The sequence below is a fragment of the Zootoca vivipara genome, chromosome 7 (genome assembly GCF_965207765.1).
Source record: "Zootoca vivipara chromosome 7, rZooViv2.hap1.1, whole genome shotgun sequence".
NCBI classification, from domain to species: Eukaryota; Metazoa; Chordata; class Lepidosauria; order Squamata; family Lacertidae; genus Zootoca; species Zootoca vivipara.
In genome coordinates this window covers 72,512,213-72,583,858 of record NC_142590.1, presented here as the reverse complement: position 1 = coordinate 72,583,858, position 71,646 = coordinate 72,512,213, and the positions used below count along the sequence as shown (strand labels likewise).

At 45.9% G+C, this 71,646-nt stretch overlaps 1 protein-coding gene and 1 non-coding gene across 4 annotated transcripts; both read left to right on the top strand.

Moving 5' to 3' along the window:
- Window positions 1-33,121: 33,121 nt before the first annotated feature.
- On the top strand, window positions 33,122-33,195 carry TRNAI-AAU (transfer RNA isoleucine (anticodon AAU)). The gene has a single exon. It is a non-coding gene; the product is annotated as a tRNA-Ile (tRNA).
- Window positions 33,196-43,850: 10,655 nt separating this feature from the next.
- On the top strand, window positions 43,851-62,776 carry MAFB (MAF bZIP transcription factor B). 3 transcript variants are annotated; one of them, XM_035123601.3, is made up of 3 exons: window positions 44,543-45,601; window positions 59,104-59,165; window positions 61,285-62,688. In XM_035123601.3, exons 1-2 carry the CDS (start codon window positions 44,631-44,633, stop codon window positions 59,114-59,116), a joined length of 984 nt encoding a protein of 327 aa, XP_034979492.1. In that variant the 5' UTR covers window positions 44,543-44,630; the 3' UTR covers window positions 59,117-59,165; window positions 61,285-62,688. The 3 variants fall into 3 exon arrangements, 2 of the variants coding, with proteins under 2 accessions (XP_088530713.1, XP_034979492.1); XR_015951143.1 differs by lacking the exon at window positions 44,543-45,601 and adding an exon at window positions 53,455-56,920 and having other exon boundaries at window positions 61,285-62,776; XM_088674587.1 differs by lacking the exons at window positions 59,104-59,165; window positions 61,285-62,688 and adding an exon at window positions 46,039-48,070 and having other exon boundaries at window positions 43,851-45,601.
- The last annotated feature ends 8,870 nt before the right edge of the window (window positions 62,777-71,646 follow it).

Genomic DNA, 71,646 nt, shown 5'->3' with positions numbered 1-71,646 from the left:
GGATCAGAGTGTTTGATGGGGCGATGAAATGTGATTGTATCATCACATTCTTAGATGCAGTTCCAAGCCTTCTGTTAAATCCCATATGGTCTCAGAATCCAGGGCTGGTTCTTATGGGACTTTTCCCATTGCACAGATTCAGCCTTTGGGGTTTGTCACATAATGCTTTTGTTTTGGTCAGAGCCCTTGGAGTTGCATTATATTCAGCCAATGAGTATTTCTCAGATATCCGAATCAGGTGTGGTTGTGCAAGCCCAGAACCAAAGTCTGAATGCAGCAGTGGGCTGGATGGTGGGGGGGGCACTAACAAACTGAAGCTTCGCCCTGAAAAGCAGAGGCTATGTGGATGGATGTTTCTACTCTCCAGGATACAGGTCAGTTACCTGTTCCTGACAAGGTTGCAATCCTTCTGAAGGAGCAGGTACATAGACAGTGAATCCTTATTGATCCATTACTGTCACTGGAGGGCCAAGTGGTCTCTGTGGCTAACAGTGCTTTTTACTACAGCTGTGTATGACCCCCACCAGCCACCAGATCTGATTCAGGCCCATGGAGGCTTGGAAGAAGAAATCAAATGGCATGCACACATACATACACAGAGGCGGGTATCTTTAGAAGTCTTGCTGCACCATTCAGGCAGCAATTCATGTCTTTACTCTCCGTCCCCTCTTGCTTCATCCTTTATCCATGGCAAGGCTGGTCTTGGATAGACTGCATAGGTAAAGGTAAAGGACCCCTGGATGGTTAAGTCCAGTCAAAGGTGACAATAGGGTTGCGACACTCATCTCGCTTTCAGGCCGAGGGAGCCAGCATTTGTCTGCAGGCAGCTTTCCGGGTCATGTGGCCAGCATGACTAAACCGCTTCTGGTGCAACGGAACACCGTGACGGAAACCAGAGCACACGGAAACGCCATTTACCTTCCCGCCACAGCATTGCCTATTTATGTACTTGCACTGGCGTGCTTCCAAACTACGGGACCTGATTTCTTTCTGCAGAGCCTGCAAGACAGAGTTGTTCTGCCTGGCATTTGGCCTGGAGCCAACCTGATTCCCTCCCCCCTTTTTCCCTTTTGTATGAGGCTGCATTTTTAATTTTTAATTTAATTTTGATGTATTTAGTCTTGTTGTTGAGTTGTATTTTAACCAGTTGCTTTATATTTGGTGTTGGCTGCTCTGAGCCTGGCTTTGGCTGGGAAGGGCGGGGTATAAATAAAAATCTATTATTATTATTATTATTATTATTATTATTATTATTATTATTTTGGCTGGGACAGAGCAATGAGAGCTCACTCTGTTGCACGGATTCAAAGCGCTGACCTTCTAGTCAGCAAGCCCAAGAGGCTCAGTGGTTTAGACCACAGCACCACTTGCATCCCATAGACTGCATACGCACCACTGTGAGAACAGAATGCTGGACTAGATGAGCCTTTGGTATTATCCAGCAGGCTGCTTCTTATATTCTGTGCTATAACTCCTGCTGAAAACTTTTTTTTTTTTTACCATCAGGTTTATGCAGGCAATTCAGAATACAGTACATCTTTCCGCAACAGCTGGTTTCTTATTTCAACCTTTTAATATGGTTTTTATTGTATGGTTTTATGTACAGTTGTAGCAAACTGTTTTGATATTTTTGGACATGAACAAACAGTATAGAAATCTTTTTTTAATTACTGAAATAAATAAATGAAGCCATTTCCTTGGTTCCCCTTAAGGCAGCAGCAATGTGGAAGGGGCCACAGGTTGGGAGGGAGCAGCTGCTTTGCATGCAGAAGTTCTTTGGCTCAATATCTGGAGCTTTCAGGTACGAAGAAGAGTTTGGATTTGGTATCCCGCTTTATCACTACCCAAAGGAGTCTCAAAGCAGCTAACATTCTCCTTTCCCTTCCTCCCCCACAACAAACACTCTGTGAAGTGAGTGGGGCTGAGAGACTTCAGAGAAGTGTGACTAGCCCAAGGTCACCCAGCAGCTGCATGTGGAGGAGCGGAGATGCGAACCCAGTTCCCCAGATTACGAATCTACCACTCTTAACCACTACACCACACTGGCTCTTGTTGAGGCTCAGTTGACAAGTGGTAAGACAGATCCTTGCCTGAAGCTGCCACCAGTCAGAACAGATGATTCTGTGCTAGATGACTCAATGGTATGACAGCTTCGTATGTTTGTATGACTTCATTGACTAAGCAGAATCAAGAGATTATGCTTTGCTGTACTTTGAATAATGTCCTCATCTCACTGAAGTGAGTCGTGTGGGGTCTCGACAACTCTGTCCAAATCACATGATTAGGACCAGAGTGTATATAACTCATGCTGAATTTTCATTCTATACTTAATTCCACATCCATTTGTTTTAAGACCCTCTGTTCCAAAAAAATGATAGCCTGATGAAAAGATCCCTTGCCCTTATTTTAAAGCATGCATCAGGAAATAAGGCTTATTTTTTAAAAAAACATAACTACTTTTCTTTCTTTTTTAAAAAGTGCTCTAGCTTCGACATTAACACTACAAAAGAGAAGTAAAATCTAGCTGTGAGGAGGTAATGACTGAGAGCTAATGCCCTTAAATCAGAGAACTAGTTCTACAGGCAAATACTGAAATCAACAATTGTGTGCTACAGCCTGGCAACAGCCTACCTAGATATAAAAATAGTTTTTTTTTTAAAAAAAAAAGTCAAAAGGAAAAAAGAGCAATTTTTCATATTTTAATAGCTTTCATTCTGTGTCTTAATAAATGCATGTTTGTAGATTTGTATAAGCATGATGTAGGAAGTCTGCGAATAAATGTAATTTGCAACAGGGGGATAGCTAACCACTAGCAAACACTTTTGAATAATGAATCCCTACTGTATCAGATGGACGCTATTCATAATAATTCCTTGCTTTTCTCATTTTGTCGTGTACAGTAGCGATTAATCAATTTGCAATGTTATGTCACCCACAACAAATTGCTAGCACCAAGACAAATTTATTGCTTTATGATAAAAGAACTTGTTTGGGTAGAAATAAATTAAATTTTGGGGTTGTTATTCGACTAGGATGTTTACATATATGACCCATGCTGCGTAGGCCAGCCGAGGTGAGGATATCCAATTATTACTCCTGTGTTTTGAGAATAGTTCAAAGACATGCAAAAAGCAAATGATATGTTTGTACAACTAACTAGTCCTTGAAGAGAGCAGGGCCTCCTGGGGAACAGGAGAACATGAACAAAAGACTGCAAAAAAGTTAGATCACGTGATCTGGGGGCAAATCCTCATGTCCTGCAGTTCACTGGTTCTCTCATATGCTTTTGAGGTATTACTTTGTATTATACCATCTGTGGAGGATGATTGGCTTACAGAAGCAAATGCTAGCTGTGTGGATTGGCTATTTGACTTGACTTGCATTTATATCTGTAGGTTTGGGAAGCAGCAAGATCTGTTTCAGGGCTGTTCTGTCTCTTTAAATTCTACTTGTTATTTGGAACTGATCTGTTAAAAAATGAAGCTCTGCTTGCTTCCATTGACTATAATGGGGGAATCTAAAAATGGCTAGAGTCTTTTTCCCATTTCACAGAACTTGGTGGAATTTGCAGGCACAATAACCTCTCCAGAGTGGATTAAGCCTGCCGATTTATAGGCAAATATATCCCGGGTTTTTTGTTCGGGGCACCTTTACAATTACAGTGTATTGGTTGCAAAAGTCTGTACTTAACCTGAAGTGTACTTAACCTGAAGCGAACTTTCCCATTGAAAAGTAATGGAAAGTGGATTAATCTGTTCCAGATGGGTCTGCAGAGTACTCAACCTGAAGCATACTTAACCCGAGGTATGAGTGTAATTGGTTCCGGAAGTCCGTACTTAACCTGAAGCGTACTTAACCTGAAGCAAACTTTCCCATTGAAAGTAATGGAAAGTGGATTAATCTGTTCCAGACTGGTCCGCAGAGTACTTAAGCTGAAAATACTCAAACCGAGGCGTACTTAAACCGAGGTATGACTGTAATGTTGTTGTTGGGTTTTTTTAAAAAAGAAAGGGCCAACCAACTAACCAACCCAAACAAACAAACAAACAAACAAACAAACAAACAAACAAAAACCAAAGGAGAAGTCTATAACTTTTCCCATTTTCTTCCAGATTTGGATTCTGTCTGCTCCCCATCTGAGCGGATGAAGCCCGCCTAATTTCAGAGTGGCTATTGAAGTGGATCTCTCAAGGGCAAACATTAACAATTTGGAATGAATTCAATATGACCTACTTAGGCAAATTCTAAGCAAATTTACTTAGAAATAAGCCCAACCATGCTCAGTGGGTCTTACTCCCCACTGAGGGAAGGATAATGACAGCTGAAGAAACTCAGGAAACCCCCCCCCCAACCATTAAGAAGTCAACTAACCAGCAAAAAATGACCTCCCTACTATTCAACCAAGGGCCAAGGGCTGGCTCTGGAACTATGTAGCAAAACCTTACAAGATCCCTTGGTAGAGATTATTACTGAGAAAATACATTCCATCGCTCACCTTATTCGCTTTTTAAATTCTCTATTCCTTCCAGGATCTCAGATCTTGCAAAATCAGAGGATGATCACAAAGAGGGTTCAGTGATATGAAGTCCCATGAGGAAAGGTTGAAGAAACTGGATAGTTTTAGCCTGGAGAAGAGAAGACCAAGGTGGTATGTGACAGTACATGAATGTCACCTAGGAAGGGAGAAAGGCTTTCTCTGCTGCCTCCAAGGGCAGGACTAGATTGAATTGGCTTAATTACAGTAACAGGAGAATGGAAGTTAGGATAAATTAAAGGTAAAGGTAAAGGGACCCCTGACCGTTAGGTCCAGTCATGACCGACTCTGGGGTTGCGGCGCTCATCTTGTGTTATTGGCCAAGGGAGCTGGCGTACAGCTTCCAGGTCATGTGGCTAGCATGACAAAGCCGCTTCTGGCAAACCAGAGCAACGCATGGAAATGCCATTTACCTTCCCGCTTGCAGCTATTTATCTACTTGCACTTTGACGTGCTTTCGAACTGCTAGGTTGGCAAGATCTGGGACCGAACAACAGCTTGACAATGGAACCAATTATCTTGGGAGGGGGGCCTTCTCTCTTGTTGGAGGTCCTAAAGCAGAAGTTACACATCCTTGGCAATGCTCTAACTCTAGATTTCCTGCATTGGGCAAGGAGTTGGACTAGATCCATAGTCTTCGGTCTCTGCAGAACCAGGACCCACCTTTAAACTAGAGAACCCAATCCCATTCCTACAGAATTGCTTGCCTTTTTTTAGTTTCTACGCCATCTCTCTTTACATCTGGGTATTTCTTTGCCTCTTTGCTTTCTAAAGCTTCCATGATATTTCCTGTTAAATGTGTGTCTAATATGCAACCACAACTTCAACAGTCCCACCACACGTGTAACAGTGACACCTTTATAAAACAGGCAATCAAACAGTATGTGTGTGCATGTACACATACACATGCTAATAGAATGGAGTTTTGATGGGATTTGATACTATCGTTTGCTCTGACTTTTGTCTGTTGTCAATCTCTTCTGTTCATTGTAATGGTGTGATATTTGTGACACACTTGCCTTTTGTGGAAGATGAAAATAGAGATGAATACAGTGGTACCTCAGGTTACAGATGCTTCAGGTTACAGACACTTCAGGTTACAGACTCTGATAACCCAGGTTAACTCAGGTTAAGAACTTTGCTTCAGGATGAGAACAGAAATTGCGCAGCGCGGCCGCAGGAAGCCCCATTAGCTAAAGTGGTACCTCAGGTTAAGAACAGTTTCAGGTTAAGAACGGACCTCCAGAATACATTAAGTTCTTAACCTGAGGTACCACTGTAAAGCAAAACAAAAATATGGTTTTTACCTCTTAAGGAGGCCCAGCAAATTTCCCTTTTCAGAAATTAACCATTGCAGATCTCCATGGAGATTCCCTTCTCTGTTTACAGAAACACTTTCCAGATCTTGAGTTATGCTTTTAGAGAGTTGCGTATTTCTTTTTTTCAACTTAGGAAACATGTATCACTAAAACAAACCCAGCATGTCGTCCTTTTTCAAGCAAGTAAGCAAATGTCTTAAAAATCAACAAAGCATATTTCCCAATTAAACATGAAAGCATTTAAGAGCAGGCAAGCCATTTCTGCTAGTGCAAACACAGATTAATCGTAGAAGGCAATTCAAAATCCCCAGAACCCATCATGATACATAGAGTAGCACCAGCTCGCCATGTTCACTGGTTGCTTGAAAGGATTAAAAGAGCTTTCAGTGGCCTTAATTCCTCTGAGGGTCCAAGCCCTTGTAAAACAGTTACACGTATCAAGGCACCCAAGTAAAAAGAAAAGCATGCAACATAATTACAAGTTCCTTTATTCCTTCTTTCCCAGTGACAGAAGAAAAAGGGGGGAAATGGAAGGAAGACCAATGGTGCAGCGGCTCGAGTATTGGAATAGGACCTGCAGACCAGGATTCAAATGTGGTTATTCAAAAATTTAATGTGTCTCTAGTGTATTTGAATGATAGGCCTCTCCTTCACTCTCCAGCAATTGGTATTCAAAGGCATACTGCCTCTGATCCTGGAGAAAATATATAGGCATTGTAGCTGGTACCTGTTGATACTTCTTCATTAATTTGTCTCATTCCCTTTAAAGCTATCTCAGTTGGCAGCCATCTCCATATATTGTGGTAGTTTAGGGATGTGCTGTGTAAATAAGTGCTTTCTTTTGTCTGTCCTGAATCCCTCACCACTCGGCTTCATATTCTATTACGGTTTGAACCATTTGAAGGCACACAACCCAGCAAGCTTGCTGAAGCCAAGTAGGTCCATATCTGGTCACTGTCCATATGGGATAATACAAAGGCTCATGGGATCTAATTGTGGAACAAGCATGACAGCAGCATAGCTTGGTAGGAGGGATTTCTGCAGTAGTTTTTAATAATTACAGCACATCATATCCCATTGATGTTTTCACCCCATTTTCTAATTTAGGAAGAAGCCATGTCTTTTTTCATTCTAGTTGCCTTGGTGGTTCATCTCTGCAAATGTATCCCATTAGATCAGGCTTCCTCAATCTCGGCCCTCCAGATGTTTTGAGAATGCAATTCCCATCATCCCTGACCACTGGTCCTGCTAGCCAGGGATCATGGGAGTTGTAGGCCAAAAACATCTGAAGGGCCGAGGTTGAGGAAGCCTGTGTTAGATTATTTTTACATTGTGTTGACAGCTCTTCAGTTCTTTTAGGGTGGTGCCAGAGGTTGTCCAATGTCCTTGCTGAGACCCAGATTGACTAAAACTTCAATCATGCGCATTAGTAAAGGTAAAGGTACCCCTGAATGTTAGGTCCAGTCGCAGACGACTCTGGGGTTGCGGCGCTCATCTCGCTCTATAGGCTGAGGGAGCTGGCATTTGTCCGCAGACAGCTTCTGGGTCATGTGGCCAGCATGACTAAGCTGCTTCTGGTGAAACCAGAGCAGCTCACGGCGCTGGAGTGGTACCTATTTATCTACTTGCACTTTGACGTGCTTTCGAACTGCTAGGTGGGCAGGAGCTGGGACTGAGCAACGGGAGCTCACCCCGTCGTGGGGATTCGAACCGCCGACCTGACTGGCAAGCCCTAGGCTCAGTGGTTTAGACCACAGCGCCACCTGCATCCCTGTGCATTACCTTGGAGTAAACTCACTGAACTTAATGGGACTTACTTCTGATGAAATAGACATGGGATTGGGTTGCACACCAAGTCTGTTCTCAGCTGCTTCAGCCTTAGTGGCATTGTTCCAGGCTGATGCCAGCATGACAAGCAGAATTAAACCCAAAGGTTGTGTTACGGGTCAATGGCATCGTAAGTAATGCTCTATTAATCAGGCAGTTCCTTTGACACCTGCTCTCCCACTTTATTACCCGTGACAGCAGCCCATTGCCAATAGCAATCAGCACTCAGAATCTGATAAGGAAGTTCCCATGCCTGCTGAATACCCATCGTCTATGCGTGTGATGAAATCTGAGGGTATTTTGCAATTATTTTGCCTGTCAAATACTCCTTAATCAACATGTTTGAAGCTAAACAAATCAGGGCTTCTGTGACTTCTGCACTAAAGAAATAAAGAAATCCCAATATCAATGAATTATGTACAGATTACAGAATTATGTAGAGGTTTACAGAATATTTTGATTCCAGCTTTTCAGAGTGATGACCCACTGTAGGGTGGCTGGGGTTCCTGGAGCACTGGAGTGAAAACAAATAATCAAACTATAATCCAATAATCTCAGTCTCACACCATGAGATGATGGTGGTGATGATGGTGATGATAAAATCTAGGCTGTTGAAGAACACTGAGGTCAGTTCTTCAAGTACCAGCAGATGCCACAAAAGCCCTTCCACACACCCTGAAAAAATGCTGATGGCCATTAAAGTCCTCCCTTTCAGTATGTGGCATAGTTTGTGGAGCTATAGCTGGAAGCCAAACTTGACACAACTCCACGCATGCACAGAAACACTTTCAATGCACACATCTCTACTGACTATACCAATATTAATTAATTCAACCATTAATATTAGCTGGGCTTTTCTGATTCGTTACACAATGCTTCTGGAGGAACATAAAAAGATCCTGCTGAAAAAGTACAGCCACCCATTTAATCCAGCATCCTGCTCTCGGTGTGGCCAACCAGATGCCTGTGGGAAACCTGTGAGCAGGATTCGAACACAAGAGCAATCTCCCCTCCTGTGGTTCTCAGCAACTGGTATTCAGAAGCATTGCTGACTCCAAGTGTGGAGGCCCAGTCCTGCCATCATGACTAGTAGCCCTTGATAGCCCTCTCCTCCATGAACTTGTTAAGGCCATCCAAGTGGGGGGGGCATTACTCCCTCTTGTGGGAATCAATTCCTGGGCTTAACAATGTGCTGTGCGAAGAAGAACCTGGTTTTACCTGTCCTCAGTGTTCCAACATCAGTGGAAACCCACAAGTTCTATTGTTATGAAGGGGGGAGAGGGGACTTTTCTCTGTCCACTTTCTCCATGCCATGCCATGCATCATGGGAGCCAACTCCTAGGAGCCGAGGTCCCTTAGACTCCCCAGTAAAATGTATGAGGAGGCCAGAGTCCCCCAAAGTTGATAGGCATTGCCATTCAAATAGTGTATGAGCACTGTGTCTTGTGATTAAGGGGCAGGGATTACCTGACCCCCGAAATATTTTATTCAAGCTGGCATCCCTGCCCTGCATAATTTTATTAATTTCTATCATGTTGCCTCTTACTTGATTATTATTATTATTATTATTATTATTATTTGTTGAATTTATGTAACGCCCTATACCCAGGGGTCTCAGGGTGGTTCACAGAATAAAATCAAGATATAAAACTGCAAAAAACATAATAATAAAAACAATCACCCAATAGCCACCTCCCAAAAAACCACACATTTTAAAAGGGCATAGGATGTCAATCAGATCAACCCAAGACCTGGTTAAAAAGGAATGTATTTGCCTGGCACCTAAAGATGTATAATGAAGGCACCAGGCGAATTTCCTTGGGGAGAGCATTCCACAGATGGGGAGCCAATGCAGAGAAGGCCCGTTCTCGTGTTGTCACACCCTCCGGACCTCTCGAGGAGGAGGAGGCACATGAAGGAGGGCCTCATAAGATGATTGCAGGGCCCGGGTAGGTTCATATGGAAAGGGGTGGTCCTTGAGGTATTGCAGTCCTGAACCATTTGGCACTGTGGTATTGGCAGTTTATTTATTTATTTATAGCCTCCCCCCCCCCCCCAAGAAAGAATACTTACACAGGTACCATGAATCAGTTTGTTATTTCATGTTTACCTGGTGCACATTGATTGCCATGCCAATGGAATATAACTAATTTTTTTACTTTAAAAACTGGCAAAAAAAAAATAGATTTGATAAAGACATGAATCCTCGGGGCTTTTTTTCAGCCGGAACTCACCGGAACATGAGTCAGCACTGCACTTGGGGTGGCGTGTCACGGTCATCATGGATGCATGATTATCATATTGGTGCTACGATTGTGTTGGCGCTATGCTCGTTGCTGCATGACGGAGGTGGAGGTCGGTGTCGGTGTCGGTGTTGCTGAAAGTGGCGTTTGGGCGAGCAGTGAAGATGAGAAGGTGCTCCCCTAAAAAAAGGCTCAGCAAGTTCCACCACCTCTTTTTCTAGGGGGGGAGCATTTCCTAAGGAACCTTAGCATGGAATTTGCATTTTTCACAGCTGCCACACATTGACTGAGTCAACATCTTCATCAAGGAACAATGTGTCCATTGTTGAATATATATAAATGACAGATACTGTATTCTAGGAACTCCTTTGGCCATATGAGAGCAGATGGCTACTGTTTAATGCAGAGACATTTATTCCTTTTGTTCATAAGTATTGCTTGAGAAAACTCTCTCAGTTCAGGATAAGTTGAGCAACTAGATAGCCATTGTGCCTTGTTAGTGGGGAGAGCAAGAGCAGAATAATGCCATTAGAAAACAGACAGACATTGGGGTTGGATTAGTTGACCTTCGAGATCCCTTCCGACTCTACGATTCTATGATCCGTTTCCCTCATCACATCTGAAAATTAGTCTTTTCATGAGACAAAAGCAGGAAGAAAAGAGCTACACTAATTCCTGCCCCCCCAAAAAAAATCAGAAAGAATACTTACACAGGTAGTGTAAATCAATTTATTATTTCAGGTTTACCTGGCGCACTTTGAGTGCCATGCCAATGGAATATAACTAATTTTTCACATTAAAAATTGGCAAAGAACAGATTTGATAAAGATACAAATCCATGTTCTATGGCACCTGCAGAAGTTTCTTTTTGTTCCTCTCCACCCATTCACACCCATCGCAGGACAAGCAGCTGCATGATGGCTTTGCCATAACATAACTTAAATTCCCTGCACGCTTGAGGTCATGTGAACATCAGTGCTCATTGTAACATGACTCTCTCTCCATGTGTGTTTGGAACAACACTGTACGGTTTTCCTTCCTCGTAAAAAACAGTTTTCCAAATCCACATGTATTAAAACTTGCAGTTAGATCTTCTCTCTGTTGTTGTTGTTGTTGTTGTTGTTGTTTTTTAAAAAAACCCGACTACTTTGGATTCCTTTATTGCAAAGACGCCCCAAGTGAGAAAAGTGACACATTTCAGTCATGCTATCGGAAGATCTTTCCGTCTGCTGGAGCAGAGACTTCCACCAGACAAGCCTCTCTATGCGCAAAGCAGGGCCGCTGTGTCTCTTGAGCCGAATTAGGGGAGAAAGATGCATATTAGGAGGATGGAGGGCTTTCTCTTTTTTTCATTCATTACTGCCACTTTAATCACTTAGAAGTCCAATTAGGTATAAATCATTAGTATTAAGTTACTTTCTCCAAGTCTCTTTATAACACACATGGCTGGATTTGGAGACTAGATTTAGCGCACAGCTGAAAAGGCAAGCATATGGGGCTCTCCCCCCCCCCTGCTGCTATGAAATTGATAAATGAAGCCAACATTCTAGGTGCCGCAGTAATTTCTGTAGTGCAGTCAAGTGCTGGCTCCCTTGCCTCCTTTCAGCAATGAGGGCATGGTTCCCTTTAATACTTCAGGCTTCCCCTGGGCTGCCAAAAGGGCATCCCAGTGCTAGGAACAGTTTCATTTCTATGCAGAAATTCCCAGTGCATGGAGGAGGGACCCTTTCGATTCATTAGCTGGGGTGAGAGCCTTCCTTTAGAGCAGCCACAAGGATGAGAGAGGCACAGCTTTCAATCTCTTCCTGATTTCCAGCCCTTGATACTTTTCATCATATCTCCCCAACAGCATGGGAGGTATGTAAAAGTAACAGTGCTCTTGTCATCCTTTAAATTCCACATTCCTCTTTCTTTCTTTCTTTCTTTCTTTCTTTCTTTCTTTCTTTCTTTCTTTCTTTCTTTCTTTCTTTCTTTCTTTCCTCCTTCCCCTGGATAAAATTTCCCCAGCGGCCAGAATCGCTGTCTGGGAAGCATATTTCCTTCTAATCGGTTTTACAGCTCTTTTAAAGTAATATGTCAGATCATTTTCTCCATATACATAGTTAATGAAAGTAACCCTACAAATTCATTTTGAATAGATGGAAGTTGTTATAACCCTGATCTGGAATTTATTATGTTCATTACAATCTTGCTGAAGTAGGTAATGTAATGGACTATTACTTTTATTATCTTTTTAATCCCTCAAAATTATTAGGAACTGACTAATATTTGGCATCACCCTATTCATGTTTAAACAGAAATTGATACCGTCATTCATCTAACAAATGGTGGAGTGCTTCCCCTGCCCCCCCCTCCATCAAAGAGGGTGGGGGGAATAACCTGGAAAGGTTTTTTAATCTGGATCGGTCCCAAAGATTCCAAAAGAAAACTATAAGAATGTGATAAATCAGTGCTCTTAAGTTGTTTGAAGCATTTAAAGGATAGGATTTTAGTGGCTTCATATCCCCTGGCTATGACATTGTTGCTCCTTGCACTTCTCTCTGGGTCAAACCACTTGCTTAATAACCAATTGTGCACTTAAATATAGGTGGTCTATACTATTGGTTTAATTGCAAAAAATGGGGGGGGGGAAACCAGATGCTTTTGTTTTAAAGTAGGTTCATCTACTGAAGAAGCTAGAACAGCTCACGTGGTTAAAGCATGATGCTGCTAACAGCAGCCTTGCAGGGTCAAGCCCCATAAGGGACAGCTGCATATTCCTGCATTGTAAGGGGGCTGGTCTGGATGGCCCTCAGGGTCCCTTCCAGCTCTACTGTTCTGATTCTACATAGTTTATAGCTGCAGGGAGTTGGTCAGATGGGCAGGGTACAAATAAATTATTATTATTATTATTATTATTATTATTATTATTATTATTATTATTTTGTTTTGCAAGAGATAATCAAAAGGCTTCTCAAATGCATAGGCCTTGCATACTCAACTTGTTTTCTCAGATGTTCACCACTAATTTCCTTCTATACAGCAATGGGAGCACAAAATGATCTTGATAAATGTTTCAAGTGGGAGAACCCCCATGTTTTTACATCAGAAGTACATGACATAAATCTGCATGAAATAAACCCAAATGCACTCTCCCATTCCATACAGCACCATCTTCAAAATATATCTTATTTATTTGTTGGCTTAAAAAAAACAAACCAACAGCTTTCCCAATCTCTCCAGGCAATTCACAATAAAAACTAATGTGCATTTATACTTAAAATAAAATGAATATTTAAAACAATACATTGAAGTGTTCTGGCTTTGCAAACAGCTAGAAATTAAAAAAATATCTGGAGGGACCACAAAGCATTGGTGGAGAGCATCTTTTGCATGCAGGAAGTCCCAGGTTCAATCCCAGTCACCCCGCATTAAAAAGAGCAGGTGATAGGGAAATATCCTTGCTTTAGGTCAGGCATACGCAACCTTGGCTCTCCAGATGTTTTGGAACTACAACTCCCATGATCCCAGACCACTGGCCCTGTTAGCTAGGGATCATGGGAGTTGTAGTTCCAAAACATCTGGAGAGCCAAGGTTGCCTATGCCTGCTTTAGGTCCTAGAGAACCTCTGTCAGTAAGAGAGTATACAGTAGTGGTCGAGACTGGGATGGGAAACCTTTTTCAGTCAGAGAGCTGCATTCCCTTCTGGGTAACCTTCTCAGGGTCACATGCCAGGGGTGGGCAGAGCCAGAAATTATATTATTATTATTATTATTATTATTATATTTATTTATTTATACCCCGCCCATCTGGCTGGGTTTCCCTAGCTACTCTGGGCGGCTCCCAACAGAATATTAATAACACAGTACAGCACAGTACAGCATTAAACATTAAAATCTTCCCTAAACAAGGCTGCCTTCAGATGTCTTCTAAAAGTCTAATAATAATAATAATAAATAATAATAAATAATAAATAATAATATATTATTTATACCCCGCCCATCTGGCTGGGTTTCCCCAGCCACTCTGGGCAGCTTCCAACAGAAAAATAAAATACAATAATGGATTAAACATTAAAAGCCTCCCTAAACAGGGCTGCCTTCAGATGTCTTCTAAAAGTCTAGTAGTTGTTTTTCTCTTTGACATTTGATGGGAGGGCGTTCCACAGGGCGGGCGCCACTACCGAGAAGGCCCTCTGCCTAGTTCCCTGCAACCTGGCTTCTCGCAACGAGGGAACCGCCAGAAGGCCCTCGGTGCTGGACCTCAGTGTCCGGGCAAAACGATGGGGGTGGAGACGCTCCTTCAGGTATACTGGACCGAGGCCATTTAGGGCTTTAAAGGTCAGCACCAACACTTTGAACTGTGCTCGGAAATGTACTGGGAGCCAATGTAGATCTTTCAAGACCGGTGTTATGTGGTCTCGGCGGCCGCTCCCAGTCACCAGTCTAGCTGCCGCATTCTGGATTAATTGTAGTTTCCGGGTCACCTTCAAAGGTAGCCCCATGTAGAGCGCATTGCAGCAGTCCAAGCAGGAGATAACCAGAGTCAAATCGTTGTTGATTTCCTTGACATCTGATGGGAGGGCGCTCCACAGGGCCGGCACCACCATTGAGAAGGCCCTGTGCCTGGTTCTCTGCAACCTCACTTCTTGCAGTGAGGGAACCACCAGAAGGCCCTCGGAGCTGGACCTCAGTGTTTGGGCTGAACGATGGGGCTGGAGACACTCCTTCAGGTATACTGGGCCAAGGCCATTTAGGGCTTTAAAGGTCAGCGTTGAATTGTGCTCAGAAACATACTGGGAACCAATGCAGTGCAGCCAAACCGGGCGCCGTCGCACTACCCTAAAACGGCCTCTGCAAAGGTCATGAGGTGCAAATCGTAATACAACAGAATGCAATGTAACAACCAGAAGAAGCAAGAGCAGTTCAATTAAAAACCATGCAGCACCTAGCACAGTGCATTGCAATGGCTGCAGCAGGAAGAAAAACCATTAAGTGATCCGCCAAGATCATCGGCAAGTTTCAGGTGATCTGTGGAGAAAAATGTTTAGGAACCACTGAACTATGGCAGGGAGTTGGTTTTGCAGGGCAGGGGAGGCTCTCAAGGAGGAATAAGAATCAGAACTGGCCTGACTACATAAGCAAAACAAGTGGCCTGTTGGAGAAACTTACTTATAGGGAGGCCAATGGAGTGTCATGCGATCCGAAGATTGCATCCAGCCTTAGAGTCACCCCCAACATTGTCTGTGACATTGTATGGGGTCCTCCTGGGATGCCCTTCCAAGAAACGTATTTTGTTCCAGTCCTGGTGAAAGATGGAATATTATGGTAGCTATGCTTAATAATAATAATAATAATAATAATAATAATAATAATAATAATAATAATATATTATTTATACCCCGCCCATCTGGCTGGGTTTCCCCAGCCACTCTGGGCGGCTTCCAACAAAATATTAAAATACAATCGTCTGTTAAACATTAAAACCTTCCCTAAACAGGGCTGCCTTCAGGTGTCTTCTAAAAGTCTGGTAGTTGTTTTTCTCTTTGACATCTGGTGGGAGGGCATTCCACAGGGCGGGTGCAGCTACCGAGAAGGCCCTCTGCCTGCTTCCCTGTAACTTGGCTTCTTGTAGTGAGGGAACTGCCAGAAGGCCTTCGGCGCTGGACCTCAGTGTCTGGGCAGAACGGGGGTAGGGATACTGGACCGAGGCTGTTAGGGCTTTAAAGGTCAGCACCAACACTTTGAATTGTGCTCAAAAATGTACTGGGTCTCAGATATCATTGCACATTTCTCCTAAACACTGAAGAAAAGCAATAGGTTTGCTACCAAACACAAGAAATAATCTTCCAGCGGTATATGACAGGACCTCTCCTCTCTAGTCCTGCCATAATGATATTCACCTCTTATGATCTGTAACAAAGATAAAAATAAAAAGAGCCAAGGGGGGGATCAGAACTCCAAATACTGCTTTAATAAGAGTGAAAGCTTTTTCTCTCATCCTAGCCCCGAGGCAAATAAATGAAAGTGTCCGCCCAATATTCTTGTAGGTTTAAACTGAATGGAAGTGTTCCTTTTTCAAAGCTCGTTCTGTCTGACAGTCGTGAATGTGTTCCTATTTCAGTCTCTCTTTGGACACCCATCTTGTCTGTGCTGACGTGGCTTTTCATTTAGCTAAAGATTAACAGGATGCAACAGAATGACAGGAATCCAGGGCAACTTCACTGCACAGAACACAATTGTTCCTGTGTGTGTGTGTGTGTGTGTGTGATTGTGTACCAAAAATAGTGTTGAAAGCACCATTGCTTGCAATATTCCTGACATGAAGGTACTATTATTATCCCCATATTGTAGAAATGAGAGAAAGACGCTTGCCTAAGACCATTTAATTGAATTCATAACACAGCTGACATCTGAATCAGGGACAGAATCAGCTTCTTCAACACCATGCTACCCTCCCAGCTGCAAACCTATATATACTTTCAACTCACTGATGTTTACTTCAGATGAGATGTATAGAATTTCATTGCAAATCTCAAAAATTATCACCTTTTTTAAAATATACTCAAGTGTGTGTGTATGTTCAGTTCTGTCTATAACATTGCACATATATCTTTCAATTTCTTTTGTGGAGGTGTGTTAAATATAATGTCCAAAAAGCTCCAGAGAGCCATTTATTTCAAAAGTATTTTAACTGTCTGCATAGGAATAAATATGGCAATGCAAGTGTTGTTATAGTGATGGCTTTATAAAGTACAAAATGCAGTGAACAATGCGGAGGGCCCTGGATAGTAGCAAGCCATGGCAGAACAGTGTAGAAATTCATGTCATTTTTTAATGATTAGTTTTCTGTAAAAAACTGTGCCATGTACAATCGAAGGCACACTCTAATATCGCCAAACATACATCATATGAACAGTGTGAATGGAGAGAGGTGGATTGGGGATGTGTTATCGCCAAAGCAATTGCAGCAGAACAATTATTCCCATTTTGAATAAAAGTGCACTGTGAACTTCTCAACTGATTACAGTTCTTCCGTTCTTTCTGAAACAACTCCCGGTTCGATTAATTAGCTAGTTAAGCTAAGTATTACAGCATCTCTGTGCCATTAGCAATTTGAGGTTCTTTGCTGAAGGTCACTTTGCTAATATGCCGGAGATGCATGGAGCCTGTTGCACATACCATGGTTAAAACCTGAATGTAGGCATCCGCTTCAATTAAGATCGGCTCAAAATCTACATTTTAATATCGGATTAATCAGTGGGTGCTTTAATCATGCCCGTGCATCTATTAATGCTCTCTTCGTCCCTAATTGCCTGGGAACAAGAGGACTACCAGCGAAGGGGGTTCTACAACTGTAACAACTGTGCAGCGCAGTCGGGAAACTATTAGAAGCAGGAGGTAAATCCTGTCGTTCCTGTCAGCAGGCTGCATGAACAGGACCTGTGTGCATCTCCCCTTTCCACAGTTACACGGCAGATTCTTTACACTCTTGGAATCCTTAAGTACAGCAGAATGGAAATGGCACTGGAGAGTCAAGCTGTAAGTGGGAAGGGCGGAGAGCTTCTTGAAATGAACTGCACACAGTCCGTTGTGTTGGCATGATTGATACTGGAGCATGTAGGTGTAATGAAACTGATGCTGTCTCCTCTGCACCTGTGATTTATTGAGTACAAATTTAAGATGAGAAAAGGCCCCATACCAGGAGCTGCATCTTCCCCCTCAAAGGGAGGCTGCTCATCCATCACCGGCCATTGCAAGAGGCCCAATAGCGAGCTGCTCATCAGATGAGGCAATAGTCTCTTTGTTGGGATTCCTAACAAGTGTTGGATCAGCAAAAGTCTATTTAGACTTGTGGACCTTTCAGGACCAATTTGTAGTGGGTCACCGATTCTGCTTGTGTATTATCTTCTTTACTTACTAGTCCCAGTTGGGCAAGCAGCAGAGATTAATGGTTTTAGCTGCTGACTGTTTGTGGCAATCTACCACATCTGGAGCCAAAGATTAAGATTTGTGTAAGAGTGTGTGCTTGTGTGCTTGTGCATGTATGGCTTACCACCGTGGCTGAGTTAATGGACAGAGGGCCTTTGTGCTGCTGAACGTCATATTCTTACTCTGTCACCGAAAACCACACATTTTTTATCCTGTTCACTTCTTTCAGTATTTTGATGGCCATGTTTCGGGAGTCACCATAGAGTTTTATTTTTTGGAAATCCAGTTAAAATACGGATATCCGTGTTGCAGCCGTCATGGTGAGGCCATTGTAAATCGCTCCATGTAACAAATAGTGTTATTAAATTATTACCTTTATATCCCACCTTATTCTGCAAGGGTCTCAAGGAGCGTGGTTCTTCCCACCTCTCTTTTCTCGTCACAGCAGCCCTGTGAGGCAGGGCTAGTCTGAGAGACAGCCAAAGAATACTGAGCAAGGATTTAAATCAGGGGTTTCCCTGACCCACAGCTCTAATGGCTAACCCCACACTGGTTCTTTCCAGTTTGTGTTCACCATGGAAATTGGGTGGCTTTTTTCACTCCACTACCAACCTTTTCTGAGATGTTTGCACCGATATGGAGAAAACAGACTGATCCACATGACGAGGCAGTAGAAAAGATGTAAAATTTCTGGAAATGTTGAAGCCATGGGGGGAAACTGTTTTGTTTTGTTGTTGTTTTTTTAATGGAAATTTTGAAGAAATTGAAATGCATTGATTTCAGGACCTATCTCATCCAAAATTGGCACAATCTTGTCTGAAATTGGCACCAATGGCGGCAGTGCTTCTCCTCCATCAGTCAGTGTGGCAGGGCGCATGGCAGTGGCACACCAGGGGGTGGCAAGAGCTGGTAAGGTGGTAGCAGCAGTGGCAGTGCAAAGTGGCACTACCTGTTCCGCCTCAAACCGTGGGACAAGAAGTCGGACTGAAAGACTTCAAAATAAGGACAAAAAAAAATCCTTTAAGGAAGACTGGGAACAATTTTCGGCTTACCTGCAGAAACAATGCAAAGAATTGGACTCATCAGCAGGTTTTGAGTCATCACTTGCAATTAGCAAAATTTACACAAACTATAAGTTTAAATATAAAAAATGAGCAAAAGGGAAATATGCAGGAAATGCTATTATGTTACAATACACCAGAGGGGGAAGTCGGGGGGGGGAGGGGAAATATTGGAATTGGGAATTATGTTATTTCTTATGATGTAATAATGGGGAAAATGGAAAATTTAATAAAAAATATTTTTTTATAAAAAAACGCGAAGTGTGACATGCCGCCCCTGTACATCTGTGGGTGTGAGTGTGGGTGGTGTAAACTGTTGTACCCAATGCTACGTACACAAGTTTCTTAGGTAAATCTTAGCCTTTTGCCATCTGAGAAGGTAGTAATTGAAGTCAGAAATAGAAACCACAAACTGTGAAAGTAAATAAAAGAAAATTTGTCCCCCCCAAAGCATCTTACTAATACCAAAAGAGAAAATACTCGTTCTTCATATCTCACCACCCTTTCTCCAGGTAGGTAAAGGTACCTGGGCTAAAGGAACCGAGGACAGGTGTAAAATCTAAGTGTTCCTTTTCTGCTTACTAATTTTGCTTTGTCAACCTTTGCTTTGTCAACATCTCTGCCCTACTTTACTAAAGAACATCATTTATCTAGGTAGTATGCAGATTTGAAAATTTAAAAGCCTAGAGCAACTGAATTTAGGAACGAGGAAGAAATATTAATGTGAATGTACTGGACCTTCTTTGCAGTTTCCAAACCAATAAATTAACCAAAATACACCTTTGAAATCGACACATCTCTGAATTTTGCAATTCAGTTCTGCAACAATAAATGTGTACATTGAGCGAAGATGCACGCAGAAATATATTATATTGGGGAAAGCTGTTTGCAAAAATGCATATATTGGTCAAAGTTACATAGAAATGCATGTACAGTATTGGGGAAATTATTAAAAAATTACTATGCAGTTGTTGTTTTTAAAAAGTCACAAACTAAAGGGGAAATGGAAAAAAAATGAATTTAGGACTGGAAAATGAGGTATGGAGAGAAAGCAGATTTCATGGATTTGCCCAACCCTTGCTTAGGATTTCTGCATCTTCCAAGTAAACTTTGAAAGGTTCTTAAACGTTTAGGGTAAATAGAAAAGAACAGTAAATCAAGCAAATATGAAAATAAATGCAAAACACCATGTTTATCAACTACAAAACAGGTACAAAGTTTTATAAATTGCTACTAGCCAATTTCAGGTAAATGCAGTTACTTTCCACTGCCCTAGAGTTCAAAGTCAGTTTTCTTTATCACTGTACCAGCATGGGCACACTGCAGTCCCCAAACTCCTATAACAGACAGAATCATACGAGTGACAAACTACAGAGGTTAATGTCTGCTTGTTAGGAAGTCTGCTGAAAATATAACCTTGTTTGTTCATTCATTTGCTCAAATCAATTTTACTTTTCAACGTAAAATTCCCAAGGCTGCTTACAACATATTTTTAAATCAATAACAATAAAACCATCAAAACGAAACAACAGTAATTGTTTTCTTCAGGTGGAGAATTCCAAAGAGCCATTGAAAGCTACTAAACTGCCTGACCAGCCCTCATGTCTGAGCCCATTTAATGTCTGAGAAATCAAACTATTTTTACCTGGAATCTGATAAGTCATCAGATTTGTTGCCAGATGACCAGATAAGAGAGGATGAGAGACAGAGAGAGATCTATTATTAAGGTGCCACAATCAAGGAGGCCCTACTTTTAGTTGCCAGATGTATCACCTTAGATGAAATGGCTTATGTGTTCAAAAAGATAAAATAGAATTCTTAACTTATTTGAATCAGTTTCTTAGCTTAAAGGACACGGGTGGCGCTGTGGTCTAAACCACTGAGCCTCTTGGGCTTGCCGTTTGGAAGGTTGGCAGTTCGAATCCCTGCAACGGGGTGAGCTCCCGTTGCTCTGCCCCAGCTCCTGCCAACCTAGCAGTTTGAAAGCACGCCAGTGCAAGTAGATAAATAAGTACTGCTGTGGCGGGAAGGTAAACGGTGTTTGCACTCTGGCATCCATCACTGTATTCCATTGCGCCAGAATCAGTTTGGTCATGCTGGCCACATGAGCGGAAAGCTGGACAAATGCCGGCTCCCTCAACCTGAAAGTGAGATGAGCGCCGCAACAACCTTTGACTGGACTTAACTGTCTAGGGGTCCTTTACCTTTAGCTTAAAGCAGGCATCGCCAAACTTCGGCCCTCCAGATGTTTTGGACTACAATTCCCATCTTCCCCGACCACTGGTCCTGTTAGCTAGGGATCATGGGAGTTGTAGGCCAAAACATCTGGAGGGTGGTAGTTTGGGGATGCCTGGCTTAAAGCAATAGTCAAGAAAAAAACCCTCAACAGCTAAGAGAAGGGCAGTTTGGTGAATGGAATACAATCAAGCTTTGTTATGCTTGGCACTGCCCTCCAAACCCTGGCTGGGGAGTGGCAGGCAAATTGTTTCACCAGCTCTGGGCAAAACCAGCTCTTGATCCTCTGGCAGCACTTCCATTTGCCTCCATGGGTCAGCTGAGATGGGGAGTTCCACATTGGCAGAGTGAAGCTGGCCTCCCTCTGTGGGCCAAGGTTGGTGGAAGCTGGTAGGGTTGAAAAGATGGGCATCTCCACCTATTTAAACCTTCCCCCCCACGGGTGTCAAACACAAGGCCCGGGGGCCAAATCCGGCCCGCCAGACCTCGTCATATGGCCCGCCGAGGGCCCCAGCCAGCGGGACCCAGCAGCGGGACCTTGCTGCTGAAGCGCTGCGCCGACAAACAGCTGGGGCCGGAGGAGGTAGAAAGGCGGCCAGAGCAGTACTGCGTGGAGCGCCCTGAGCCACAGCAGGAGGAGGAGGAGGCAGCTTGCCGGTCAGTGCCCGGCAGCGCCGCACAGAGAGTCCCGAGCCTCTGCGACGCAGCAGTGCTCTGTAGCACTTTGAATCCTCCTCCTCCTGCCATGGCTCGGCGCCTGGAAACGGCTGCGCTGCTGCTGCTGCTGCTGCTGCTGCTGCTGCTGCTGCTGCTGCTGCTGCTGCTGCTGCTGCTGCTGCTGAAGCACAGACAAAGCACCCAGCAGCGCCGTGTGGAGGAGGAGGAGGAGGAGGAGGATTCAAAGTGCTACAGAGCACTGCTGCGTCCCAGAGGCTCGGGACTCTCCGCACGGCGCTGTCGGGCACCGACCCGGCAAGCCGCCGCCTCCGCCTCCTCTTGCCTCACCTCCTCCTCCTCCTGCCGCGGCTCAGCGTCATAAACGTGAGCTCAGCAGCGGCTCAGCCTCACGAACGTGCAACTCTGAGGCTTTACGCACTTCTAAAACGGACACCCGCTGCCTCAAGCAGCACGGGAAATGCTTTTTGCCCCTTCGCACTCTTTTCTGGCGCTGAATCAAGGCGGCGACCCCCCCTTCCCTTTCTTTCTTCCTCTCTCTCGTTCTTATTCTTTCTTTCCCTTTCCTTCCTTCCTTCTTTATCTCTGTCTTCTCTCCCTCTTTCTTTTTCTTTCCTTCTTTATTCCTTCTTTCCTACTCTTCTTTCTCTCACCTCTTTCCTTCCTTCCTCTCTCCCTCCTGCTCCCTCTTTTCTTTTTCTTTCTTTCTTCCTTACTTCCTTCCTTTCTTCCTTCCGTCCTTCCCATCTTTCTTCCTCTCCCTCTTTCTTATTCTTTCTTTCCCTCTACTTCCTTCCTTCTTTCTCCCTTTCCGTCTTCTCTCCCTCTTTCTTTTTATTTCCTTCTTTATTCCCTTCCTTATTTCCTACTCTTCTTTCTCCCCCCTCTTTCCTTCCTTCCTCTCTCCCTCCCACTCCCTCTTTTCTTTCTTTCTTTCTTCCTTCCTTCCTTCCTCCCCTCCCCTCCCTCTCCCTCTCCTCAGAAACATAGGATGCTGCTTTATACTTCTGGCCCTTAAACCCTGGAACCAGGAGAGCAGCTCCAGTGAGTCAGCCTCAGCCAGTCCCTTTGGTGAAGGGTGGTGGCTCACTGGCAGAACATCTGTCCTGCATGCAGAAGGACCCCAGCATCTCCAGGTACTAGTAGCTCTGCAAAGGTCCTGCATGAAACCCTAGCGAGCCTCCACCACCCAGTGCAGTTACCAAAAATCATTTTTCAATAAATTGTACAATAATTGTACATTTGAATATCTACTTGCCATTATTCTGACTATGTTTCTGCTTTCAGAGCTAGTTATTACTTACATTATTACAAAAAACAATAATAATTGAATGCAGTGACAATAATTTATGATAATAAAGAGTGGACACATAGTCCTACAGATACAACCGGCCCTTTGAGGGTGACCAAACTGCTGATGCGGCCCCCAATGAATTTGAGTTTGACACCCCTGTTCCCCCCGGTCCAGTGCGAAGATTTGGATTGCAGCCTTAATATTTTTTGTTTGTTTTGTTAACAAGTTCTAAACCAGGCATAGGCAAACTCGGCCCTCCAGATGTTTGGGGACTACAACTCCCATCATCCCTGACCACTGGTCCTGTTAGCTAGGGATCATGGGAGTTGTAGTCCCAAAACATCTGGAGGGCCGAGTTTGCCTATGCCTGATCTAAACTGTGTTTGCAATGTAAAGAGAAAGAGGGCACTTTTTACCCTATGTGGTGGACATGTACATTGGTAAAGGCTTCCTGGGAAATGGTATATAATAAACTTAAGAAAATGTTTAAAAATACATTTGTTAAAAAGCCAGGAGCCTTTTTACTAGGTATTAGAGGTGAAGAGTTTCCAAGAGAAGATAAAATACTTTTTATGTATGCAGCAATGGCAGCGAGAATGCTACTAGCCCAGAGATGGACGGAAGGAGAAATACCAAGAAAAGAAGAAGAATGGCAGATGAAACTGATGGAGTGTGTGGAAATGGCAAAACTGATGGGGAAGATCCGAAACCAGGAAGATCAAGTATTTTCTAAAGACTGGAGTAAATTTGTAATTTACTTAAAAGACCACTATGAACAGCTAAAATATTTGGCAAGGATGTAAAGACATTTATAATGTGGAATTGTTGTAATGGTAATTATGGTTATATAATAGCTAGATAAGGGTAAAAGATGCAGTAAATTTAATCTTAAAGATGGAACCCATGGAGGGAGGGAGGGAGGTCTAAGGGTTCGAAAGAACTCTGTATTTTAATGTTTGAAATCACTATGTTTTATATGTATTAAAAAATTCAAAAACTTAATTAATTTTTTTAAATTATTTTTATGTTTTGTTTTAAAAGAAGACAATAAGGGTGACCTGCTGGCAATGCATAAAACTACACATGCTTTGAAGAAAGTGGTCAGAAAATGTTTTGCTCCCTCTCCCATTGCACTAGAACCCACACCACACATTACTTAATTGCATAGTTTAGCTCTGTGTGTTTATTTTCACTTTAAGAGGGAGGCATAGGGGCACGATTAAGATTAGGGCTATGGTAGGGGTGAAGTGTTTCTTTGATCCTTTATTCCCATACCACAACCAAAACAAAAGATGCCCCCCTCCCCAAACCCCTATTTTGCATCAGGAAAGAAGCCACGCTACTGGGGACAATTTTTGTTACCATCATGGCACAGGCATAAAGGGTTAAAAAGTGCTACCTTTTCAAGTCCTGATCCTCCCGCTTGTCCACCTGCTATAGTGTGTACAAAAAAAAAGTAAATATGCAGTCCCAAACTATTTGTTTGCTCTATAACTCAGTCTCACTCAAAACCATTGATTGGCAGCAGATTCAGGATAGGCCAGAGAAAATACTTCTACACACAATGCAAAATACATGATTTCACCACCATCTAACATAACATACAGACCATAAATTGCAATCCAATACACACTACAATCTGGTAAGCAAAATCTAGCACAGTTTTCCCCGACCTCAAACCTCTTTAGATGTTTTTTGTATTATTTCCTTTTGCTTTTCTATCCCAAGGAGGAGGATTTTTTGCTTTTTTTTCCTCCAAGGAGACCACAAACAGAACCTCAGAGCAACAAAGGAGTAAAGACCTGTGAATGTGAGTGATTTTAATTACAATCTTAGAATTAGAGAGTTGGAATATGGAGTTAGCAATCATTTAACCCAACCTTGCTTCAGCAACTTTGGTATTCCTGAGAGGTGGCTATCCAGCTTCTATTTAAATATCCCCAGTGAAGGAGATCCCATCGCCCTGAGGCAGATGCTTCCCCTGTTGAGCAGTTCTTTTCACGAGGGAGTTTCTCCTGATGCTTCCCTTCCATTTCTACCCAAATAGTCATTTTAATAACAAAAGCAATTGGGAGTTCCACACCTGTAGTGGGTGACGGCGGATACTGGACTTGATGGATCTTTGGTCTGATCCAACAGGATTCTTCCATTTTTATATTTTCAGAACATTTGACAGGGCGCTCAAGGATGGTCTGTATTCATTTGCTGCATATGTTTCTCTCATTAACTTAGAGGAGCTGCACAAAATCGAAAAGAAAGGATAAGACAATCCCTTCACTGGGAATCCTTTTATTAGGACAGAACAGCTCAGTGGGTAAGGAATGCAGGCTACAACACATGCATTCAACAATCCCGTTTTTAAAGAAAAGAATGTGATCACTTCTTAATAAAAATGATCTAATTATCTCAATAATTCTCTTTTTTAGTTGCAGAAAAAAGGCCTTTTCTATTCTAGCTGCCCTGTTTCAAGGATCATCAATCACAGTCACTGGGGTCATCCAACCCTACCATGATACCAGTTGTATACACACTACTATACAGGATTTCATTTTGTGTGGCTGAGCTCAAGGACAAGATGCTGTTTAACCAGCTGATGAGACTGGGAAGACAGAAATCAAGATGATGTGAAACATTACATTGCACTGTGGATTCCAAGAGGTAACGGAAGACCCAAATGTTGGGTTTTGTACAATAAAGACCGACCAACCTCAAACACTACAGTCAGCCAGGTATAGGCCCACTCATCCAGGGAATACGGTAATAATAATAATAATAATAATAATAATAATAATAATAATAATAATAATAATGGACTGAAAACAGGCATTGCTATCGTTCAAAATGCATCATTCATTTTAAACACAATGTCCTGTTTGAGATCTACTTCTTTATTAAATCTATATAGCTGCCATCTCCTTCCTTGCTGACTTGCATCAGAACAGTATTCAAATGCAATATACCATGAAAATCCAACTTTTTGAGGTTTCTCTCCATTTCTCACTGTCCCAGGCTTAAATTCAGATTTCTACATTTCCACATCAGTCTGCATTTTTCAAAAAGCCTTCATGAGAGAAAATGGAACCTGAAACACACACACTTGTATGCAATTTTGCCTAAATATACACATTATTTTTGCAAAGCAATGTCCCCTCATATAATGCTTTTGTGTGTGCTGTTTTCACTCATATATTTACTCATCATCATCAAACCTTTTATTGGCATCACATACAAACAACCATAACAAATCAATACAGAATTACCACCTCCCCAGTGGCACAAAGCATTTGCCAAAAGAAAAGAGGCAAAGCAGTCTATAATATAGTTACTGTTACACATGCTTTGCCCTAGCATTTTTTGTACACATTACCTAGCTAGAGAACTGCATTGCAAATTCAGAGAAGTGCAGACGTCAAAGGCTGGCTGTGTTTCAGTTCATGTATTGTTTCACAAAGTGTAAATAAGTAGATCTGCCTTGAAATGCAAACTGAATCACATTTCTCCCCCATCCCATGGAATCCATAGCCATTAAAAGCAACAATAAACAGCAGCAAAACTCTTCCTTTCAGCAGAAGAATTGTGAATGCACCTGGAGTGCTTTACTCCTGATCAGTGTTCGAAACACCAGTTGTTCTAGGTCAGGCACGTCCAACAGGTAGATCGCGATCTACTGGTAGATCGCAGGGTGTTCCTGGTAGATCTCCATTTGACTGCAGATTCAGGACCCTCAGCTGTGTGTTTTATATAATCGACTTTTTATTATGTTCTGTGTATATCGCAATGCTCATTCAGTTTCATTCATTCATATATTCAGTTCCATTCATTCATTTATTTGCTTCCTAAAAAAAAAACAAGCTCAACAACATTGATCCATCAAACGACAATGGGTAGATCACTGCCAGTTCTTTATACTGTGAGTAGATCGCAGTCTATTGGGAGTTGGATGTCCCTGTTCTAGGTGCATTTTGTGACAGGGAATTTCATTTGTGCAAGTAGTTTCTGAGCTCTGGACACAGTACTGCGCCTATGATTTCACCTTAAACTTCAGAATGGAAGGAAAGGAGGGCCGTTTTCTGCCTCCCCACTTCCAGCTACTCTCTGGAGAAGAGACCCTCTTAAGAATATTTGGGGTAGGTGAGCAGGAGAAGGACTAGACCAGGCATCCCCAAACTGTGGCCCTCCAGATGTTTTGGCCTACAACTCCCATGATCCCTAGCTAACAGGACCAGTGGTCGGGGAAGATGGGAATTGTAGTCCAAAACATCTGGAGGGCCGAAGTTTGGGGATGCCTGGACTAGACCATGTGAAAAATGAACATAATATTTTAGCTGCAGTTCACTCATTTTCAGCTTTGTATTCTTGGTATAAAAAGTGTGCCTAGACATTCCATTGTTGCGCCCATTACCAAGGTTTAAGCTGCCATTTAGCTCCTAGCTTTCATATCTCCATTTCGAACACTGCTCCTGATTACAGGTCTCACTATCATCCTTCTGCTTCTGATGTTCAGGCTATGAATGCCATTGCTTATGATGCCCAGATGCTGGAGGATGGAAGTGGAAAGCAAGGGGAATGTGGGTGGGGGACATGGAATAGATTGGCTGGACTCTGAAACACCTGCATTCCGTGTTGCAAGTCCCACTTGTGGAATTATTTACGTATGTTCCTGTATGTCCTTTCCCCCCCCCACTAGTTCCACTTTTATTTCATCTCACTACCGGGAAGTCTGAGGAATAGGTGGCAACATTGCTGCTATATATAGAGAGAGGTTGTTTTTTTTAACCCACCTGTAAGCAACGATATTCCCACAAAAAGAGTGATTGCAAGGTGGGGCTTGGGGAGAATTAAATGAGACAGACAGAAGTAAGTGATAACCTGTGCAGCTAATCCAAGCAGTACACTGCAGCCTGCAAAGATCGATAAGAACAGGCTTAATGGACCATCTGCAGCGGAAACCCATTTTATGCCTCCTTTTCTCTGAGAAACCACCAACCCCAATCCCACAACACTTCTGGTTTAGCATTAAAAACAGCATGGACTAAACAAGGGGTAGTCAACTGGATGCCCTCCGGATGTTCCTAGACTCCCATCAGCCCCAGTCAGCATGTCCAATAGGTAGGCATGATGGGAGATGTAGTAGGACTTGGAAGCTTCCATGTCCACTCCCAGGCAAGGCTCCATATCATGACAGGTGGTGGGATGGGTGGGTATACATTGTCCCCTTAAAGGTAAACGGGCCCCTGACCATCAGGTCCAGTCGTGTTCGACTCTGGGGTTGTGGCGCTCATCTCGCTCTATAGGCCGAGGGAGCCGGTGTTTGTCCGCAGACAACTTCCGGGTCATGTGGCCAGCATGACAAAGCTGCTTCTGGCGAACCAGAGCAGCGCACGGAAACGCCGTTTACCTTCCCGCCAGAGCGGTCCCTATTTATCTACTTGCACTTTGATGTGCTTTCAAACTGCTAGGTGGGCAGGAGCTGGGACCGAGCAACGGGAGCTCACCCCGTTGCAGGGATTCGAACCGCCGACCTTCTGATCAGCAAGTCCTAGACTCTGTGGTTTAACCCACAGCGCCACCTGGGTCCCCTGGGTCCCACCTGGGTGGGTATACATTGTCCCCTTAGCCATATGCTAAGTTGCCATTCAGGTGCTACCTAAACTACAAACCCACATCCATAAGAATATAAGAAGGTCCCCGCTTGTTGTTGTTGTTGTTGTTGTTGTTGTTGTTGTTGTTTAGTCATTTAGTCGTGTCCGACTCTTCGTGACCCCATGGACCATAGCACGCCAGGCACTCCTGTCTTGCACTGCCTCCCACAGTTTGGTCAGTCTCATGTTCGTAGCTTCAAGAACACTGTCCAACCATCTCGTCCTCTGTTGTCCCCTTCTTCTTGTGCCCTCAATCTTTCCCAACATCAGGGTCTTTTCCAAGGATTCTTCTCTTCTCATGAGGTGGCCAAAGTATTGGAGCCTCAGCTTCACAATCTGTCCTTCCAGTGAGCACTCAGGGCTGACTTAAGAATGGATCTTCTTGCAGTCCATGGGTAGGTTTGATCTTTTTGCAGTCCATGGGACTCTCAAGAGTCTCCTCCAGCACCATAATTCAAAAGCATCAATTCTTCAGCGATCAGCCTTCTTTATGGTCCAGCTCTCACTTTCATACATCACCACTGGGAAAACCATAGCTTTAACTATACAGACATTTGTATGCAAGGTGATGTCTCTGCTTTTTAAGATGCTGTCTAGGTTCGTCCTTGCTTTTATTCCAAGAATCAGGCGTCTTTTAATTTCGTGACTGTAGATCAGACCAAAGGCCCATCTAGTCTAGTATCCTGTTCTCACAGTGGCCAACCAGACACCTATGGAAACCCCACGAGAAGGGCTGAATGCAAAAGCAGCCTCTTCATGGCCCCAGCAACTTGTATTCAGGCCCATACTGTCTCTGACATGTAGGTAGAATAGTCTTATCCTCCACAAATTTGTGCTGGGAAATCCTCTATTTGTAATTTAATTGCAGACCAGAGGAGGAGGGCTTGGTCATGGAAAAATCTCATGGAAAAATCCTAGGAAAGGGGGGAAATCCAGAAATGACATTAGAGTAGGCACCAGGTGAGTCTTTCTCTGGCGAGAATGTTCCATAACCCAAAGAGGGCACCTCCTGAAAAGGCCCTTTCTCTTCTAACCCATCACAGCCACCGGATTCTGTTGTTCAGCCACTGTGGATTAGGATCAGGGGAGAAATTCAGTTCAGTTTGGATTTTAATGCAAATCTACCTAATTAGCATTATCTGAAACAATATGCAAACCAAAACAAAACTTGCCCTTTAAAGTTTGCCCTTCTCTGAATTTTGTTGTGCCATTCTTCAACTGAAAAATATATACAGATAAATTATGCAAAGGAGTGCAAAAAAAATGCATCATACTAGTGAAAATTCATTGCCAAAATGTGCATATCAGGCAAAATTGCATACAAAAATGTGTACATTAGAAGAAATTGACACTAAAGTATTGACAAGTTTTCATATTTTTTAAAAAAATTATTTTAATTGAAACTAAAATAGAAATATGGAGAGATGAGGTTTAAGACTAGAAAATATGAGCAACAAAGGGAAACCAAAAGGAGAAAGAGAAGGGAATGGAGAGAGAACAATGGGACAATTTGTAGTGGGCCCAGAAGAATCCTTGACTTTGTTCATGTGAATTACTGGGCTGAACACAGTCAGTTAGAAGCTCTCCCATTGTTTGAACCAATCCTCTAGAGCAGGCATCCCCAAACTTCGGCCCTCCAGATGTTTTGGACTACAATTCCCATCTTCCCCGACCACTGGTCCTGTTAGCTAGGGATCATGGGAGTTGTAGGCCAAAACATCTGGAGGGCCACAGTTTGGGGATGCCTACTCTAGAGTTTAATTAAATTGATCCTGACAAACTTAACTCAGGGCATAGAACCAAAGAGCCAGATGTACATGTGCATGAGGATAAACACAGGCAGCCTGAAAAATAGAGCTCAACCATCTTGATTTCTCAGTCTCCCAATGGTTCCCCTTGATCATAGAATGTAGACTGGGAAGGTAAATGTGCCCACTGTCTTTTGGAACACCCATGGCAGATTCTCTCTTGGGGCAATAGCAGGTTTAAGAAGAGGGTATGAGGACTACCACAGAGAGGAGAAAGTTTCAACCCTCAGTTGGGTCATCGTTCCATCATAGCCTATTCTTTAATCTCCCCCACCCCACCACAGAACATAAATTACACTGGTTTTCTGCATATCCACCCATCCATAATAAAATCTCACCTGTTCATTCTTGCACAGCCATGACTGTTTCTCAGTTTCATAAAGGCATCTCAAAGGGTTTCCCCCTTTTGGACATCATATTTCCATGATAGGTTATTGCAAGCACAGCTGTATGTCTGAGAGTATGTCTACAGTCACTGGTGCAGGTAGGTAATTGTGGACTCTGGACTTTAGAGGATGATATGTATTGCTACACTTCAGGGCTGACCCAATACACTTTGGGACCTGAAGCAAACCACAAAATGGCTCCTTCCCCACACCGGGGAAGAAGAGATGAGTAAAGATCCACATCAGGTACAAGGGGGGGATTTACATCAGGATCTGCTGCCCCTGTGGATCCTGATGCCTGAGGTGGTCACCTCTCTTGGCCTCAAGTAGGCTGGCCCTACTACACTTCCTTAAACAGGCGCTTGCTGCATTGGGGGGCCCTGAAGCTTATTCTACTGCATGGGGGCTCTGGACATCTGCCCCCAAATCCTGACCTAGCAGCACCAGTGTCTAAGCATGGAGGGGGCAGTTGCCCTGGGCACAAAATTCTTAGGGGTGCAAAATTTCAATACCTGGTGCTGCATCAATAGAGTTATGTGCTTCCGGTGCTGAGCTCTGTTGAAAATGGCTTCTCTATCTGAATCAGGAAGTGATCTGTCTGGACAATGGAACAACTCTTTTTTTTCTTATCTTTGCAGCTACAATTAGGCAGTTGAATGTGCATGCATACTCCATTCCCCCCTCCCCCCTCCCCCCAGCCCCGGGCACTATCAACCCATGCTATGCCACTGGTGTCTGTCACTAAATGCTTGGGGGGGGAGTGATCTGTGAGCCCCCCAATGAGTACTACAAACATCCAAGGAATGAGGGCCAAATCGACACATTTGGTTGTCTTGTCTGACCACATCCAGAATCAGCGTTGTACTTCCAGTGCAGCCACAGTCTCTTCCTCCTAGATATCATTTAACAATGCCCATAATTTATATACCCAACAAATTCAAGGTAGCCTTTTGCAAAAAAGAAAAAGAAAAAAGAAAACATCTGACCCACTTTTCCTTCTCATTTAGGCTCCTTTCTAAATATATACTGGGAGGGAATGAAGCAGAGTCAGGAGAATTGTGCTTCATTAGGTGAAAAGGGAGCTATGTGAGAGTATAAGGTGGGCACCCCTCCCTCTTTCCCCCATTGGGGACAATAAATCTGATCCAACGCTCTCTGATCAACACCAATGCGAAAATTGCAAACCTGTCCAGTACATCAAACAGGAGTTTGAAAAACACTTTGTATGGGGGGTGCTAACTGTGCATCCTTCTCCTGCGACTGCACTGATATTAAATCTGGAAATAGCTCACAGAACAACCACCACCACAAACACATAGACACAGAAGCTGTCAAAACAGAAACCAAACAAAATCCCTAATGGGGACTTGGGGTGAAAAGAGCAAAATAAGAAGAGTAAGCAGCATAGGTTTATGATTATACAGTATTTAAATCTTTAGGCAGCAGATATGGGGGTTCCAAAATTCTCTCTGTCTAAGCAATTTTTGCAACCAATGAAAGGGAATTGTTAATCAGGCTGAGTGCAAAGGCAATTTCCAGAGGACACTATACAATATGATATGGACTTGCCATTTGTTCTATGAGCAGCCTGCAGGATCTCTGAGTTGCCCTCTGCTTTGATTTCTATGTGCTGTGAAATGATATAGAAAAGCTTCTTTGAGATCCTAGAAAGCTTGCAAACTTCTTCCAGAAGGCTTCTCAGCAAACCTATGGTCAAAGACTTGGAATGATCCAGCGAAGCATCCAATGCAGTTTTCTTTCACTTCTAACGCAGGGCAAAATCAGCACACAAGGTGCTGAACAAATTAATGGAGGACAGATCTAGCAATGGCTTTTGCTAGTCATAACAGCTGAGACAGAAACTCCCTTGATCAGAGATGAGCTCCATGGTTCTGGTGGTCCGATGCTGGGCAGACAAAAGGTGCTACCGTTCTCAGGCCATCTTTGTCTGCCTCACAGATCCCTCTACCCAGCCCACAAGGCCAAGATTTAGCTCAGGACTGCAGCTTAAATGAATTTGCATGGAGCAAGTTGGAATTCTCCAGCAAAATACTTCAATTTGTGTCTGCTCAAAAATCAGACACACACAAAAATCAGACATATTCTCCAAAGCTTAATGTTCTCAGCATTACCAGTTTTAAGTTGTGCAAGACATATGATTGTTTTTTTTAAAAAAAAGGCATGTTAGCCTGGTTAGCTCAGTTGGTTAGAGCATGGTGCTAATAATGCCAATGTCGCAGGTTCGATCCCCGTATGGGACAGCTGCATTGCAGGGAGTTGGACTAGATGAGCCTCAGGGTCCCTTCCAACCCTACAATCTATGATTCTATGTGTAAGAGGACCATGTTTGCGCCAGAATCGCTGTCTGTGGACAAATGCCGGCCTGAAAGCGAGATGAGCGTTGCACCCCATAGTCGCCTTTGACTGGACTTAACTGTCCAGGGGTCCTTTACCTTTTTTACCTTTTTACTAGTATCCTTAAATTTGACTAAGATTTAAAAGATTGAAGTGTTTTTAATGGAATATTCCAAAAAGGAAAGTCTCTGAAGTGAAACTTGAAAATGCTCAAAATTCAAAATATCACTTTTTTAAAAAATCATTTTATAAACAAAAAACAGAGCAACAACATGTCAGACAAGCACTTGAGAAATCAAAAAGTCTTTATTAACATTTAACATGCAATTAAAGCTTCCAAATAATACTGAGAGTTGTCATTTATCCCCTGAAGTGCCTAGTGTCCTTCATAAACTACAGTTCCCAAGAGTCTTTGAAGGGAGGAATGTGATTTAAATGTGTGGTACATTCACAGCCTGGATAAACTATATTTCAAATGGAATAATTGAGGTGACCTGGAGGGCTTCACTGGAGAAGTAGTTCCATAGCTGTAGCACCAACACTGAGAAAGCACCAGCCTGGTTACCAAGAGAACTAACCATAAGGAATTTAGTAAAGGTTCTTGAGATGTCTATTATTGGGCCAATTCTAGTTTAAAGTTGCAAGCTGTAATGTCACCCTGGAGTCTTCTGTAGAAATTTTTAAAAATATGGATTTGTGCATGATATTTCCTCATGGGAAATATCCATGAAAATGTGTCTACATGAAAAGTTCAGCTTCTGTTGTGTTGCTTCAAATGTCATTCTCCAACATTGGCTAACTGAAACAGGCATGCAGCTGCAGACAAACATAGCTGTCCTTGTTACAGGCTTCCCACACACCATAAATCAGAAGGTCTTGTGAAGAGGCAATCTTCCCTACAGTGTGAAGAGTTGGAAAGGTGTGAGAGAGAGAAAGAGAGAAACTGACCATCATAGGTTTTCTTCTGTTGGACATACAGCATTAAAAGTCTATAGTTCTATACTGTAAAAGAAAAGCTGCCATTTGGTGGATCATTCCTCTGCACAAATGGAAATACAGAGTTTGTAGTCATGTCAATAAAAGATCTGTATGGAAACTGTTGTTATAGTTGTTATAGTTGAGCTGCTGGTCCTAATGGTCACACATCTTTTCTCATCAGTGTTATGAACCATATTGATTCACGTGCCTTAAGAATGTCAGGTGCAAAATGTTTGCAGACAGCCCCATCCACACTGCCCAACTAAAGGATTTGGGTGTAAGCTGCTACAGCCCCAGTGCTTTTCAAGGGGAATTGAAGGCCTCAAATCCAAAGCCTTTCACTTAAAAAGGATTGTGGACTGGGCCGAGAATATAAAGGTGTGTGCTTATGCGTCCATATTCATCTATATTAAGAGGCACTGACTAGCATTTTTCTCTTACTGGGGATCTACTGCAGCTGATTTTTTAAAAAAATGTTAAAGATTTTCCCCTAAATGTTAAGGAGATGGAACCATGAGGACTAGAACCATTTTTAAATGCAGCTAAAATGTGAAGGAGTGCTGCAGGAGACTCTTGAGAGTCCCATGGACTGCAAGAAGATCAAACCTATCTATTCTGAAGGAAATCAGCCCTGAGTGCTCACTGGAAGGACAGATCCTGAATCTGAGGCTCCAATACTTTGGCCACCTCATGAGAAGAGAAGACTCCCTGGAAAAGACCCTGATGTTGGGAAAGATTGAGGACACAAGGAGAAGGGGACGGCAGAGGACAAGATGGTTGGACAGTGTTCTCGAAGCTACGAACATGAGTCTGACCAAACTGCGGGAGGCAGTGCAAGACAGGAGTGCCTGGCATGCTCTGGTCCATGGGGTCATGAAGAGTTGGACATGACTAAACGACTAAACAACAAAATGGGGAAATGAGAGGTGTCTCTTAATCAAAAATATTCCTCGTTTCCCTGATTTCATTTGCAAGATTCACACATGTGTGTTGTGTTGTGCCTTAAATGGCTGTGGTGCCATTATCCACCTTCAGCCTTTTGAGAAATCTAGGCAAATGCAATAATCTAAGCAAATGCAAAAATAATGTTGCACATACCTTAGCTTGTGGCAGCTCCTTGAGTGAGTGTAAAGCTAATATTTCTAATTATGGGTGGAGGAAGGACAGAGGAAGAAAAATCTGTGGGGAGATGTTTCTGATCATAGCTTAGTTCACTCAGGGAGAGCCCAAAACAGTTGACACCTGCAGAGGAACCTCCTGGAGGCAACCCAGACTCCCAAATGAACATATATGCCTGAACAAACAAACAAACAAACAAACAAAACCAACAGCAAATCTGGGGGTTTAAGGTGCACTTTCTAATTAAGCTTAAGCGCATTACGCTAATGAATTCATCAGTTACACACAAGCGATATTGCTGTGCCTTTAAATATCTGCTTGTGGGGGGGGGGAAGCTGTAGAAGCCTAATATTGTTCATCCTCGGTTCATTCTGGACAATGCGAACGCCTCGGGATAGCTGGCCTTTTCTTCTCCCTCTCTTCCCATAGGGATGCTCCACCTGCGCGCTTGCAGATGGAGATCTGGTGCTGGGTCAGTAAAAAATAGTAAAATGTAAAAAAGCACGTGGATGATTCGTTTACCACGAGACATGACAGATCCTACGCTGGTTGAAAGGGTTCTGTCCGACCTCAACACCATAGCAGCCAAGTTTTCCCTTTTCTCGCGAGGAAGCCTATTCAGCATAAGGGAAAATCCCTTTAAAAAAGGGATAACTTGGCAGCTATGCTCAACACTTCCAAGGATGCCATCGGGCTGGGGGTGTCAGCAGGCCAAATCAAGGAGGAGGAGGAGGAGGAGGAGGAGGAGGAGGAGGAGGAGGAGGAGGAGGAGGAGGAGGAGGAGGAGGAGGAGGAGGAGGAGGAGGAGGGAGACAGAGAGATTTCATACCTAAATTCGCGGGCCATGATGTATCCGAAACGTGAAAACCTCCACATTCCCACCCACCCCGTCTTATATACGCACAACATACACTCTTATCTACAATTGATTATTAACCAGAGCTGTTTTTGCTTTACACGGGAAGCTTGGGTGAGTGGGGGGAGAGACAAGCACAGCAGAACACGTCGGTTGCTTACACAGGTTTTGAAATGTACAAAGGCAGCAAAAAGTGAAACCTTCCTTCCCGCCCTGAGATCCCCTCCCCCCCCCATTTTCCCCTGTTCTCCCCTTTCCCCACCTCCCATTATCAGATCTTGGGAGACGCAAAAATGTCTCTTTAGGAACAAGTTCCTGTTCCAATCAGAACACACGACACACTGCAGACTCTCTCTCTCTCTCTCTCTCTTTCTCTCTCTCTCTCTCTGTGTGTGTGTGTGTGTGTGTGTGTGTGTGTGTTATCTAAATGGAATGCGTGTAGGTAAGTAACAGGTTAGCAAATACAGAGGTGTGCAAGGAGGGAAGGCGCGATAAGTACTGAGTTTCATCATCAACACATTTCAAACCACGTTCCACTCAGCTGAAGGAAACAGATTCCCCCCTCCCTCGACGTGATTTTCAGCTTCGGGGTGTTCTTAATTGTTCCTTTATTTTTATAGACTTTCGCCTTGATCCTGACTCAGCACGTGGTCTGGGCAGTGAAATGAGCTTCCCAGTAATTCTTGTTAAGCGCCTCTGCAAAATACGGTAAGCTGCCTCGTCAAGGCACCGAGATCTACAGGTACGTCTCCGCTGGAACTAATGTGGGAGACAACTTTGCGCGTTGGGAGCTAACCGGTTGCATAGGAACGGAGAACGTACTGAGTCAGACAATTGGCCTATTATCAAGCTCAGTATTGTTCACACGGACCGGCAGAGGCTCTCCAGGATTTCGGGCAAGGCGACGTGCCCAGCCCTTCCTGAAGATGCTGGGAGTTGGATACTGGACCTTCTGCACGCCAAGCAGATGCTCTGCCGCTGAGCCACGTCTCCTCTCCAATTTACTGAGACATGATTGCCACGTCCCTCCGAATTTTCAAAGGGGTGGGGAGTCAGAAAGAATAGGAAGCTGAAGAAGCAAGGAGACGTTTTGCATTGATCCTAAACACTTTTTTCTAAATAAGGAGGAGGGTTCGAGGGACTGTGCTCATTCACACAGCCTCGTTCTCCTTACGCGCACCCGCAAGCGCATCCGCGCACACGGATCTATGCGATGAAATCCATTAGCCTTTTTTGACCTTTCCAGGGTGAAACCAAAGTGGTGGTTTCAAGATCTGTACACTTCCTTTAGGAATTCAAAAATTAAAATAAAAAATAAAAGTCACCCTTTACTAATCTGAAACTTGGACTTAGTCTCAAATTCGCTGGGTTTAACCTGGACGGTGCCCTACAGAAGATTTAGATAGAATCATAGAACTGTAGAGGTGGAAGAGATCCCAAGGGTCATTCTAGTCCACCCCCCTGCGATGCAGGAATCTCAGCTAAAGCATAGATAGATAGATAGATAGATAGATAGATAGATAGATAGATAGATAGATAGATAGATAGATAGATAGATAGATAGAAAGGTATAGATAATCCGGAATTTAATCACCATCAACTGGGACTCCGGAGTAAGGGGCGCTTTAATCCTGTCTTTTGCTCTCTTTTAGAATTGCCTGCGTTTCTTTCTCGAAGGCCAGGCGCTCGTTTACTTCGGAGTCTTGCCTGGTTAATTGTTTATTGAACCTCTTTACTGGGGACGTGTGCGGAGACCAGAGTACCACGCACACCTCTCCTGCGTCCCAGCCATGTCGGCAGCTAGAGCATCCACAGATGGTCCGGCTGCGTTACTTAGGTGCAAGCTCTTTCGCGAGAACTTTCTGGCCAGCAACAAGTGACGCTGAGGATCGAGCCTTGCCTGTCCCATATCGCATTCTCCCTCGGATCCGGCTTCGCTCTTTGCCACCGCCAGTGAACCAGATTCAAACCGGGGTCATCCCGTGCGCTTTCACGATGAAACTCAGACGGGTTTCACATTTCGGTCGAACAGGGCTGTGGATCAGGTCGCTAAGCGAAAGGCTTCTGGTAGCGCCCAATGTACAGCTCCAACCTCGTAAAAGGGATTTAGACTGCAATCCTTAATCCACTATTAAATCCTTAATCCATTTACTGAATCCACTACTGAATCCTTAATCCACTTCTCAAGGTAGTGGGACTTACTTCCGAGGAAACATGCACAACCTTGCTTTTCACGGCAGCTCCTCAATTTTAGCAAATCTTTCTTATCCCAGTGAAATCAGTGGGGTTGGCTTCCACCAGATGTATTATTTTCCATCTGTGTGGTCTTTCCAAGTAAGGGCAATATCTGCTGGGAAATTCTCCTGCGCAAGCACCTTTACAATGAATTTGCTCCTGCTTTCTTGCAGCTTCCATGGGGGGTGAATCGAGCAGCGGGGAAGAGGGAGAGGACTAGGTGTCTTAAATCCTCTATGTGTTCATTTGATTATAGGATGCGTTTAACCATGCTTAACTTCCTTGGAAATAAGTTCGAATAAAGCCCAGATCCTAAACTTATTCCACTTGGAAGTAAATCTCAAGTGTGACGTGTGTAGAAATCCCCAGAGTCCACGTTCACAATCAGGGTGCGATCCCCACCACATTAAATTCTGCGGCCAAACTCTCCCTCTTCCTCTCTCTCTCTCTCCGTCATTGTAAATAGCTCTGGATTCGCCAGAGTGAGCACAAGCGGATCGCTTTGAAGCGATTGCATTGCGATGGATCTTAAACTCGCGCCTAACTCTCCCATTGTGCTTAATTTTGACCGGCTGGATTGTGCACGACGTACCGTATTTGGGATTCTGGGGTTCCCTTAAATTCAGGTACTTCTGCTTAACTGGTTTATGGCGACTCTGCATTCCCTGTCCGTCTCTATTTCTGACCAGAGAATAGTCCTTCCTGCTCATCACGTATCCTGCTACTGATGAAAACTTTAGCGACCTTAAATAAATAAATAAACTCGCCCACTAAACTAAACCAGCCTTTAAATACGAAAAAAATCGACGGAGCGCCTGAGCTCCGCTTTTTAACAAACCCGCGCTTTTTGCTTTGATTTTGTCCCACATGATAGCACGTTTTGTAGGATGTCTCTTAAACTGTTAATGGGGAGAGATAAAAATGGCTATTAAAGGGGGGGAAGCGGGGCGGGGGTGGTGGTGTGGGAAAGACTCCTTTATAGCTGCCTGGATAGTTTATGAGGACCGAAAAGGGCTCAGAGAAATGCCCACGGAGGCGCGTTCGTTCCGGGGTAGAAAGAAAAAACAGGGAAGAAAGTGATTGCTCGCGGTGGGTGGGTGGATTGGGGGCAGGAATCAAAGATTAAGCAAAGCAGCAAAATTTTCTCCTAGGGAAACATCCGCTCAGCCTTTTTCCCGCAGCCTTTCAGAGTCTCCACCTCGCAAAAGGATTAAGTAACAGACTCTATTGTTAAAGAAGAGCAAGTTAATGCAAGGATCGCGCTCTAATATTAGCTTGCACAGGGTGGGGAAAGAGGTTGGATGCGCGGAAAGGGGTGTCCGGGGGGGGGGAAGAGGCTCTCCTCCCATGGACCCTTGGGTCAACAGGATCCTTGCTGGGGGAGATTACCCCACATCCAAAAAAACAACAACCCTGTTTCTGAGGTTGCAGACTCTTCTGCCCCCCTAAGCAAGGGAATAATGGAGGGAGCGCGCGCCTTGCACTGTATTCCACATAATGCGCATTCCATATAAAGTGCCGCGTGAGCGAAAACGGCAGAGCATCCGCGATGCCTCGCCAACGAAAGGGACTTCGGTGGGGATTGCAACCCGCCCTTCCTTCTCCAGAAACGTGCAGCGAGGTGCGTTGAATTATAAATGCTTAAACCGGATGCAGGGGAGAGAGAGAGGGAGGGAGAGAGAGAGAGAACCACTCTCACTCTCTCCATCATAATCATAATCATCTCCATAGAAAGTGTGGATAAAATAACTCAGCAATCTGCAAGGGCTGCAGCAGGGGTCCTATGCGGAAGGGCCGCGTGGGGAGGGGGCAGCAGCTTCCTTCAGGTAAGGAGAAGGGATCAGATGGCTTCTTCTTCGGGATGAGGAGCTGCTTCACGGAGCAGTTGTGCCTTGGTTTGATCTCCTCTTTCTGCTTTCCCCACCTTCGGATGGCGGCAGGCCGCCAACTGCTTACACTGGAGTAGACACCTGGCTCTTTGTATTCCAAAGAAAGGGTGTGTGGGTGTGGGTGTGCAAACACACACACACACCAACCAAAATACTGGTGTAACTGGTGTAGGCCGCAGCTCAGCGGCCCCAATCCAGCGGCCCCGGCTGACGTGGCAAACCTAAACAGAGAGATAAACACGATAGGTTAGGAAGGAAAGCAGTCCCCAGAGTCTCAGTGAGACTTACTTTTGAGTAAGCGCAGTTGGGGATCGCGCTGTGGAAGCCAAACAGTGAAGAAAGATCCGGCAGAAATTTTGCTCCCCCCCCCCTTTTAAGCCACAAAATTAAACAACGTCAAAATGTTCAGAGGGTGATTTACTCTCCAGTAAGCGCGGGTGCGCTCCTGTTTATACTTCAACTCCACTGAAATAAGGGCGACCGGACTCACTTTGAAATAAACTTGCTTAGTAGAACGATGCCAGGCTGCTATAGCAAGCTTGCTTCTGGTTTATCTTAAGGCCCCAATTCTAAAGACACCGTTTTACAAACAAGTCCTCCTCGTTTCTGCGGCTTTTACTTCCAGGTAGGTATGCTTAAAATCGGAGGACGGCGGGAAAAACTATCCTGGTTGCGCCGAACTCAAAGGCATTCGATATGAATTAATTTACACGTCTGCTATTACACGTCTGCTCAGAAGCCCATTGAATTGAATGGGGCTTTGTCAATTACAGTTGCAGCCTGAAGCGCGCCTTCGTGCTGGATTGTGGTTATAATGTAACAGCCCGCATTGATTCTATTGCGTTCTACTTTCACGAAATGAATTTGGGCAGGGGGGCAGCCCCAACCCGCTTCTCCCACCCTTCTTCTGTGATTTGAGTAGACCCGGGGATTGAGCGACCCAGGTCAACCGCCCGGCCCCAGCGGAATCCGAACTCAGGACCTCCCGGTGCTTTTAAACCGAGAGCAGTCCATTCATCAGAAAGCAGCATGAGCGATTTCCCTCGGTGCTTGCGCTCTCTTCTGGTTAATGTGCACGTCCTTGTTGATTGCGGGGGGGGGAGGGGCGGCGCGGAGAGATTTCTCTCTCCCTCTCTCTTCCTGGATACGATTGAACGGAACAGGAAAGCAAATCTCAGAGAACTTCAAAAACAAGGAAGGGGAGCCGCGGTTCAAAACTGCAACCCTCTAATTGCTTGGGCGACTAAGTCCGGATGAATTTTGTTTTACCAGTTACGAGTAACGAGGCAGAGGATGTTTACCGAGGGTTCTTGGGCCAGGCACGTGGAAAGATGCAAAGCAGTATTGATTTTGCCTGGGTGTGTATGTTTTATGGAGAATTGCATGTTCTGCAGATGCCCTCGTTCGTCTAATTTTCTCTCCACACACTTCAAATAGCAAGGAGAGGAGAATCCCTAAATTTTGCAAAACAAACAACAAAAAACCCCACCACAATTCAGCTGCTGCTGTTTGATTTGGGCTACCATAGCACGCAGAAAGCTTCTAACTTTACGCCTGCATCCTCGTCCGCCTGCATCTCTCTCTCTCTCTCTCTCTCTCTCTCTCTCTCTCTCTCTCTCTCTCTCTCTCTCTCTCTCTCTCTCTCTCTCTCTCTCTCTCTCTCTCTCTCTCTCTGACACACGAACACACCTCTCTTCCTTCCCGGAGAAACAGATAGAGTTTATTTAGGTGGATACAATATCCTTCTCGCAGAGGCTGGTGGTCACCTGGCCCCACGGAAGCCTCTGTCCTAGCTTTCCAGGGGGCTTTCTTCCCCCGTGCCCTCATCTCCCAGCCTCAGGAGGTTCTTGCAACAGGCTCTCCCCTCAAATCCCACCACCCTCGAGTTCCAGTCCAGCTGATTGCAGTTGAAGAACCCCAGTTCCAAGCGAGCAAATTCAAGGCAATGAGATCCGTTGGCATGCCCTGAAATTCCTTTGGGAAGAGGCCTGCGTGGAAGGCGGAGGTACCGGTAATATAAAGCCAGCGACGGTCACCCTCGTGTTCTTGTAGTGCCTGGGCATCGCATCGTACTTCCATGACAGCTGGAGATTTCTGGGCTAGGATAAACTAAAAAGGAAACTGCACTGAGCTACTATCCTATTCAAAGTTTTGATCGCATTTTTAAAAGAAATGGGGGCGGGGCGAGGAGAGGGTAAAACCTGTGTGCATCAGTAACTAGCATATATCCTCCTCTGAATGAAAAATATCAGAGGTCATAGAACATTTGATCAGTCAGAGGGTGTGTGTGAAATACCCTTTCTGTGAGAAGACGGCAAGTGGGTGAAGAAATAACCCAACAGTCTTTGGTGGAAAAGGATCACTTGGATTTAAAACGCCGAGGTCCTCCCGATACAGATTTCACTTCGGTTGCCCCTGCCGTTTCTGTTCCTCATCCATACCGGTAGATGCTTTCGTCAAATTCGCCTCCTGCTCTGATCATTTCCCCCTCTCCTTTACAGATGGATGCTATACTCCATATGACCACTTGGGGTCGCGCTTTATGCCTGTTTGGGGCAGAGCTGCTGAAAAGAGAAAGAAGAGCGAGCGAGCACCTTAATCTCCCTTAATCGTTACAAAATGTTCAAACAAAAACAGTGGTCCAAAAAAAGAAAGAAGAAATCTTGCAAAATGTGTTCTTGCATGCAGTCACTCGCGGAGAAAGGGAAATCACAGGCCTATTCCAGGAGTGAAATGGAGAGTTCTAGTTCCTCCCTGCCCCCCCCCGTCCTGTAGAACTCATCCACCACTGCAAGGATGCTCTTTTTTAAAAATGATCTCTAACTTGGGATCTCGCTCCCCCGCTCCATATAATAAAGGCAGCTAGTCGAGGCCGTGCAAAACATGTCTGCAACCCCCTTCCTTCCCATCCTGCAATATGCATGCATGCACGCGCACACACCTCACCCGGGCTTTGCCATCTCTTCCTTGTGCAATAAACCCCATCTCTTTCCTAGGCACCATAAAAACAGGGGGAAAGTTACAGCCCTTTATTGGCACTTTCTCTTATTCCCCCTCCCCCGCGAAGCAATTCTTTTTTTGTTCCCTTTCCTATAATGGGACGGTGCGTGTGACGGGCTGGTGGGGGATTTATTAATTAAGGATAATTAATAAAGGTGTGTGGATCTAGGGCCGGGGGAGGGTGACTCGCAAAGCCATAGAGAGGCGCGGGAAGAAGAACCTGGTGGAGAGATGAAAACATGAAAGGCCCCCCCAAGCCCGGCCGGGAGCTCGGCTGCGCTAGCTGCTTCTCCAGCTGCGAGTCAGCTGACTGGCTGCGAGCTGTCAGCCGGGCTTGGGAGCGCGGGCCCCGCCCCCCGGCTACCCCAGGAACTCCGCGCCCGGGCCGGGGTTGGTCGACGCGCCCCGCCGGCCCCGCCCCTAGCGCCTGAGTGTCAGCCAAGCGAGCGGTATAAGTAGCGAAGAGCTAAGGCGCGCCGAATCACAGCTGTTCAATCGGCGCTGGAGGCAGCGGCCGCGAGCCGAGCGCAGCTTGCCGAGGAGTGGGCTGCGCGTGTGTGAGAGAGAAAGAGAGAGAGAGAGGGTGCTGCTCTTTTTTTCTCCTTTCCCCTCCTCCTCCTCCTCCTCCTCCTGCTCTCTCTCCTTCCCGGCCTCTCTCCCATTTCCCAGCGCGATCACAACTCTGCACACAAAAAGCAGCAACTGCAACCAGCCGCCCTTCTCTGCTGAGCAGCAAAGCGAGCGAAAAGTTGCTCCAGGTCGCGAAGGGAAGCCGGACTTACAAACCAGAGACTGAATCTTATCCTTGCAGATCGCCGTCTCTCTCTGGGAGAGGAAGGAGCGCGCGCACGTACGAACAGCTTCGAAGGATTTCCCTCCCCGCTGCATTTTTCCTTTTTAAAAAAACCTGCTCCTTTTTTGCCAGCGGGTTTCTGGCAAACAGGAGAAACTGACAGCTCTCTCTCTACTTGCATTGCATTGCATTGCCGGCACCGTTAAGGCGAAGGAGAACGAAGACCCTCAGCCCCCTGAGGGAGAGAGAGAGTGTGTGTCTCTCCGGCTCTGGCTGTTTCCCGGACTTGGCTTGGCTGCGGCGAAGCGGCGGAGAAAGTTTCTTCCGGGCTGGCTGGCAGCACGGAGGGTTGGAGCGTGGAGTGAGCCGACGAGGCGGTGAGATCCGTCCTCCTCCTCGTCGCCGTCGCCGTGGTCCCCTCTCCTCTCTCCGGCGGGAGAGGAGGCTCTTCCCCCCGCGGAGCCCAGCGCAATGGCTGGCGAGCTGAGCATCGGCCCCGAGCTGCCCACCAGCCCCCTGGCCATGGAGTACGTCAATGACTTCGATCTGATGAAATTCGACGTGAAGAAGGAGCCCCTGGGCCGAGCCGACCGCTCGGGCCGCCACTGCACGCGCCTGCAGCCCGCCGGCTCGGTATCGTCCACCCCGATCAGCACCCCCTGCAGCTCGGTGCCCTCGTCGCCCAGCTTCAGCCCCACCGAGCAGAAGACGCACCTGGAGGACCTCTACTGGATGGCCAACAGCTACCAGCAGATGAACCCCGAGACGCTCAACCTCACCCCGGAGGACGCGGTGGAAGCCCTCATCGGGTCCCACCAGGTGCCCCAGCAGCTCCAGGGCTTCGAGAGCTTCCGGGCCGCTGCCGCTCACCACCACCACCATCACCACCAGCATCATCATCACCAGTACACCGGGGTCCCCCACGAAGACCTGTCGGGCAACGGGCACCCTCACCATCACCACCACCACCACCCTCACCATCACCAGGCGTCGCCCACCCCTTCCAACGCCTCCAGCTCCTCCCAGCAGCTCCAGAACACTCACCAGCCTCACCCATCGTCCTCGTCTTCGTCCTCCTCGTCCTCCAGCAGCGTGGAAGACCGGTTCTCCGACGACCAGCTGGTGTCCATGTCCGTGCGGGAGCTCAACCGGCACCTGAGGGGCTTCACCAAGGACGAGGTGATCCGCCTCAAGCAGAAGAGGAGGACCTTGAAGAACAGAGGCTATGCCCAGTCTTGCAGGTACAAGCGGGTCCAGCAGAAGCATCACCTGGAGAACGAGAAGACCCAGCTCATCCAACAGGTGGAACAGCTCAAGCAAGAGGTCAACCGGCTGGCCAGAGAAAGAGACGCCTACAAGCTCAAGTGCGAGAAACTGGCCAGCAATGGCTTCCGAGAGGCCGGATCCACCAGTGACAACCCGTCTTCTCCCGAGTTCTTCATGTGAGTCCTTTAAAACAAAAACAAAAAAACCCACCAGCCAACCGAGATATGTTTCTCCCCCCACCCACCCCCACCCGCTCCCCAGTTGTCGTTCCCCCTCTCCCATCCTCTGACATCTCCATCCATCCTTACCCTCTTGAGCTGAGAGTCAGAAGAGCAACCGAGGGGCCTGGGAAGGGGGTGACGCGTTGGCCTGTTTAATCCGTGACTCTGCTAATCTTTGCAGATCCTTGTCTTCCTCTAGATGAGCTGCGAAGATCCAAGCGGGAGGGGAAGGGTCGCAACTTTTTCATCTTAATTGGCCAGAGACAGAGATGTGTAGAAGGGGAGAGAGAGAGAGAGATGGGGCGGAAGGGGGTGGGGTGGGGAGAGAAAAGGACTGTTTTAAACAAACACACACGCAAAATGTTTTATACGAATCGGTTGCTTGCTTGTAGAACTTTAACCTGGACTTTTCAAAGCAAAACGATGGGCACTGGACAAGCCATCTAGAATTACCTGCTTTGGAGTGGTGGTTGTTTTATAAACGGAAGGAAGAAAACAAGAGAGAAGGGAGGAAAAGACCCAATTTACCTGGAAAAAGAGGAGAGGACAATATATGCAGCCTCCTCATATATTGCCTGCCTATGAGAAAGTGACAGAGTTCAGATGGGACGTTGCCATGAGAGAGAGAGAGGGAGGGAGAGGAAAGAAAATAAAAACTCCTCGGTTTTATTGCCTGCTTGATTATATAGGGGATAAAAATACGGAAAAAAATCTGCATTAAAAATATTAATCCTGCATGCTGGACATGTATGGTAACTTCTATTTTGTACCATTTTTCTTGTTTAAACTTTTCGCATGTTGTTGATCATCAATCATAGCTTCTTTTTCTGTTCCTGTTCGGTTTTTTTCCCTTTTCAATGAGTGAGGAAATGTCACAAGTATATATATATATATAAAGCCCTCTTTTTTAACTGCTCATGCAACTGTTTCTCTATATTTCTTTTAAAAATAAATAAATCAGGGCTCATTCCATCAGGAATTGTCCTGGGCATGTCCCTTTGGAAAGAACAGGGCTGCTCTTGGTGGATTGGGCCCCCTGTTAGCTTGTAAATATATATCAGCCATATCAACCGGCGCAGGGGGCAAATCACAATAACATTTCAGCAGGCTGGCTTTTGATGGTTTTGGTCGTTCTTTAGGGAAATAATAAATTTACACACACACAGGAGGGAAAAGAGAGAAATTCTGGGCATTTTGCATTCAGAAAGCAACTTTGTATATTTGGTGCACTTTGAAAAGCTGTAACTTTTTTTAAAAAGTTTTTAGTTTTCATTTTGGTTTTTGTTGGGGCAGAGAAAATGACAAGCCTAACCTCCACCCCAATGATCTTACTCTAGAAGTTAATTCTTCCCAAATCAGCGGAGTTGACCTCCCGATCTATGCGGTTAGAAAGGGCCAAGTTCCCCCTGAATTAAATTGGACTTTACTTCCAAGTATGTGTAGTGGTGTGTCCTTCAGAAAGCGAAAAGGAAAACAAGTAGCCCAGGCAGAATATTATTAATGTGTGACAACGCTTGGATCCCGTGCTGGGTCTCTACTGCAGTCCCCAGTAATCTTCCGTTTGGGCTACCTGAATTTATCAGACACTCAGGAAAAGTAAGAGATTTTACAACTTGGCGATTACTTCTCCCCGCCCTCACAAACCCCTAGCAACAATTGGCCGCTTCACTTCTTAACGCTGAGAGATGCGAGTCAGTTTCAGTGGCTGCGTCCTGCGCAACTCACGTGCTCGCGCTCTGATTGGAGTTAAGTTAATCAGTGTAAGAGTAGGAATAGATTCTGAATGCATTAAAAAACCACACCTCTCTTTTATTTTATTTTTAAATATTGTTTTGGAGGCAGACACTTCGCTTTTTCAAGTATATTCTTTTTTGCAATGTTTAATCTGCTTCTTCATGCAGCCAGTGAGAGTTTAGCCAAATTTCTTCGCAAATGCTAATACTGTAGTTAATAATCTGGAGTCTTATGGGTGTGTTTATTACTTTTTCTTCTTCTTCTGGTGTTTTTTTCCTCCTGCAGGTCAGTAAAAGGATTTTATGTTGCACTGACAAAAATACCAAAATGAAAACCTTTATTTTTTAGTTTTCTTTTAGGGTTTGCTGGCACTGCTGGCCGGATGCATTTTAAGTTTGTATTAGTTTATAAATTAACAGTAATACCAAGAATCGTGAAAAATGAAGAGCATGGTGCTTGCCGTTTTAAATATTGTGGATATTAATAGTCATGCATCAGGGAAAAAAATACACCTCTGAGCTTTTTGGGTTTTTACGGATTCAACTGTGTTGAAGTCGCAACATTGCAGCAGCAGAGAGAGAAAAAAATATTGTTTTTATTTCATGTAAACGTTCTGAAGGGATCAATTTAAAATCCTGCTTATGATATGAAAAATATTAAAAAACACCTCTTGGTCTTATTGTAGTTTTATTCAGACTGGTTTCTGGTTTTTGTTTGTTTATTAAATTGTTTCATATTTTTGCTTACTAATATCATTGAAATGGCATTTTCTTTGGAGGGGGTACTTCTCTCACTACTTGGGGGTTGAATCCGTGGAACAATATATTTGTGACTGTTATTATTATTTGGGTCCAGATTCACCAAATCAGGGAACTGCTAGAACTCTGTACTTCCAGCCCGATCCATTATCAAAATTCTTATTTTTTTATTAAAAAAACCCCCTAACAATAATACCTGCTGTCTGAGAGAATGTGTATTTTCTCGGAAGTACGTTTTAATGTGTTAAAAGGGGATATCTTCCACATAAATGCCCTAAGACACTTAGTCCCAGACACTTGCTTTCAGAGGCAGCATATATATCACTGTGCCTTAACCTGTATATGATAGATCAAGTTGAGGCCAAATGATGATTTCAGCAATATCGTTGCACCAAGATGTGTTTTAGTCTTCATAATATTCTAGTTTGTCTGGAACTGGAGCTCTCATTTCTTCTTCTAAAAGCATGTAACTTGGAAGCGAATATCTTTGATTTTAATGAGAGCTTCCATGGGGAAACTGTTCAGGCTCAGGATAGAACATGGAGGTTTTGTGGCTTGCTTTAGTGTCCAACCTTTCAGTGTCCTTAAATGAAGGGGCCACAGCATTGGGGGGGGGGGGAAGAGATGCCAAGACCACGTCCTTCTGTAAAATGGACAGGCCTCTATGGAACTTTGGCCTGAGCTCAGCAGTACATCCCCCTGGTCTCAAAACACCCAGGGATCGGGAACTTTTCGCTCTCTGCAAAGATCTGTTTACCTGTGTTGTTTCCAAAGAGCCCCAAACTCTCCATGCGGTTGAAAATAGTTGCTTTTTCAATTGGACTGAAATCCTTCGGCCTGTCTTACTGCCCCCCCCCACACACAGAGAGAGTGCGCTTCCACACCGCAAGGCAGCTCCGAGGGGTGGCGTAGGAAAGGCTCGCAAACTTCATCACATCAGGCTTTGGGGGGGGGGTCTCTCTCAGGTGGAGGAAAGTGACCTGCGGCGATCGTGCTGAAACACAGGCCCAAGAGCTTAACAAAAAGTGGGCCTTGTGTATCTGTGTGTATACACAGAGCGCCATTCGAGTTCCCCGGGGAGGAATGGGGGGCCTCTTTGTTGTTATTTATTAGTATTCAACAACCCGCACGCCCCCTCCCTCCCAGGCAAAACCAACTGCGAATGCATTCGTAAAACAGAAAGCGCCTATCAGAGCAACGCTGACCCAGAGAGTCCCGGGGGGCTACCCCTTGGACCGTCCTTCGCTGCATCCTCATTTCCCCACAAGCCAAAGTCAGAGCTGTGCATTTCCTGATCTAGCCAGCTTCACCTGCCTCCCACAGACCCGTCCCTCGGTTCCCAGGAGGTGATCTTCGCCTCCGCCACTCGCCACCGCAGCTGATTCATGCTTTCACTCCTCTTCTGTTAATTCACTAAGTTTAGGCTGATGGTGGAGGTGACTAAAAGAAAAAGCCGGCGGCGGCGGTCGATGTCCTCTCCCTCCTTCCTGATACAAACAGCTGAGTCGCCCAACGCTCAGAATCAGCGCAAGTGTAAACTTTTTCCAAAACAAAAACCCAACCATACAGAATTTAATTTGAACCGATTTAGGTACGCTCGAGGTGAGCCGAACCTTCCATCTTACTTCCATGGAAAGTGTAGGAAGAAAGGGGCGGCCATTTACGCGGAGGTAAGCTCTGTGGGTTTCTGGGGAACACGATAAAAAGAAAGAAAGAAAAACCAGTCTAAAACTCGGAAACGAAGCCTCGCTGAGTTGAACTGGGCCTGGCTTCCTGGTACGCGCCGTCGGGCTTGCAAGCCTCAGCAGGCTGACTAGGGAGTCAGCTCCCTTGACCAGCGTGAGACAGAGAGCCAGGAAACCTGATATACACTTCCAAGAGAATGTACGTAGGATCTGGATGGCAAAAGCTTTCGGATCTAGGCCTTCTGCTCTCAAATGACGGGCAAGTTGCGCAGGTAGGGAAGTGTGTGTGTGTGTGTGGTTTGGTTTTTAAACAACTTTCCACTCCTTTTCAGAACTCAAAGTGGGAAAGACCTACCGTATTTCTGTTATTCTTCCCGAAACTGTCCTCTTGTTAGAAAGGCAGAGATGGGGTGAGGGATCATTATAATCATTATAATAAGGCGTGCGTGACAGAAGGGGGTCGGGGATCAGTTAAATCTGTGAGGAGGAGACTCCCACACCGACCGCACTTGCAAGCGGAAGACAAATGGAAGCTTTGCCTGAGGGGCGATCATCCCCACCAGGCAGCGAGGGTTGTCAGTATTCGTAAGAGAAATCCCAACCCCGCACTGGCTGCTAGAGAAGGCGGAGAAGAGCCGCTGCCAGCCCGCAAGAGCAGCACGGTCTTATGGAGGAGGGGACTAGCGAGGGCTTCATTTTTCTCCCCCTCCCCACTTGCCAAGGGAGGCACGCTCGGCCTGTCGGAAGGCCTGAGCGGAATATTGTTCGTGGGAACTGCCATCGCATATTAATGTTCTCTCATGCATGCACGGAATAAATCACTGCAGCTAATTGAGCAACAATTTTCCCCCTCCAGGAAAACAGGCCTCAGAGAAGTACAAGGAGGTTCCTTTTGAGGCGCCCGGATTCCCATCAAATAACTGTGTCAGTGGGAAGGTTCAAGGGCAGAGGTCCGCTGCTGTAGGAAGTGCCCTGGCAGCAGCACTCGGCGCTCTTAATAAATGTTAATTTAGCGGATTTTTAAAAATTGAGAAAATCAAAGTATCAACCTCCTCTAGTTAGCTTGTGGGATTAAAAAATGAGTGGTGGCGGTGCCGAGGGGGTAGAACTTTAGAGCAGAAGGCGTCAAGGGTCCCGCTTGGAAGAACGAGCAAGGAGACCTCCTAACGTAGCGCGAAGTCATAGACATTATTATACCATCTAAGGAGGAAGGCTGGCGTAAGGACGTTAAAGTCAGAGCGTTTGAATTGCCTAATTGTAGGAGGGCTAGGAACATGGACAGCCGCATTATATGCCAAGCTAGATCACTGGTCCATCTTCTAGATCAGGTTTAGTGATCCTGGGATCACCTGGGATCTCTCGCATGCAAAGTGTGTTGCACTAAGGCACAGCCCTGCTAAAATCGCTTTGTTTTTTGGTGGTGTCCCTTTTTTCTTTTTCTTTTGAGGGGCACTCAGTTCTGGGCCTATGGCAGTGGGCGCAAGTTGTCTACTTGCTGACAAACGGAGCCTGGAGGAAGCAGGCACATCTTGCAGAGATGCAGTTACAGTATAACTCCGACCTCTGCAAATGGGACAGAGGGCGAGTTTCTTAGGCTGCAACCCTGCGTGTTCCAAGGCTATCAGGACACGTTGATGTACGCAAAACAGCGACTCTCTCTTCCTCTCCCCCTCCCTCCCTCCCTCCCTCCCTCCCTCCCTCCCTCCCTCTGTTTATGCAGAGGAGGCTAAACATGCGCGCACCCCCCCCCCCGACTGCAACCCTATGCACTATTGCTCAGAAATAAGGCTTACTTCGGAGTAAGCATGCATAGAATTGAAGCGATGCGCACATTCTCAGTCTAGGGGGTTGTATCAAAACAGACGCCCCAACAAGGTTGTTTTGAGATCAGAAGGGAAGTGAAACTTCATGCTGAAAAGGACGGAGGAGGATCCCCCCCCCAAGCTGCTCTACAAATTTCACAAGCTTTGTTGCTATAAAATCACATACAAACACACCATGAACACTTGTGGAAATTGGGGAAATGACCCTTAAAAAGGAATTTAAACATTCGCATTTTATGGAGACGACCTGGTAGCTTTAGCAGGAAAGAAGGAAAGAAACCCAACGCAGCAAATGTGAAATGCTTGTGTGTGTTTGTGTTACTGGATAGAAAGTGCACCAGAAGTCATTGCAGAGAGATGGGGTGGTGGTGGGGAAGAGGGCGCACTAGCAGAATGGATGTCTGATCACAGGGACCGGATGCAATAGATAAGATGCAGCCCCCAACCTGAGCATGTTTAACTCAGAAGTAAGCCCTACCTTATCTAATGGAGCTGACGCGCTATTAAGTAAGGCCACTGAATTCAACCGGGCTTGCTTCTCTGAGTAGGAATGGTGAGGTTTGCGTGGAATGTATGTATGCCAAATGGCAGCCTAAGATTTCTAGTGGGGCAGCTATGGCATGGGAAGAGACATACAGACTCAAATAGACAGACTGTAGCTGACACAAGATAGGCAGACGCCACTGTGTACAGATAGACAGGCTCACAACTCGGAATACAGACACGCTTTGGGTGGGAAAGATATATAGTTGAATAAAACTAGGGTGGCTTGAAAGCGCGGGGAGGTGTTATCCAATCTGAGGTTTCTCTCTTCCCCTACCCCACCCGATTTTCCCTGTGTGTGATTTTCCTCTGCACAGAAGAGAAGCAGATGAATTCAGTAGCAGAGCAAAACTGCAGGCCGCCTCTTCTCATCCCCCACAGGTTTCCTGCATAGGGACAGAAGTTCGGCCTTTTCTCTCGTTGCCTGGCCTGGAGTCTCTAGCTGGGTTGTCCTGTCCACCGTCTTTTCACTCAGCCATTTAGCCTACTCCACAATTTATTCTCTCTCTTTCTCTAAGGGCGTTCCGGTATATATATTTTTCCGTATGTCTCGATAGGTTCTCAGTTCAGAAGAACAGTTGACACAAGCATCAGCCGGAAAGAGGAAGGCAATTTTCTCTCTCTCTCTCTCTCTCTCTCTCTCTCTCTCTCTGTGTGTGTGTGTGTGTGTGTGTGAGAGAGAGAGAGAGAGAGAGAGAGTGAAATGTATGCACACCCACCCACACAAGGGCTGCCCTTGGGCCCAGTGCTTGCTTTTATATTATTTAAAACCAAACAACTACGATACGTTCCGGATTAAGCTCAAGCTTTCAACACCCACTGCTGAAACTCCACGCATGTGGTGGAAGCTAAAGATGGTAACTGAGGGGAAGGCGCTTTTTGCACAAGCTCGGGAACGCACGGCAGGAATACGCAATCTGCACATAAGCCTCGGGGACGATTTCCATTAGCTTGTTAGCCTCACACACAACCCCCCCCCCGCCAATATTTCCAAGCAGCTTGCTTCCACCTTAGACGGGCTGCTGATCTCGATGAACTCTCGGTCCGAGGCAGATCAGATCTCTCCTTGCGGACTTCTTAGCCCCCCCCGCTCCCTGCACAGCTTGACCCACGCGCGCGTTCATTTCCTCTCGGCTATTGATTGACAACAAAAATAGGAAGTGTTGTGCAGAGAGGAAGAAAGTGGAGTAGACAGGGAAGCGTTGGCCAGGGAAAGTAAGATGCAAGGGGCGCCATACGGTAGGGGGTGGGAGGGAAGAGAAAGGCTCAGTCACCTCCTCCTTTGTTTCAGATCACGCCTAGTGGTGATATCTCAAGAGCACTTGCTCCCCGGTTATTCTCATGCGGCACACTAAAGTAACCTTCCCCAAGAGAAGATCAAGAAACGTTGCTATGAATTTTGTTTCTCTCTTTCACCCCTCGCAACCTGAAGGGGGACTTCTGAAAGGAGATCTACGAGTCCTGCCAGAATCTTTATTTTGAAGAACTGATGTAGGAACATAGGATGTCAGACCACTGATCTCTACCCTGACCAGCAGCAGCTCTCCAGGGTTTCAGACAAGGGCCTCCTGGAGATGCCGGTGTCTGAACCTGGTACCATCTGCATGCAAAGCCACTGAGCCACGGCCGTTCCCTGTAGCCCTTCCCCTACCGTAGATCCAGGAAGGCAACGTCACCAGGCCACACTGTCCACAGAACGCAGAATAGAATGCCCCAAACATTCTGTAGGAGACGCATCGGAATTATGATTTAGGACCCATAAATTAAAGAGGGATAAGGCCTCATCCAAGCTCTTACTCCTATATGCAGTGTCAGACCTGCTCCAACGCTGCAATTTAACAATAACACACACATGAAGTGCGAGAGCGAGAGCGAGCCTTGGCCCATGTACAGAGTTCTGCCACTAACCGTAGCCAAGCCTTTCTGGGGATTAATAGTAAGGATCAAGTTTCGCCGAGCAGCATATGTAACTTCCAGGCAGGCTTCAATCTACGAAACACACACACACACACACAACTTCTTGGTGTAGAAATTAAATGCTGCTGCCCTGATATGGCCAACAAGCAAGCCATATTTTTCTGTTTTTATAGAAGCCTTCTTTGCGCAGGGTAAAGAGCAATCATGGTTATTAGTGTTCTCCTTTTATATATCAGAAACTGGGGCCAAAGAAAGCAATTTTTCCTCTGGACCGAAGTGTGAGGAGCAATGAGCGATGCAAAGGCTTGTGTTGTATCAGCCTATTGCATCTACAAAGGCATTGACTATGCAGTGGAAGACAAGCCTAGCAAACGTGTTTGTTTACTAGGAAGTATGTCCTGCTGTTTTCAATGGAGCCAGCTCCCCAGTAATGATGCGCAGGAAGGCGGTCTTACAGCCCCAATCCTTTTACTCAGAAGTAAGCCCTACTCATTTTAAGCGTTTATCCTTATTTCCCAGGGTTGCAAGCCTATGCGCGCTTTTTTTTAGGAGGACATCAGCGGGTACTATCTCTGAGTAAGAGCACTTATGACCGGGCTACGTAACTAGGAATCTGGATCAGCGCCCCTCCTCTTTCACGTCGCCTTTGGAGACGAAATATAGCCAAGCTATTCCACATTAGGAACTAAGCCCTGTAGATCTCAGTGGAGTGTTACTCTTGAGTAAGCATGCATGTGGCTCAGGAAGCATTACAGGACCCGATCTCGGAGTCAGTGCAACCTTCCCCCATCCCGAGGTGGGGTTGGGGTAGCCTATATAGTTCCTGGCAGAAATACAGCCAAACTCATACTGAGGCCCCAGCTCCTTCTTAAGGCGCTTGATAAGATTTCACTACCGATTTGCAACGAACACGTGTCTTCCACTGACTCGAGTTCGAATCCCACCAACACCAACAGTTGTCACTTAGTAGTTCCATTCATTTGCATCATGGTCCGAGATCCCCCCCCCCCACCAGCAAAGCTTGATTTGTCCCTAATCCAATTTGCCTGTGACCTTTTCTTTTTCTTTTAAGATATTGTCATTGTAGTAAGAGCTGCATGCATAGAAAAAAAGTACAGGAGGTTTGCAGCCTCCTCCCAATGTGGCGTCTGCATCTGATTCTGCTCCTCCTGCATTCTCGAGGTGTGGTGCAGCCGCCGCCGCTACCGAGACCCCTTCAGTGCAAATCAGATTATTTTGTTTGATCTTCCAGTTTTGCTGGAGCTATTGCTGTAGAGAGATTTGCATTGCTCCCGGTTTGCTCTCCCTGCAGGGCAGAGAAGGGAACGACTAACAAGGTTTTGCCCCAGAATTAAACAAGAAGAGCAGGAAACGCAACGGGGGATCGCGATGGAAGGGGGGCGTAGCAGATGATGCCTGCGCCTGGGACTATAGAGGATCCCACTGGAATCATTTAAGACAGGCCTGGCTCAAAGTCAGATCACTTTTGGAATTGGGGCTTAGCAAATATATACACATAGAGAGAGACTTGTGAATGAGCTCTACTGGACTGAGTGTGACTTAAGTCCAAGCAAGCCAGAATGGGATCGGGCCGCAAGTTTATGCGCTCCTCCTTGGAAGTAACCTCTATTGAACCCAGTGGGACTGCCTTCAACATATGCACAAAACCTGCTTTATGGCTGCAATCGTTTTGTACACATACAATCTGCATAATATTTATTTTATAGCCTACGCAAGGAAATCTCACATAGAATGATTGGAAGGGACCACGATGCAGTGCAGGAATTTTTATTCTCCCAACGTGGGGCTCGAACCTACGACCCTGAAATTAAGAGTCTCATGCTTTCACCCACTGCTTTCACCCACATGCTTTCAACCCACTGCCGCACTCAATGGGACTTTGTCCCTGAGAAGTGTGTGCAAGATCACAGCCTTACTTGGCAGTAACCGCATTAAATTCAGTGGGACTTCCGAGCAAACGGGCTTTAGATGTGCAGGAATGGGTTTGCGTGTGTGCAAATAAACTTAGTCCAACATGATTCATACTCAGAGTGGATCCACTGAAATCAAAGGACTTGACGTTAGTCATACCCAGAGCAGACCTATTGCAACCATTGATTTCAAAGGGTCTACTCTGAGCAAGACTCAGTCGGATCTTACCCCCGATTTTCGGTGTGTGCGCTCACCATAAAAACATCTCCCCCCCCCATGCACGTCTGATCAACTTTTGCAATCCAGTAGATCATGCACAGTACTGGTTAGCCTTGAAGGAGCCAGGCTGGCAACATTATTAGGAAGAACTGGGGATTGCGAGATAACCGCTCCCAGCTGTGTTTTAGGTTTTAATGTGATTTTAAAAAACATTTTTTTTTTAAAAAAAATTTTAACTTGGCGAAACGCCCGCATAGTCGCTCGAGCAAGCTGGTTCCGCGGGTTGATTGACAGCGCAAGGTCACCGAGCTCTTCTGGGCGATGGGTGTCAAGTTTCAAGAGCAGACAGATAAAGCTGCCGGAAAGCTCTTTTCTCGCCCTCCCCCTCCGCCCTTTCCCTGCTTCTCGCCTTGTTCTTTTTGCCATGGCGGAAGAACCCTCTTCAGACCAAAAAAAGCAAGGACAACGGGCACTCTGCCCTACCTGCGCAGTTTATGCGTAGACCTTGCTTTTTTCCTGCTTAGCTGCGACACTGCGAAAAGTTGACCAAATCCCAGCCGAGCTGTATAGCTCAGGAATTTTGTCTCCCACCTTTTAGAACCAGGGGCTTGCAAAGTTTCTGCTGCTTGCAAGCAGCAGCTGCAAATGTTTCAAACACAGCAGGTAAGGTTTAAAAAGTTCAGATCCATTTTGTATATTTAAGGGAGGGATTTACATCCCCCCTTAAATACATCAAGGGTTCAATCCTATATAGATGTCTGCTCAAAACCATGTCTGACTACATTCAGTAAGGGAGCACACTCAGACAAGGGGGTTTAGAATTGCAGCCCATCGCCAATAAATGAAAGAAGAAAGTTAACCTTTATTTTTTAAAACAAAATAAAAAAAATCCTTCCAGTAGCACTAAGTTTGTCATTGGTATGAGCTTTTGTGTGCATGCACACTTATCTGAAGAAGTCTCTAAGGTGCTACTGGGAGGAATTTTTATTTTGTTTTGACTATGGCAGACCAACACGGCTACCTACCTGTAACTTTATTTATTTTTTTACTACATTTGCTCCTCTCTCCCCCCTTTATGGTTAAGGGTAGCCTTAGGCTATCTCTGTGTAAGTGTCACTCAGTGCAAGTTACTACTGAGTAGATAAGCATGCAGGGGGAAATGCCCCCCCCCCGGAGGGGACAGAAAGGGCAAGATTGTGGGCAAATTGTGTCTCACAGGTTAACATATCTGTGAAAAAAAGCAGTGTGTATATATTAATGACAGGAGTTCATTATGACAGGGGAGGGTAAGTGGGGGGTGAGCTCCTTGTTGTGGGTGTGTGGTTGCCCCCTGTCCCCCCCCCCACATAGACCATGCATGCATAGGTTTGTACTGCACAATTTTTGCTTTCTCTTTGACTATATACCTCCATGAATTAGTCTCTCTCCCCCCCCCCACTCCATTCCAATACATTCTGTAAGGTGGACTTCTAGAATGCAACACTGGCTGGCTGTTTTATATAAGGCGGAGGGAAGGTTTCTGTGCTTGCTTTTCTCGCCGTTTAGAAAGGCACCTTAAATAAATGATACGCTTCTTGGACCAAGGCAGGAGCAAACCTTCTGCACAGCTGTGCTCTTGGAATGGAGGAACCCTTTTCTATGCTGCATGCTTTCCTCTGCACAGTGGCAATTCAGAAGTGTTAAAGGGATAGAACAAGGATATACAGCAAACCCATGCTTGACAATGATTTTCTGATGTTTCTGCTTTGCACGGCCATAATTAGAATACTAAGTGTATTGCAATTACAGAAGAGGGACTCATATGTAAGGCAAAAGGTACTGACACAGACTCCTTTCTCTCATCGCTCTGCTCAAGCAGTTAGGAGCAGCTTTTAGCGAGAAGGATCTGCCCTTTGAATGTATTTTATCCCCCCTTTTAAAGTTTCATTACTTCTCTCAAGCTCCCCCCTCCCAATGCGAAATGCAATGTTTCCACGCTCTGTACATGTGCTCCCTTAAAAGATTTGTTTAGCTAAGGAAACCGCTGCTAAGCGGCGAGAAAGGAATTAAATGTATAGAATGATAAGCTGCTGCTAAGACGTATAAGAACACTTAAATTAATAATAAGGACTTGTTCTGAGGCAAAATTCAATTTTGCTTCCTATTATGCAATCTTTGCATGTAAAGTTGCTTTAATGCAAAATAGCAGCTCATCAAAAATTCTGTTTTATTGGTATCAAAAATTTATGATATCCTGAGGCATGAGGGGCCAGGGCGCAAGGTAGGCAAGCCATGTCCTTTTAGCAAGTTTAGTGCTTTCTGAAAAGAAATGTATTTCAAACTTGGGGGGAAATTATTCCTGAGATGACGGTATGGTGGTGGGGAAGTTTCGGTTGTGGTAAGGCTGCTTGCATGGGAAAGCCACTGAATACTGGCAGTCAGTAAGCCAGATATGGTATATTCTTTTGGCAGAGTTCAGAGATGTCACAAGCAGCTGCTATTATTGGTTGGAGAAAAAAGAAAGGGGTCTTCTGAAGTGTTACTAGGAAATCTCCAGTTTCCCAGCCTATATCAACAATTGTATATACTCTCTGACCCATTTATCAGCATATATGAATGTTTGCAGAAATGTACAAATGCAAGTGGCCAGATCTAGACTTGCTCATGCTTAGAATAGGCCCACTAAAATCAACGCGACTTCTTAGTCATAACTAATTTGTCCTATTCATTTAAATGGGTCTACATGAAGAGCAATTAAGTCTGGCTCCAACCCAAGCTGTCCAAAAATGAATCTGATCTTTTAAAAAATTATCTTTATTTAAAAAAAACTCATGTGCTTTTCTGTGCTCTCTTTATTTCTCTCTTAGTACCATGCTGTAAAGCACTGTGCAAGAAAACCTCACAACACACTCTCAACAGCCTCAAGAGGGTAGGTAATCAATATAAGAATCTAATCGTTTTGCTGGTAGATTTAAGCTGATAGTGGCTCCTTCTGACTGCAGGGGGATCCTTGGAAGAAGTCAGCATGGAAACCTGGTTTCCCATGTAGTGGAGCAAAATGAATTGGGGGAAGGCCTGCAATGTTCTCCAAAACAGTAGGCTACTTTCTACATACACTCACACCCCCCTCTCTGTCCTCCAGACAAAAGGCATTATCAGAGTCCAAGGACACATTCCTGCCAGGCGAAAATAGTCAAGGCCTGTGGCCTGGTGAGAGGTGTTGTGGCTAAGGATGGTTGTGCATGTGATGTGGGGAGAGTCCTAAGGGCCAGGATACTCAGCTCTGGTCTACTGTGAGAGATGCTGATGCAGAAGTCTGTCTAGAAGCCAAGCCTTCTGATCAACACCCTCCCACCAGATGTCAAAGAGAACAACAACTACCAGACTTTTAGAAGACATCTGAAGGCAACCCTGTTTAGGGAAGCTTTTAATGTTTGACAGATTACTGTATTTTAATATTTTGTTGGAAGCCGCCTAGAGTGGCTGGGGCAGATGGGCTGGGGCAGATGGGCAGAATATAATAAATAAATTATTATTATTGTTATTAATTATTATTATTATTATTAAAGAGGCACCTGGAAGGGCTGGTTGTCAACACCCTGTGGTAAGGAAACACAGTGGGTGGAGATACAGGACCAAGGCCGTTTAGGGCTTTAAAGGTCATCACCAACACTTTGAATTGTGCTCGGAAACATAGTGGGAGTCAATGAAGATCTTTCAGGACCAGTGTTATATGGTCTTGGCGGCCACTCCTAGTCACCAGTCTAGCTGCCACATTCTGGATTAATTGCAGTTTCCGAGTCACCTTCAAAGGTAGCCCCACGTAGAGCACATTGCAGTAGTCCAAGTGGGAGATAACCAGAGCATGCGCCACTCTGGCAAGACTGTGGGCAGGTAGGATCTCAGCCTGCATACCAGATGGAGCTGATAGACAGCTGCCCTGGACACAGAATTGACCTGTGCCTCCATGGACAGCTGTGAGTCCAAAATGACTCCCAGGCTGTACACCTGGTCCTTCAGGGGCACAGTTACCCCATTCAGGATCAGAGAGTCCTCCATACCAGCCTGTGCCCTGCCCCCCAAGAACAGTACTTCTGTCTTGTCAGGATTCAACCTCAATCCGTTAGCCGCCATCCATCCTTCAACTGCCTGCAGACACTCACACAGGACATTCACCGGCTTCACTGGTTCTGATTTAAAAGAGAGCTAGAGCTAGAATGCCAGCTAGATAAGAAAAATGGAAGACAACGTGGGGTGGGAAAAATGAAGGGGCAATTGAGCTGCTTGAACTCCCAATAGCTTTGTTTCTCAGAGAGTGGCATGGCTGGCTGGCTGGCTGGAACCATGAACATGAGAACTCTGTTTGGTGGAGGGTGTTATACTGCAACAATTTGTTCTACTTTTAGCACTGGGGGTAACGAAAGACTTCTTGCTGTTGCTCTTTTTGTCTGACAGTTCTAAGTTAAGACTTCTTTAATGGCAGATTTACAAACACCACACATTTGTACTGGGCATCTGCTGCACCTGCGTAGGGGAGAGTGTTTTGGACCTGGACATCAGTGGTGCTGATCAGTGGTTTGGAGTGCCTGCGTCCAGTTATGACCCAGGTGCTTTGTTTGCTGGGAGTGTTCCTAGGCAGAACCTCATGCATATAGGTAGACATGTTGCTTGGGGATTTTACAGCACATCAACAGTTAAATTGTATTCTGCCATATGCAGTTAGAAGTAGAAATTTCAGAGTTAGGAAACTCCTAAGTGATTCACACATGGTCTGGGAAATCAGCTTTCTATACATTGTTGCTATGACTATATTATAATATATATATAATAAAGTATATAATAAATATATATAAAAATGATTATGGAGATACAAGTTTAAGCAAGGACAGGCTAAGCAGAATCAAGCCTTCAGGACATTTGTTTCCAACCTACTGGCTGTCTTATTTCCTTCTTTATCATTCAGAGCTCAGTTTAAAAATTGCTTTATACATTGTCTTGTCCACACAACAACCCCCATGAGAAAGGTTACTATTGTTTTTATTTTGCAGATGGGAAAACTTGCTGGAGGCCATCCAGTGAAGCCATTGCTGCGTTGGGGAGAGTGTTTTGGATGAACTTGGCCCATGGGATTGCACTAATTTCCTCTTTACAGCATGTGGCTATTAGGACTCTATTAGTGCATCATGGTGACCAAGAACCAGGAGAAGAAGCTAAATGGATTGCAAACCTACTTGAAGAGCACGATGAAAAATGGCTGAATCATTAGCCGTGTCTTCCTCACTTCAGATCCTTCTCCCATTTTGGGGTTTCTCCCCCCCCCCCAAAGTACAATGTTATTTTCAAGGGCAAGTTCATTTCAGACTCTGGATGTGGGTACATTTTGTAAATTTGTCCCATGTTAAAAACACACACAAAATAATCAAATATTTGCCTCCCTCTCCTCACCAATAAAGTGCATCAGGGACAAAGATTGTAGACCAGCCTGCTGCTGGGAGTGCTAGTTTTGTATATCCAGAGGTTTCTTTCATTTTTTTAAAAAAAGAATACAAGGGAACATTGTTTATAACTGTGATTCCCCCATTTGTATTTGACTCCATTCTACCACCTCATTACACCACCATCTCATTTGGCTACATGGGCAGACCAGGCCTTAGGCAAGTTACTTTCTCTCACTCAGACTCAGTGTCTCCCCTCATTTCTGTAATATGGGGATAATGCTTGGTTGTTAGGCAGGATTGCTGAGCTGATGAATGTGTAGTGCTTTGAACTCTAAGCACTATATAAATGCTATTATTAGCACAAAACACGAAGACACAATGTGCCGTTCCGTCCACTCCAAAATATACCTGATTCACAATAAAGGTGAATCACAGGTAAGAATTGTGCGTCATTTATAAAATGAAAAGAGCCAGAGTTGAAGCCTGTCTTGAAGCCAGATTGTATGACAGGAATCAACTCTATTGTTAGAAAGCTTAATGATAGTAATGGTGAATGGAAGACACTTTGTACGTGTTTCAGGGTGCTCTTGTCTTGATTATTTATGAATGTCTATGATGCAGGTATAAGTCCGGACATTGAAAACAGGTTCTGAAACTAAGCCTGGTGAGTCTTAACTAAAATTAAACCCAGAATAAGAGTTAAATTTGCACTCGAAGAAGGCTGTGTAGTAATGTCACCCAGTTCCATAATTTATGAAGCAATTTGGATCACACTTAAACATAGCAGACTTATCATCTTGTCTCTGGAATAGAATTTAAAGACATTGTTTATAATAAATCATTGCAACTCTACATCTTTTGTCTCTTCTTTAATCTGTATCCAGTTGTACTTTACTGTAAATACATCATAATTACCGGTGTCTGGTGTTTATGTATGCAACAGCTGATAGGTGACACTCTTTTGTTTAATCGTCTGCACAGTAAGCAAAGAAGGGTTCTCTGCTGCAAATAAAAAAATCAAATCAAATCAAAGATAAATGTGGTACTTGGAGGGTTAAACAAGGTCTCCGAATCTGAGTAAATATTTATATGAAGTGCTCAAAGAAGGGAAAGGAGGGGCAAGATAACCCTCTCAATATAACTAAATATAAATTACAGAGCTTTATATTAGCTGTCAAATTATTCTAGCTCTTGCATTCAAGTACTTGTTCCACTGGTAATGCTACATGCGACATGCAGGTTTATGCCTTGTTGCAAGGCTTGGCAAGTACGATACCCTACAGCAGCTGCTCCTTGCTCTCACAAGATCCGTCAGGAAACGCAGTTGTTGAATCCAGAAGAAGCAAGGCAGAGTCCCTGCCGCGCTCTTGTTCAAATAGGCGAGCCACGCCCCCCAGAGCAACCTAATTGGCTGTGCTAGGGGCGTGCCGCGGCAGGGAGATGACCAATGGGCTGGGGGGAATGCTAACCATTCCCCCCCACGTGAAGGCCTCGTGGCGCCCACAACATCTCCTCCCCCCGAGGTGGGGAAGAGACTTTTCTGAATGCAGGTGTTAAAATTTCCGTTCAATGAGTGGGACCTACCAAAAGAAGAGAGAAAGTGGAGTGCTCTTGTTCAGGATTCCAGCTATAAGAAGAGCTTGCTGGATCAGGCCAATGGGCCATCAAGCGGGCCCATTCCTAAATTTTATCAACAAAACAACTATATGAAGTAGATTAAGCTGTGGGAGAGTCATAGGCCTACAGTCACTGAGCAAGCTTCATGACTTTACAGAGGGCTGAATAATAATAATAATAATAATAATAATAATAATAATAATAATAATAAATTTTTATTTATACCCCGCTGTGAGGGACAGGGGATATCGCGAAGTCCCTCCCCTCCTGAGTTCAAGCCCGTCCCCGAGCAAAGGGGAAAGCAGGGAGAGTTCCGATTCCAGTGGGGAAGCAGGAAGTCGTGTCCGAGGCTCAGGCAAGGTAGAGGAGCCAGGGTCCCAGGTGGGACAGGAAGGGGCAAGTAAGGGGGGAAGACCCATCCCCCCAACTCCAGAATTACGCAGGAAGAGGAGGGGCAAGAGGATGGGTCTGCCAAAGCTTTTGTGTTGGAGAAAGACGCGCCAAAAGCCATTAGGAGGTTCTGAAACCGACTGACAACATCGCTCCGTGTAAATAGCAATGACTTGAGCACTGTAAATACGCAGCACCAATAAAAGAATAAAATGCAGAGCTGCGTAGCGTCGTTACTCTGAAGTAGTCCACTCCGGCCACTGTGACAGCAACCTCCTAATCATTTTTGGGCTACTTTGGAGTTGCCGGGATGAGCGTGTCAGAGGCGGAGAAGTGGCGGCAGATCGCTGAGCAAGCCCAGCTAGAACTGCAACAGCTGTCGCTGCAGGCGCAGGGAGAATTGAAGGCAGCTAAAGAGGAGACTAAGAAGGTCCAGGACGACCGGCTACAACTTGCGGAACAGGTGAGAGAGCTCCAGGAAAAAGAGCAGCATTTAAGGGCGGTGGCGGTAGACCTCCAAAACAAGCTGGATGCAGAGAAAAACAAGGCGGGAGGGGCACCCCAAGTCCAAGTGCTGCCAGGAAGGAGAGCTGGGACCCTAGTAAGCAAGTTCAATGGAGACCCGAAGGAGTTTCAGGGCTTTGAGACTGAGATTGTGTATGCTCTTGAGCTGCACCACGATGAGTTCCCTGATGATGAGCACAGAGTAGCGTTTATTGTGGAGCACCTTACAGGGGCGGCCAGGGAGTGGCTAAGACCGTTAATTGCAACAAGGAATCCTTGCATGAAGAATGTCAAACTCTTTCTAGAAGGTTTGAAAACGATGTATTCGTCCGATAGTCATATGGACCAGACTAAGGAGGAACTTCATAATTTACGCCAAGGAAATATGACAGTTCGCGCGTATTGGGCGAAATTCACCATGCTGGTGCACAGATTGGGGTGGGATCTGGAGTCTGCCCCAATGCAAGCGGCGTTTTACTTGGGGTTGCATGAGGAGGTGAAGGATGAGCTCTCGAGAGGTCCAAAGCCCAGTAATATGGATCAACTGAGCAAAGCGGCTCTGGCGGTGGGGGTGAGGCAGGAATCCAGATGGAGCGACAAGCAAGCAACGCGCGCAAAGCGGGCTTGGTTCCCACGGTCGCAGGAGAAGCCACTCCCTCAACAACCCTTTCAAGCCACGCCTGGGGCCAGTCAGGACCAGGAACCCATGCAGATTGATAGCGCGCACGCGCGGGCTTTTCAAACCCCAGCGGCGCCAAGACGCAAGGAGGGAAGGGGTGGGAATTGCTTTCTCTGCAACTCCCCCCAGCATCTCGTCAGAGACTGCCCACATCGCAGGGAGTGGCAAGGAAAGGCGGGAACGGTTGTGCCCTCCCCCACTGACGCAGCACCACAGCAGGGAAACGGGAAAGCCTGGCTGCAGGAGACAAGGGGCGGCAGCCAGGCACAGTCAGCAGACAACAGCCCCAGCCCACCCACCCGCACAGAGAGGAGCAGAGCCAGCCCACCCCTCCCAGAGCAGGAGTGGTTCTAGAAGTGACGCTCACGCTCCCTAATGGCTATCCCCTGACAGTCCTCGCCTTAATTGACAGTGGGGCGTCAGCGAACTTCTTCTCGAGGAACTTTGCAGAAGAGCACCAGATCCAGCTTCTGCAGCTGGATTTTCCTCTGCACGTGGCAACCATTGACGGCAGAGAGCTGCTGGGAGGGGCCATCACTCATCAAACCCCCCCCATGAGAATGACGGTTGGAAGGCACTCAGAGACACTGGCATTCAACGTCACCACCATCTCAGACCCCCCAATCGTTTTGGGCATGAGCTGGCTGGCGCGCCACGACCCCTCCATAAGTTGGCATCAGAGATGCATCACTTTTGGATCGGACTTTTGCCTGGAACATTGCATGCAGCACCAACCAGGGGAGGGGCCTCCGATAGCCACGGTGGCCACCATGCACGTCAAAGGGGGTGAGGCGATACCCAAACCATACTGGGACCTGCAGGAGGTCTTCAGTGAAGCGGAGTCCGACCACCTGCCCCCACACAGGCCTTTTGACTGCCAGATCAACCTGGTGCCTGGGGCAACTATACCCCCAGCCAAGCTGTACGCCATGTCAGACCAGGAACTGGAGGATCTGCGCGCTTTTATCGACAAGAACCTCAAGCGGGGGTTCATCAGAGAAAGCAAGGCAGCAGGGGGCAGCCCGGTCTTCTGGGTGGACAAGAAAGACACGCAACAGCGCCGTCTTGTGGTGGATTTTAGACGGCTGAATTCGGTGACAGGGCCGGTGGCTTTCCCCATGCCCAGAGTGGATGATCTCCTGACAGCGGCACGCAGGGGCAAGATTTTCACCAAGCTAGACCTGAGGGGGGCGTACAACTTGATCAGGATCCGGGAAGGCGATGAGTGGAAAACCACGATGTTCACGCCTCTGGGCTCTTTTGAATATCTGGTGATGCCCTTCGGGTTGCAAGGGGGCTCAGCATGCTTCCAGGCCTTCATGCACCACGTCCTGGGGTCCCTACTCTTCAGGAAATGCTTGGTCTTTCTGGATGACATCCTTATTTACTCCAACGACCCAGTGCAGCACGTGAAGGACGTCAGGGAGGTGTTACAGCGCCTGAAGGAGAACCACCTGTATGTGAAGCTGGAGAAGTGCAAGTTTCACACCAAGGAGGTGGACTTCCTGGGCTACAAGCTGTCAGACAAGGGGCTGGCAATGGACAAGGACAAGGTGCAGACCATCCTGGACTGGCACAGCCCCAGGACGCGCAAAGATGCCCAACGCCTACTAGGCTTTGCCAACTTCTACAGGAAGTTCATCAAGAACTTCTCTCGAGTTACGGCTCCCATCACTGACTGCCTGAGAGGCAAGCAGAAGTTCAGGTGGACACCAGAGGCGCAAGCAGCGTTCGAAAGCCTCAAGAGGGTGTTCGCCTCAGACCAGAACCTGTTCCACGTGGTTCAGGACGCGCCCCTACGCATTGAAACAGATGCTTCTGATAAGGCTGTGGGCGCCATTTTGTTGCAACTGGACGCCAACAGAGAGTGGAGACCCTGTGCCTTCTTCTCCAGGAAGTTGACCCAGCCCGAGCGAAACTACACAGTTTTTGATCGGGAACTTCTGGCGATCCACGCGGCGTTCCAGCACTGGAGACACTTCCTGGTGGGCGCCAAGCACCCCATCCAGGTGTGCACAGACCACAAGAACCTGGAGTTCTGGAGAACTGCCAGGGTGCTCAACCAGCGGCAGATACGGTGGGCGGAGTTCTTCTCGAACTTCAACTTCTCCATACACTACATCCCAGGAGAGCAGAATGTCAGGGCGGATGCCCTCTCCCGCAAGCCAGAATACATGGAGGAGGAGGCGCCACCAGCCCCAAGGCACATTTTCCCCCCGTCGGCATGGTCCTGCGGAGCAGCAGTGGTGAGCGAGGCAGAACTCACAGCACTGACGGCAGCGGATGAATTTGCCAACCGCATCTTCAGAGAACTGAGAGGGGGGAGGGAGCAGGCAAAAGACTTTGCAGAACGCAGAGGGCTGCTTTTCTACAAGGGTGCGCTGTACCTACCCACCACCCAGCTTCGACGTACGGTCCTCAAGCAGATGCACGACAACCCTACAGCGGGGCATTTTGGAAGGGACAAGACCACTCACCTAGTCATGAGACACTTCTGGTGGCCAGGGGTGAGGGAAGATGTTCGAGACTATGTAAGGGGCTGTACCACCTGCCAGCGGGCGAAGGTGGTCAGAGCAGCGCCACCAGGGTTGCTGGAGCCCTTAGCCACACCACACAGGCCGTGGGAAGTGGTGTCCATGGACTTCATCACAGATCTGCCTTCGTCCAGGGGTAAGACTGCAGTGTTGGTGGTGGTGGACCTCATGTCCAAAATGTGTCACTTTATACCGTGTGCCAGGGCAGTCTCGGCAGAAGAGACAGCCAAACTGTTTGTTGATCACATTTTCAGACTGCATGGATTACCTTTAAGGGTTATTTCGGATCGTGGCCGCCAATTTGTTTCCAGGTTCTGGCGGCGGCTCATGAACCTCCTGCAGGTGGAGGTCAGCTTGTCGACGGCTAGACACCCGCAGACCAACGGACAAGCGGAGAGGGTCAACGCCATTCTGCAGCAGTACCTGAGATGCTACGTCAGCCAGCGGCAAACGGACTGGGTGGATCGCTTGCCACTAGCAGAATTTGCCTACAACAATGCAGTGCACGTCTCCACAGGGGTGTCGCCCTTTAAGGCCAATTACGGGCGCGACCTCAGATCTTTCCCAGAGAGGGAGAGGGAGGAGGAGGAGGAGGGCCCACAGGCTGAGGATTGGGCAGAGGAACTGGAGACGGTGCACCAGCAGCTCAGAGAACACTTGGAGAGGGCCAAGGAAGCGTACAAAAAGGGGGCAGATCGCCACAGGCGACAAGGGGAGGTCATCAGGGTGGGGGACAAGGTGTGGTTGTCCTCGGAGGGCCTTCCCACCAGAGGGAGGTGCAAAAAGCTGGCACCCAAATGGCTGGGCCCCTTCACGGTCACGCAACAGGTCAACCCGGTGGCATACAGGCTGGCACTGCCAGAGGACATGAGGGTGCATCCAGTGTTTCATAGATCGCTGCTGTCGCCGTACAGGGAAAGCAGCAGGCTCCGAGACAGCGAACAAACCCCCGAGGGAGGGGGGGAGAGGGAAAGCAGGGAGCAACTCAATGAGGCCACGGCCATCCTGGATTCAAGGTGGGGGGTGGGGGGCCTGGAGTACCTCATGGCATGGGAGGATGCTCCACCGTCCCAGAATGAATGGGTTCCCGCCACTCAGATACAGGAGGAATTCTTGGTGGAAGAATTTCACGCCCTCTTTCCCCACAGACCCAAGCCCTGGCACATGGAAAGGGAGGGGGAGGAGGAGGAGGCACGGGAGAACAGCTCACCATGGCGCTGGGAAGCGGAGTTTGAGGAACCAGAGGATGAGGTATGGGTGTCGCCAAGATCCACCCAGTCAGAGGAAGGAGCAGATTGGCAAAACATTTTTACCCCCACCAGCTCTGACGCCACGGACTTTTTGGGATTCCCGTCCTCCCAGGCGGAAGGGGGGGGCTCGCAGGACTGGGGGGAGGTGTTCACACCAACGGGCTCGGAGAGCACCGAGTTTTTAGGCTTCCAGTCGTCACCGACACATGGGGGGGCCTGGGGAGGGGTGAAGGAGAGCTTGGGAGGGGGGTGGATGTGAGGGACAGGGGATATCGCGAAGTCCCTCCCCTCCTGAGTTCAAGCCCGTCCCCGAGCAAAGGGGAAAGCAGGGAGAGTTCCGATTCCAGTGGGGAAGCAGGAAGTCGTGTCCGAGGCTCAGGCAAGGTAGAGGAGCCAGGGTCCCAGGTGGGACAGGAAGGGGCAAGTAAGGGGGGAAGACCCATCCCCCCAACTCCAGAATTACGCAGGAAGAGGAGGGGGAAGAGGATGGGTCTGCCAAAGCTTTTGTGTTGGAGAAAGACGCGCCAAAAGCCATTAGGAGGTTCTGAAACCGACTGACAACATCGCTCCGTGTAAATAGCAATGACTTGAGCACTGTAAATACGCAGCACCAATAAAAGAATAAAATGCAGAGCTGCGTAGCGTCGTTACTCTGAAGTAGTCCACTCCGGCCACTGTGACACCCGCCCTCCCCAGTCAAAAACCGGGCTCATGGCGGCTGACACCAACAGAATTACAATAAAACATAAAAACAATTAATTAAAATACAGATTAAAATACAGTATTAAAATTTAAAGTGCAGCCTCATTTCAAGTAGTCCATAAGTCCAAGCTGTGAGGGAGGAAACACAGGGGTCAGGCTGAGTCTAACCCAAAGGCCAGGTGGAACAGCTCTGTCTTGCAGGCCCTGCGGAAAGATGACAGATCCCGCAGGGCCCTGGTCTCCTGGGAAAGAGTGTTCCAACAGGTTGGGGCCAGTACTGAAAAGGCCCTGGCTCTAGTAGAAGAAGCAGGCTCCGTACAAAAATGATCTACTGCTTCCCAATGACAGATTTTTTTCTTCATGTGGGAAAGTTCCAGAACCCACAACTCACCCATAATTCCCACCCATAATTCCCAGAAGCATGGCACAATGGCTGGGCAGACTCCAAGCTTGGATCTACTTTGAATGGCTTGCTGTGATTGTATCTGTAAGATCCAGGTACAAAATAATGTCTGGGGTTGGGGTTGGGGAGGCTCAACTTAAGAATTTGTTTTCAGAACCAGAACTGATCTCATAGTCTTCTCAACTCCATTGTGGTGTAGTGGTTAAGAGTGGTGGACTCGTAATCTGGTGAACCAGGTTCGATTCCCCACTCCTCCACATGCAGCTGCTGGGTGACCTTGGGCCAATCACACTTTTCTGAAGTCTCTCAGTCTCACTCACCTCACAGAGTGTTTGTTGTGGGGGAGGAAGGGAAAGGAGATTGTTAGCCGCTTTGAGACTCCTTAGGGTAATGATAAAGCAGGATATCAAATCCAAACTCTTCTTCTTGTTCTCCCCAAACAGGGTCAGAGCTTTTATAGAATCATAGAACTATAGAGTTGGACGACACACCAAGGGTCATCTAGTTGAATCCCCTGCAATCACGGCTAGAGAATCCCAGACAGATGGCCATCCAACCTCTGAACCTCCAATGATAGAGAGTCCGCCACTTTTTGGAGAGAGTCCATTCCACTGTTGAACAGCCCTTACTGCCAGAAAGTTCTTCCTGATGTTTAGTCGGAATCTCCTTTCTTGTAACTTGAAGCCATTGGTTCAGGTCCTACCCTCCGGAGCAGCAGAAAACAAGCTAGCTCCATCTTCCATGTGTTGGCTGTTTGACGATGGCTATGATATCATGAGCCAAGCTAAGGTAATTGTCTTAATCAGGAAGTGTGTGTGTGTGTGTGTGTGTGTGTGTGTGTGTGTGTGTGTGTGTGACATATTGCCCCAACTCCTCTGTCTGCTTACCTCCCACTTCCTTGCCTTGGCTACCCACTCAGCAAGGCTCTCCGTCTCCCCCTCCTCCCTGCCTTGCTCAGTGAAAGGCCTCAATGAGTCCCAGCAAAGTGGCTAGGCCAGGTTCTCTGCTGCCATGGTTCACCTTTTCAAATAGAAATGCTGTTGAATCATAGTAAAAAGTAACATTTTTTTTTTAAAAAAAGAACAACAACCTAAGTTTATTTTCAACTAAGAATGCCCAGAAATTCCCCCCCTGATCAATTTTGAGATGTGGTAAAATTGTTTTAAAAATCCCAACAAAAGCCCTATTCAGAAGGAAGTTGGCAACTCTAAGCGCCAACTCTAAGATGTTCTGTGACCCGCCTGAGACCTCCGGGTACAGGGTGGTATATAAATTCAATAAACAACAACAACAACAACAATTATAATAGTCCCTAAATAGAGCCCAGAGCGTAATGTGAAGACAATCTTTTAGTCTTCACTTTTTGGACAAATACACACACTTACAGTACACACATACACAAACATACATATACAGTGGTACCTCAGTTTAAGTGTACACAATTGGTTCCGGAAGTCTGTACTTAACCTGAAGTGTACTTAACCTGAAACGAACTTTCCCATTGAAAGTAATGGAAAGTGGATTAATCCATTCCAGGCGGTCCACGGAGTACTTAAACTGAAGCGTACTTAACCTAAAGCAAACTTTCCCATTGAAAGTCATGGAAAGTGGATCAATCTGTTCTAGACCGGTCCGCGGAGTACTCAACCTGAAGCGTACTTAACCTGAAGTATGAGTGTAATTGGTTCCGGAAGTCCGTACTTAACCTGAAGCGTACTTAACCTGAAGCGAACTTTCCCATCGAAAGTAATGGAAAGTGGATTAATCTGTTCCAGACGGGTCCGTGGAGTACTTAAACTGAAAGTACTCAAACCGAAGCGTACTTAAACCGAGGTACGACTGTATAAATTTTGGACAAATATATCTATTTCCTGGGATATTATGATTTTCCTC

What these genes read in the sequence shown, in the direction of transcription:
- MAFB (XM_088674587.1), top strand. Translation starts at nt 44,631, where the DNA reads ATGGCTGGCGAGCTGAGCATCGGCCCCGAGCTGCCCACCAGCCCCCTG. An exon ending in TCTTCTCCCGAGTTCTTCAT is followed by an intron (nt 45,602 to 46,038) that starts GTGAGTCCTTTA and finishes GCTTGCTTGTAG; the next exon opens with AACTTTAACCTGGACTTTTC.